At 45.3% G+C, this 70,969-nt stretch overlaps 4 protein-coding genes and 2 non-coding genes across 6 annotated transcripts; 2 read left to right on the top strand and 4 right to left on the bottom strand.

Moving 5' to 3' along the window:
* Window positions 1–19,461: 19,461 nt before the first annotated feature.
* LOC123411568 (haloacid dehalogenase-like hydrolase domain-containing protein Sgpp) lies at window positions 19,462–22,718 on the bottom strand. The gene is made up of 5 exons (XM_045104538.1): window positions 22,452–22,718; window positions 22,232–22,340; window positions 21,955–22,109; window positions 19,957–20,218; window positions 19,462–19,812 (listed from the first exon to the last, which is right to left on the bottom strand). Exons 1-5 carry the CDS (start codon window positions 22,640–22,642, stop codon window positions 19,627–19,629), a joined length of 903 nt encoding a protein of 300 aa, XP_044960473.1. The 5' UTR covers window positions 22,643–22,718; the 3' UTR covers window positions 19,462–19,626.
* Window positions 22,719–24,781: 2,063 nt separating this feature from the next.
* On the top strand, window positions 24,782–27,132 carry LOC123438783. Its single transcript, XM_045115803.1, has 4 exons — window positions 24,782–25,207; window positions 25,292–25,345; window positions 26,221–26,346; window positions 26,918–27,132. The coding sequence occupies exons 1-4, from the start codon at window positions 24,809–24,811 to the stop codon at window positions 27,086–27,088; spliced, it is 750 nt and encodes a 249-aa protein (XP_044971738.1). The 5' UTR covers window positions 24,782–24,808; the 3' UTR covers window positions 27,089–27,132.
* Window positions 27,133–27,197: 65 nt separating this feature from the next.
* On the bottom strand, window positions 27,198–28,277 carry LOC123438799 (phosphatidylinositol N-acetylglucosaminyltransferase subunit P-like). The gene is made up of 3 exons (XM_045115804.1): window positions 27,898–28,277; window positions 27,693–27,811; window positions 27,198–27,568 (listed from the first exon to the last, which is right to left on the bottom strand). Exons 1-3 carry the CDS (start codon window positions 28,230–28,232, stop codon window positions 27,393–27,395), a joined length of 630 nt encoding a protein of 209 aa, XP_044971739.1. The 5' UTR covers window positions 28,233–28,277; the 3' UTR covers window positions 27,198–27,392.
* Window positions 28,278–43,668: 15,391 nt separating this feature from the next.
* Window positions 43,669–48,306, top strand: LOC123438767 (probable methyltransferase PMT2). The gene is made up of 7 exons (XM_045115802.1): window positions 43,669–43,949; window positions 45,235–45,877; window positions 46,159–46,369; window positions 46,458–46,749; window positions 47,034–47,402; window positions 47,505–47,582; window positions 47,669–48,306. The coding sequence occupies exons 2-7, from the start codon at window positions 45,239–45,241 to the stop codon at window positions 47,895–47,897; spliced, it is 1,818 nt and encodes a 605-aa protein (XP_044971737.1). The 5' UTR covers window positions 43,669–43,949; window positions 45,235–45,238; the 3' UTR covers window positions 47,898–48,306.
* A 420-nt stretch (window positions 48,307–48,726) lies between these two features.
* LOC123424023 lies at window positions 48,727–48,815 on the bottom strand. The gene has a single exon (XR_006621514.1). It is a non-coding gene; the product is annotated as a small nucleolar RNA snoR14 (small nucleolar RNA).
* A 74-nt stretch (window positions 48,816–48,889) lies between these two features.
* On the bottom strand, window positions 48,890–48,968 carry LOC123423979. Its single transcript, XR_006621486.1, has one exon. It is a non-coding gene; the product is annotated as a small nucleolar RNA U61 (small nucleolar RNA).
* Window positions 48,969–70,969: the final 22,001 nt, after the last annotated feature.

Below are 70,969 nucleotides of genomic sequence, written 5' to 3'. Positions count from 1 at the left end.
CTTAATACACTAGATGCATGCTGGATAGCGGTCGACGTGTGGAGTAATAGTACTAGATGCAGAAAGTATCGGTCTAATTGTTTTGGACGTGATGCCTATAGATATAATCATTGCCATAGATATCGTCACGACTTTGCGCGGTTCTATCAATTGCTCGACAATAATTCGTTCACCCACCGTCTACTTGCTTTCATGAGAGAAGCCACTAGTAAACACTACGGCCCCGGGGTCTATTCACACCCATCGTTTACACCTCCGCTTTTACTTTGCTTTGTTACTTTGTTGCTTTCAGTTCTCACTTGGCAAACAATCTATAAGGGATTGACAACCCCTTCATAGCGTTGGGAGCAAGCTCTTTGTGTTTGTGCAGGCACTTGTGATACTCCTTCGCTGGATCGATACCTTGGTTCTCAAAACTGAGGAAATACTTACCGCCGTTGTGCTACATCACCCTTTCCGCTTCGAGGGAACACCAACGCAAGGCTCCAAGGCCACGGGGGAATCCTTTGCATATTTGCCTAGGAAGTCCCTAAGGCGTAGCCGCTACAGCAGGATTCCTGGCACCGTACCAGGGAAGGTCTGTTATCGCAGTAGCAAAGACTCAATCCGATAAGATAAATCCAAAGGGAAAACTCAATTCATTACAAGAAGGGAGAGAGGGAAGAACATCATAAGATCCAACTATAGTAGCAAAGCCCATGGTACATCGAGATCAAGACATCTCAAGAACACGAGAGAGAGAGAACAAACACATAGCTACTGGTACATACCCTCAGCCCCGAGGGTGGACTACTCCCTCCTCGTCATGGAGATCGCCGGGATGATGAAGATGGCCACCGGAGATGGATTCCCCCTCCGGCAGCGTGCCGAACGGGCTCCCGATTGGTTTTTGGTGGCTATAGAGGCTTACGGCGGTGGAACTCCCGATCTAGGTTTCTTTTCGCAGGTTTCTATATTTATAGGAATTTATGGCGGTGGAGTTGTGTCAATAGGGCCCACGAGGAGGTCACAAGCCCGCACGGTGCGGCCGGGGGGGTAGGCCACGGCGTGAGGGCTCGTAACTCCCTCGTGGCTCTTCTGGCCTTCTTCCAAAGCTTCGGGGGTCTCTTTTGGTCCCAAAAATATCATCGCAAAGTTTTGTTCTATTTGGACTCCTCCTGAAAAAGGGTCAAAAACACGGAAAAAACAGAAACTGGCACTGGGCACTGAGTTAATAGATTAGTCCCAAAAAAGATATAAAACAGCATATAAATGCATATGAGACATCCAAAGTTGATACTAAAATAGCATGGAACACTCAAAAATTATAGATACGTTGGAGACGTATCATATCCTTACTGTTTTTGTGTGTTCACATGACTAAGCTACTGTATTAATCATGTTTTATTGCCTTAGTTTCAATAAAGTGCCAAGTAAAGCCTTTATGATTAGTTTGGGTGATAGTTGTTTGATCATGCTGAAAAAGACAGAAACTTTGCACTCGCGAAATCATTTCTAATTTCTATACAAAGAGTACTTTAAGGTTGATTCTTTTTTATACTGATTGATATACAAATTGCCTTAATTTTCATAATTGTTTCAGAATTTTTGGAAGTGCAGAAGTATGGTTATGATTCAGATCATTACAGATTGTTCTGTTTTTGACAGATTCTGTTTTCAATGCATAGTTTGCTTGTTTTGGTGTTTCCATAGATTATATTGAGTAATATAAATTGTGGAAATAGTAATATACAGTAGGCATTTTGTGAAAATAATTATGAGTCTTGTTTTGACAGTACCCAATTGATTAATTTGCTCGTTATCATACTAACCCATCTCACGAAGTTCCGTTAAGTTTTGTGTTGTGAAGTTTTCAAGTTTTGGGTAGAGTTTCGATGGAATATGGAACAAGGAGTGGCAAGAGCCTAATATTGGGGATGCCCAAGACACCCCCAAAGCCATATTCAATAACCCCAAAGAGCCTAAGCTTGGGGATGCCCCGGGAAGGCATCCCCTCTTTCGTCTTCAATCCATCGGTAACTTTACTTGGGGCTATATTTTTATTCACCACAAGATATGTGTTTTTCTTGGAGTGTCATTTTCTTTTATTAATACTTGCTTGCTGTTATTTATATTAATGTTTTGCATCATTTAGTTCAATAAAAATGTCAAGGATAGCTTTTACCATGCTTAATTTGCAAGTATAGGAGTTTCTGTTCCAAAACAGAAAGTTTGCCTGTAGTGAAAAAATTCCCTAGAATTTTCTGTACGTCGGAATAGCTTGAAATTTGGACAGAGTATGATATTATAAATTATCTACAGAATGGAATGTTTTCATATTTTTTGGAGTTAATTAAGTATGGATCTTTCTGCACTCTTTACAGACTATTCTGTTTAAGCAGATTGCTGTTTTGTTTGCATTGTTTGCATATGTTTGCTTGTTTAATGATTCCATTTGAGGATGGGAGTTTTAAATATGCACAGGCATTTAGTATGCAATGTCAAATAATAATCTTAGTGATTTGCTACAGTAGAGGATGATAAAGTTTTGCATTAATTTATACTAACCTATCTCACGAGTTCTTGTTGAGTTTTGTGTGGATGAAGTTTTTTTAAGATTTCGGAAACCATCATAAGAGAGGAATTAAGGAGACACAAAATCTCAAGCTTGGGGATACCCAAGGCACCCCCAATACATATTTCAATAAGTCTCAAGCACCTAAGCTTAGGGATGCCCCGATTGGCATCCCACCTTTCCTCTTCAACAATTATCGGTTAGTATCGGTTGAACCTAAATTTTTGCTTCTTCACACGATTCGTGCTATCCTTGGAGTGTCAATTTATTTTGTTTGAATACGGTACTTAAGATCTGAAATTCTTAGATGGGAGAGTCTTCACATAGCCAAATAATTATTCAACTACTCATTGATTTTCACTTATATCTTTTGGAGTAGTTTTTCTTTTACTCTCATGCTTCACTTATATCATTTTGAGAGTCTTAAACAGCATGGTAATTTTCTTAGGTTATGAAGCTAGTCCTAATATGATGGGCATCCAAGTGGGATATAATAAAAACTTTCATATAGAGTGCATCGAGTACTATGAGAAGTTTGATTCTTTGCATATAGTTTTGAGACATAAGGATGGTGATATTAGAGTCATGCTAGTTAGTAATTATGGATTGGTAGAAATACTTGTGTTAGAGTTTGTGATTCCCATAGCATGCACATATGGTGAACCGCTATGTTAGAAAGTCGAAGCATGATCTTTTTATTGAATGTCATCCTTTGTGTGGAGGTCGGGATCACGCGGTGGTTAACTCCTACCAACCCTTCCCCTAGGAGCATGCGTCTAATACTTCGTTTCGATTACTAATAGAACTTTTGCAATAAGTATGTGAGTTCTTTATGACTAATGTTGAGTCCATGTTTTATACGCACTCTCACCCTTCCACCATTACTAGCCTCCCTAGTACCGCGCAACTTTCGCCGGTGCATACACCCACCATATATCCTTCCTCAAAACAGCCACCATACCTACCCACCATGGCATTTCCATAGCCATTCCGAGATATATTTCCATGCAACTTCCAGCGTTCCGTTTATTATGACACGCATCATCATTTTCATATTGCTTTGCATGATCATGTAGTTGACATCTATTTGTGGCAAAGCCACCGTTACCTTTCATACATGTCACTCATGAGTCATTGCACACCCCGGTACACTGCCAGAGGCATTCATATAGAGTCATATCTTTGTTCTAAGTATTGAGTTGTAAGTAAATAAAAGTGTGATGATCATCATTATTAGAGCATTGTCCCATGTGAGGAAAGGACGGAAGCTATGATTCCCTCACAAGTTGGGATGAGACTTCGGACTTAAAATAAAAAGAAAATAAAAGAGGCAAAAGAGCCCACCAAAAAATTAATGAAATAAAATGAAATAAAAGAGGCCAAAGATCCCAAACAAAAAAAGGAGAGAAAAAGAGAGAAGGGACAATGCTACTATCATTTACCACACTTGTTCTTCAAAGTAGCACCATGATCTTCATGATAGAGAGTCTCATATATTGTCACTTTCATATACTAGTGGGACTTTTCGTTATAAAACTTGGTTTGTATATTCCAATGATGGGCATCCTCAATTTCCCTAGGTCTTCGTGAGCAAGCGAGTTGGATGCACACCCACTTAGTTTCTTTTTGAGCTTTCATAAACTTATAGCTCTTGTGCATCTCTTGCATGGCAATCCCTACTCACTCACATTGATATCTATTGATGGGCATCTCCATAGCCCGTTGATACGCCTAGTTGATGTGACCATCTCCTCCTTTTTACCTCACAACGACCACCATATTCTATTCCACCTATAGTGCTATGTCCATGGCTCACGCTCATGTATTGTGTAAGAGTTGAAAAAGTTTGAGAAAGTAAAAGCGTGAAAGCAATTGCTTGACTAAGACCGGGGTTGTGCATGATTTAAATACGTTGTGTGGGGAAGATGGAGCATAGCCACACTATATGATATTGTAGGGATAACTTTCTTTGGACATGTTATTTTGAAAAGACATGATTGCTTTGTTAGTATGCTTGAAATATTATTGTTCTTATGTCAATATTAAACTTTTTGTCTTGAATCATATGGATCTGAATATTCATGCCACAATATATGTTAGGTAGCATTCCACATCCAAAATTCTGTTCTTATCATTTACCTACTCGAGGACGAGCAGGAATTAAGCTTGGGGATGCTTGATACGTCTCCAACGTATCTATAATTTTTTGTAGTTCCATGCTATTATGTTATCAACTTTGGATGTTTTATATGCATGAATATGCTATTTTATATTATTTTTGGGACTAACCTATTGACCTAGAGCACAGTGACAGTTCCTGTTCTTTCCTTATTTTTGACCTTTTTCAGATAGGAATATCAAACGGAGTCCAAACGGAATAAAACTTTCGCCGTGATTTTTTATGGAAAATATTGAAAAAATACCAGAAGAAAAAGATACCGAAGGGGAGTCCCGAGGAATCCACGAGCCCGGGAGGCGCGCCCAGGGGGGGCTCGTGACTCCCTCGTGGGTCCCCCTGACTTGTTCTCAACGCCATCTGGTCTTATAAATACAAAAAACTCCAGAAATAAACCTAGATCGGGAGTTCCGCCGCCGCAAGCCTCTGTAGCCACCAAAAACCAATCGGGAGCCCGTTCCGGCACCCTGCCGGAGGGGGAATCCATCTCCGGTGGCTATCTTCATCATCCCGACGATCTCCACGATGAGGAGGGAGTAGTTCTCCCTCGGGGCTGAGGGTATGTACCAGTAGCTATGTGTTTGATCTCTCTCTCTCTCTTGTTCTTGAGATGTCATGATCTCGATGTACCGCAGGCTTTGCTACTATAGTTAGATCCTATGATGTTCTTCCCCCTCTCCCTTCTTGTAATGAATTGAGTTTCCACTTTGAAGTTATCGTATCGGATTGAGTCTTTAAGAACACTTGATGTATGTCTTGCACGTGTCTATCTGTGGTGACAATGGGATATTCATGTGAGTACTTGATGTATGTTTTGGTGATCAACTTGCGGGTTTCGTGACATAGGGAACCTATACATATGGGTTGGCACACGTTTTGACTCTCTGGTAGAAACTTTGGGGCACTCTTTGAAGTTCTATGTGTTGGTTGAATAGATGACTCTGAGATTGTGTGATGCATATCGTATAATCATGCCCACGGATACTTGAGGTGACAATGGAGTATCTAGGCGATATTAGGGTCTTGGTTGATGTGTGTCTTAAGGTGTTATTCTAGTACGAACTCTAGGATAGGTTGAACGGAAAGAATAGCTTCGTGTTATTTTACTACAGACTCTTGAATAGATCGATCAGAAAGAATAACTTTGTGGTGGTTTCGTACCTGACAAAAATCTCTTTGTTTGTTCTCCGTTATTAGTGACTTTGGAGTGACTCTTTGTTGCATGTTGAGGGCTAGTTATATGATCCAATTATGTTATCATTGTTGAGAGAACTTCACTGGTGAAAGTATGAACCCTAGGCCTTGTTTCCACACATTGCAATACCGTTCGTGCTCACTTTTATTATTAATTACCTTGCTGTTTTTATAATTTCAGATTACAACAACCTATATCTACTATCCATATTGCACTTGTATTACCATCTCTTCGCCGAACTAGTGCACCTATACAATTTACCATTGTATTGAGTGTGTTGGGGACACAAGAGACTCTTTGTTATTTGGTTGCAGGGTTGCTTGAGAGAGACCATCTTCATCCTACGCCTCCCATGGATTGATAAACCTTAGGTCACCCACTTGAGGGAAAATTGCTATTGTCCTACAAACCTCTACACTTGGAGGCCCAACAACGTCTACAAGGAGAAGGTTGCGTAGTAGACATCAGGAGGTACTCCCCCAATAGATGGGACAAAGAGCCACCTCGAGTCCCCTACTATGCGAGAGAACGGGATTCATACCGGACTTAACCCAAAGCCGATCTTCGGCACAAGATAGTCCGGACTAGAGGCACCACACACCCACTATGCATCATAGACGAAGTAATGCAACACCAGTTTCCGGAGGGATTCAAACCCGTCAACATAGAGCAGTACGACGGAACTACAGATCCTGCAGTGTGGATACCAGATTTTCTTCTCCACATTCACATGGCGAGAGGAGATGATCTCCACACCACTAAATACTTACCCCTCAAGTTGAAAGGGCCAGCACAACACTAGTTAAACAGCCTGCCCGAGGACTCGATCGGAAGCTGGGAAGAGCTCGAAGAAGCCTTCCTATCTAATTTCCAGAGGACCTATGCTTGCCCCTAGATTCCTAAGACCTAAGCAATGTCGTCCAAAAGGCAGGAGAGTCGGCCACAGAGTTCTCGAACTGGTTCTTAACGAAGAAAACCAAATTGTGGATTACCCGGATGCCGAAGCAATAGCCTCTTTTAGGCAAAACATTCAAGACAAGTGGTTGGCTCGCCAGCTCGGACAGGACATGCCGAGGACAATGTCGTCCCTCATGACCCGCTTTTGCGCGAGTGAGGATAACTGGCTAGCTCGGTGTAGCCATAGCTCGGACGACCCCAGAACCTCTGAGGTTCGGGGCGGAAACGGCAAACCAAGGAAAAACAAGAATAAGCATCGTCTCCACGCCGACGACACCGAAGACACAACAGTAAATGTTGGGTTCTGCAGCTCTGAGCCAGGACAGCGGAAGAAACCCTTCAAAGGGAACAAAGATGGGCCAACCCAATGGGAAAATATTATGGAACGGCCTTGTCAAATCCATTGCACCCAAGATAAGCCAGCCACCCACACCAACCCTAACTGTTGGGTCTTCAAGCAGGATGGCAAAGCAGCAGCCGAAGAACAAGGACGGGGCCCTCGCAGTGAAGACGACAAGGAGCCCCGTGGCCCAAACAACGGAGGCCAAAAACAGTTCCCTCCCGTGGTAAAAACCGTAAACATGATTTATGTGACTCACATACCCAAGAAGGAGCAGAAGTGAGCCCTCCGAGAAGTCTACGCCGTAGAGCCTGTAGCACCAAAGTACAACCCATGGTCGGCTTTCCCGATCACATTCGACCGAAGGGATCATCCGACCAGTATCCGTCACGGAGGGTCGGCCGCCCACGTCCTCGATCCCATTATAGATGGATACCACCTCACCAGAGTCCTCATGGACGGAGGAAGTATCCTTAATCTGATTTACGCAGATCGAGTGAAAAAGATGAGTATTGACCCATCCAGAATAAAACCAAGTAACACTACCTTTAAAGGAGTGATACCAGGCGTTGAGGCCCACTCCTCTCGAACCATAACGCTCGAAGTCATGTTTGGATCACCCGACAACTTCCACAGCGAAGACATGATCTTCGACATTGTCCCCTTCCATAGTGGATACCATGCACTACTCAGCCGCACCGCCTTCGCCCAATTCAATGCAGTACCTCACTATGCCTATCTCAAGCTCAAGATGCCCGGACCCCGAGTAGTCATCACCGTCAACGGCAACACAGAACATTCTCTCCGGACCGAAGAAGACACTGCAGCTTTAGCACCCGAAGGCGAGCACAATGGCGAAATCTCAAGTCACAAGCTGGTCAAGCCGTGAGAGGCAGGTAAGCGATCCTGGGCTCAATTAGGTCCCCCGGAGAACTCCTCGGCCCCGAACACATAAGGGCACTTCTCCCACAGCATCTCCCGAGCACCCTCAAGGTATGTCTCCCGGGTACACAATTTTCATTCTCCGTATAATATGGGATGCTGTGGGAGATCTGAACAAGTACCATATGCTCAGCTAGACCAAGCTATGGTGTCAAATTCTTTCTGGATATATAAGGGGTACCGTAAAGAAATCCCCAAGCATCAAGCTCTACGTCATCGGTAGCTTCTCATGGCTACTTGTCGAAAGCCCGTCTACCATCTGCAACAACCTCTTAAGGACTTCACCCCTACCCTTTTAATGGCATGTAGAGCTAATGTAGTTAGCAGCAAGGTGTATGTCAAGTTACCCGCAAAAAGGCTGCCTGGGAGGCATTGCTAAATCATGTTGCTTAGAACTATGTAGTTTTTTCATAGTTTCCTGTACTTAGCGGCCTTCGTGCCGAGAATTATATAAATTCTTCGCTCATATTTATCACAAATGCTCCTCTGTCTCTTTTGATTTATTTTTATACATACTTCTCTATAATGTGGCGCTGACAGGACAAATTTATTTCTTAATCACTAAACAAGTGCGATCGGCTACTAAAATCGGGGGTTGGGCTAAATACCACAGCCTCGAGCACTACACCGTCACTCTTCCTTTTGTATATGTGTTCGGTTTCTCATGATTTTTCCTTATATGCATGGGTTGTGAATTTTGTCTTGGGTCTACAGTTGGATTGCCCTGCTCCTGTGCTTACCCCCTTACGTTCCGCCAGTTCGGCTAAAGGGGTAAAGGGAGAACCACTGTGATTGTATTCCCAGCTTACCTGGTTTTGAAATACCTAAGTGGAGAAAGCCAAAAATTGACCATCATAATAAGCGAGGACTGGTCTGCGATCCGAGATTTTCTACATAGTCGACAGAGGCTAGTTTGTATTACACGAATAGGTTTACATTTTAAACAAACCCCATGATGATAACTCCAATCTTCGGTTTGTTTCCGATTACTGCAAACAAGGGCTGGGGGCTTGTCATTAGCCCTCGCATTATAAAATTCCTAAGGCCAAGTGAAAGCGATAAAGCCCCATAGTCCGTTTGCCTCGTTTCCGTCCTACACTACCACCTCCGGGAACCAACTAAATCGGCTAAGGGTTGTGTACGGACGACGAAACACCCCAAGTAGTATCTACATGGGGGCTGAACCCAACGACTGGAAACTTTCCGATTAAAATGGCCACAATAGGAATAAAAATAATATAAAGCATATTAAACTTAGGATATGTATTGCTTAAAGCAGATTGTTCTCGGTTACACCAACACATATCTATTCTAATACTAGATCCTTAAAACATTGCAATTCGATCGCCCGAGCACCATCCATAGCAGTAGTGAAGTACAACTCGGGGTGCTTGTGCTCCTTTTCGGTAGGCGGCGGATCAGTGGGCATCTTCAGTGGTTTCACCCCCGGCATGTGCACCATCATTCATGCAAAGGCCATCCAAGCTCCCTCTATACATGTGGAGCACTATAGGGCTTCAATCCTAGGTGCGTCTTCGATCAACTTCCGCACCAGGGCGAAGTAGTTGCTCGACAAGGGCTCGGTAGTCCACAACTGAACAGACAAGTCCTTCAGAACCCGCTCTATAGGGTAACGTAGCAAAAATTCCAAATTTTCCTACGCCAATCATGGATCTTCCTATGGAGAAACCAGCAACGAGAGAGGGGTGAGATCATCTCCGTACCTTTTAAGATCGCTAAGCGGAAGCGTTGCTAGAACGCGGTTGATGGAGCTGTACTCGCTCTGATTCGGATCGCGGTGTGATTCTGATCTAGTGTCGAACCACGGCACCTCCACGTTCAACACACGTGCAGCCCGGTGACATCTCCCGCACCTTGAACCAGCAAGGAGGGAGAGGTTGGGGAAGAGCTCCGGCAGCACGACGGCATGGTGGCGCTGGAGCTACGAGGTCTCCGGGCAGGGCTTCGCCAAGCACCGTGGGAGAGGAGGAAGAGGAATAGCAGGGCTGCGTCGAGAGAGAGAGAAAAGTGTGTCTCCAAAGGCAAAAAACCCCACGATATATAGGGGGAAGGGGAGGGAGGCGCAGCCCTTAGGGTTCCCACCCCTAAGGGGTGCGACAGCCTCCCAGATGGGAGGTGTGGGCGGCGGCCAGGGAGGAGAGGGGTGACGCACCCCTAGGTGGGCCTTAGGCCCACCAGCGCCTAGGGTTTCCCCTCCCTCCTTCTCTGGTGCGCCTTGGGCTGGGTCTGGGGGCGCACCAGCCCACCCTGGGGTTGGTTCCCTCTCACACTTGGCCCATGTAACCTCCCGGGGCTGGTGGCCTCTCCCGGTGGGCCCCGGGAACCTTCTGGTGGCCCTGGCACATTGTCGGTGGTGCCCGAAATATTTCCAGCGTCCAAACCCATCCATCCTGTATATCAATCTTTACCTCCGGACCATTCGGGAGCTCCTTGTGACATTCGGGATCTCATCCGGGACTCCGAACAACATTCGGTAACCTCGTATAACAATTCCCTATAACCCTAACGTCATCGAACCTTAAGTATGTAGACCCTACGGGTTCAGGAGACATGCAGACATGACCAAGACACCTCTCCGGCCAATAACCATCAGCGGGGTCTGGATACCCATGGTGGCTCCCACATGTTCCACGATGATCTCATCGGATGAACCACGATGTTAAGGATTCAATCAATCCCGTATACAATTCCCTTTGTCTACCGGTATAGAACTTGCCCGAGATTCGATCGTCGGTATCCCTAAACCTTGTTCAATCTCGTTACCGGCAAGTCTCTTTACTCGTTCCATAGGACATCATCTCGTGACTAACTCCTTAGTCACATTGAGCTCATTGTGATGAAGTTCTACCGAGTGGGCCCAGAGATACCTCTCCGTCACACGGAGTGACAAATCCGATCTCGATTCGTACCAACCCAACAGACACTTTCGGAGATACCCTTAGTGCACCTTTATAGTCACCCAGTTACGTTGTGACGTTTGATACACCCAAAGCACTACTACGGTATCCGGGAGTTGCACAATCTCACGGTCGAAGGAAAAGACACTTCGACATTAGAAAAGCTTCAGCGTACGAACAACATGATATAGTGCTATGCTCACGATTGGGTCTTGTCCATCACATCATTCTCCTAATGATGTTATCCCGTTATCAATGACATCCAATGTCCATGATCAGGAAACCATGATCATCTATTGATCAACAAGCTAGCCAACTAGAGGCTTGCTAGGGACACATTGTGATCTATTTATTCACACATGTATTACTGTTTCTTGTTAATACAATTATAGCATGAACAATAGATGATTATCATGAACAAAGAAATATGATAATAACCATTTTATTATTGCCTCTAGGGCATATTTCCAATAGGCTTGGCCATCCTGTGTAGTTCCAGGAGCTGCTTCATTTGGTAGCTCATACTGGGGTTAGCCTCAGGGTTCTTAAACTGAGCCTAGAATAGTCGTTGCTCGGCATCCCCGTCGTGAGCGGCAAAACACTTAGCCGCATCCGTCGAACAAAGCGGGTGGTTGGTGAAGGCGCCTGCGGAACGCCATATCCGGGTAAGAAATGCAAACTGATTTCTGTCAAAGGCACACTGTAGTAAGTTTGGCTTACTGGTTGCCATAAGCTTGGCCTGGTGCACCTCCTCTTCATAAAATCGCAGCTCCACCCTCTCTGATTGGAGCTTGGTGGAGAGCTTGGTGTGCTTGGTCGCTTAATCTTGGGCTTTTTGTTCCAAAGCCTCGCACTTCAAGCTCGCTTCCTTCAGCTCTTGCTGGACCTCCATCACCCTCGCCTCATGTTGGTGGCTAACGGTCTTGAAGGCGTCCAGCTCGGCGACTGCTTGTTCGGCCGCCGCCTTGTGGTAAGCGGCCTCTTGCTTGGCCCTTTCCACCTCGGCCTGGAGCTTTTCGAGCTATTTGTCTTGGGCTGATGATCAAAGATAAAACAACACAGATCAGATGGTAGGGCCAGGGCATTCTGTAAGATATAATTACAAGGGTAGTACTCTTATCGAAGCTCATCTTGCTTCTCGTCAAATTGACTATCGAGGCGGTCAAGCTCCTCATTGGACACTTGCAGTTTTTTATTTAGTTCGGCTATTTCCAATGCATTAGCATTGGCAGCCGATGACGAGGCCTACAAAATGTACAATTCGTCAGCTCTATTTCAGTTCATTAAAACTCAATCCGCTTGATCAATTTTCTTAAGTTAAATATTCTAAGCATTGTATTCACACAATTTTATGTGTCTTTCCTTGAGCCACGGGTTAGCTTTTCAAACTTCCCCCTGGCTCGGGGCTGCCATACCAGTAAAAGTATATTGCAAATATATTAAACAATATTGACAAAAGGGTGGTTTACCTTAAACCCCGTCAATAAGCCGGTGAAGGCTTGTTTCAGTCCATTGTTAACGGGCTAAATGCTCCGCAACACCACACCTATTAAGGTGCAGTGTTCATCGGCAATAGAGGAGTTGGCCAGGATCTCCTCCATAGTCTTCGACCCCTCGACCGTAGCCCGTCCTAGCACGGACGACACTTTTGAAGGCGTCAAAGTCTTTAGGGGCTCGGACAAAGTTCGGCCCTCCCTTCCACTCTCACGAGGGTGACTTCCCGGGTGGCCATGGACGAAGAGTCGATCGCGGCCAGGGCCTCCTTGGTGGCCGGCATGTCATTGGTGGCTGGGACCTCACAGTCTCCGCGTCCAAGGTGTTCACCTCGGCCATCGCCTCCTCACCCCCCGCATTAGGAAAGGCTTGATGGGAAGCCACCTCCACGGCCTCCTCGGAGGCCTTGGGAAGGGAGGTGCGGGATTCATTACCGCTCTCCGCCATCTCAGCTGGCAGCGAATCTCGCTCCAAGACCTAATCCGTTGGCAGATCTCGGATGGGGCTGTAACAAGTAAAGATGCATGCCAACCAATTAATACAAATCTCGGCATGAGTTCAGTCAATAAACGGCATTGTATTTCATACCTTCGGGATAGGGACTTGACCCTCGGGTCTCGGCGAGTAACCATCTCGAATTCATCGATCTCGTTGTCGGAATCTGGACAGTTGCCAAGAGAAGCGGTGTTGCCTTTACAAGGCCTCTTCGGGGCCCTAGGAGGCAAGGCTTCTTTCTTCGCCTCCTGCGATGCTCTCTTTTTGGACTGGGAGGAGTCCATATCCTCCTCCTCTTCCGCGTCCTCCACCTCTCGGGTAGAGGAAACTCACGTGTCCTTGGACTTAGTCTCCGGAGGACCCCTGGAACATAGACCTTCAAGGTTCTCCTTCTTCTTCGGCTCCGGTGCCCTATACGGTTTTGGAACCAACATCACGGCCAGCAAGTCTAACCTTGGCTCTTCAGGAAGAGGGGTCATCTCATTGATGTTCTTGGCTATGGTCAACCACTCCTGTCAAAACCATTTGAGGAAAGGTGAGATCTTGGTAAAGAGATCGAAACTTTGGATGGGAATGATGTTCGGACATACCTTGACTAGAGGAGTCTTGTCATCCAGGCCTCTGTCTTCGTCCTCGGTCGGCCATGCCGGTTGGGGCTTGAACAAAATCCGCCATACATCCTCATGGGTCATGCAGAAGAACTCCTTGATGACCTTAGGGTTATCGAGCTTGTAAACCCACATCGGATGTGCCTGATGCTAACACGGTAGGATGCATCGCCGTAGAGCGACTTGGATCACATGAGTCAATTGGATGTTAGCATCCACCATCTGCTTGATGCGCTTATGCATCATCTTCACGTCCCTAGCAAACCCCTAGTCCATGTTTTTCTTCACCCAGGAGGTTAGCCTCTCTAGAGGGTCGGACTTGAAACCGGCAGGGGTTGCCCAGTTCGCCTTCCTTGGTTCAGTGATATAGAACCACTCCTTCTGCCAGCCCTTGATGGTGTCTATCAAGGTTCCCTCCGACCATATCAGCTTGGGGAGCTTGCTTATCACTGCCCCGCCGCAATCAGCGTGATGGTTGCTCATGGACTTCAGTTTGACGTTGAATGTCTTAATCCAGAGCCCAAAATGCGGGTGAACTCGCAAGAATGCTTCGCACACGATGATGGAGGTAATATGCATAATGGAGTTGGGGGAGATCGTGGAAATCCAGCCCATAATAGAACATGAGACCCTTGACAAAGGGTTGAAGGGGAAAGCCTAGGCCTCGAAGAAAACGGGGGATAGACACTACTCGCTCACTCGGCCTGGGAGGCGGCTCACCTGGCCAGCCTCTGCCGCTCGGTGGGCAATGTCGGAGGAGAGGTATATGGAGCACTTCAGATCCCGAATGTCCGCGTCGGAGATAGTCGACACCTCCCACTTGCCATGAGAGCCGGCCATGGTGTGGGATCAAAGATGGCGAGGGGAAAGGAGAGAGAAAAGAGGATCAGATCTGGGCGCTCGAGCTTGGGGCAGGCAAGAGAGAAGCCGAGGATGGAGGTGGTAAAAACCTTTGGATCTTTGTTCCTTGTTATAAGGGACTGTAATACCAAAGGTCCCTTTTACTGCGCCGGTTGCTCCTCCACCTACTTCGGAAAAATTATCAAGCCATTGTGCACGTGGGTAAGCCTGTGCAATTATTCCTATCTCAGTAAATGCGGAGGCATGATCTCCTCGAGAGGACGTGACCCTTGAAACATGGCCCCGAGCCGTGGTTCGAGGCAGCCTTTCATCGGGAAAGCGTGCCAACCGAGGAGCCATTCAAACATGGACGTTTAAATGCCTTGTTAAAAAAGGTGCCAGTTTTAAAGATGTGCACGTTACTGGAGCAATCAAATCGAAATCAGCCGAGCATGGAATAACTCACCTTGCAAGACGATCACTATCAAAGTAAAGGGTAGCCGAAGACTGAACACACCGGCGTTAAAGGCTAGTTCGGGGGCTAGTGAGGGACTCCGGGGTTCTGGGGTCCTTGGGTGGCCGGTTAGTCAATATTGGATGAGCCCATTGGGCCACGCTCGAGAAGATCGGGCTTGATGACGACCTCTACTCTGGAAGGAATATCCTGAAGATTGGTGTGTACTCCAAGCTTAGAAGGACTAGGTCGTCTCATCTACTCCCGATTGTAGTCGCTAACTTGTAAACCCTAGGGACAGTGGTGTCTATATTAACCAAGGACCCCTATCCGTATGGAGGAGGCTGAATCATCTAGGGTTTAGCATATACAATATCGAGGTATATCAACTTGGTAATCATCTCCATCAATACAATCAAGTACTCCCTCCGTTCCTAAATATAAGACCTTTTAGACATTGCACTATGAACTACATACAGATGTACATAGACATATTTTAGAATGTAGATTCACTCATTTTGTTCCGTATGTAGTCTCCTAGTGTAATCTCTAAAAGGTCTTATATTTTGAAACGGAGGGAGTAGGATGTAGGGTATTACCTCCATAGAAGGGCCTGCACCTGGGTAAACCATTGCTTCCCCCCTCTTCCCGCAACCCATCGATCAAAGGTCCATAGTTCGGGACCCCCTACCCGAGATGTTCCGGTTTTGACACCAACACCTTGTACCTTGGATGTGATGTGTGCTCTTCTTGCTTGATTCTTTAGACCCACTTTTTCTTCAAACTTTTCTTGCCTTTGGGCAACTTCACCAACTCATAAGTATGATTCTTATGTAAGGAATCCATCTCTTCTTGCCTAGCATTTTTCCACTCCTCCTTGTGCTCAACTTCCATTGCGGCTCCAAAGCATTCAAGTTCTGAACCGCCAGATAATAACACCACGTATTGATCTGAGGGATACCTGCTGGAAGGAATTCGACCCCTGTTGGATCTTGTGAGTGGAGCGGCTGCTCGACTTTCTGGTGCTGGTTCTTCCTGCTAATTCGGACCATCAACTTCAGCATCATACTCTTGTTGTTGTTTCGGAGCATCTTATTCACCTACACCATCATGTACATCATCTTGTACATCTTCTGCATCTGCTTCAACTTGCATAGGAGCTGGAGCTACAGGAACTAGGTCGGAATCAATCATGCCTTGCTACTGGTGAGGAGGAACGTGCCCCTTTGTCTTCACAATATCCTCAATAGTTTGTTCTTGTACAAACACAACATCATGACTTCTCACAACTTTCCTTGCTATAAGGTCAAACAACTTGTAGCCAAACTCATCACCTCCATAGCCAAGAAAGATGCACTGTTGTGTCTTCGAATCAAGCTTTGACCTTTGATCTTGAGGAATATGAACAAAGGCCTTGCACCCAAAAACTTTTAGGTGGTCATATGAGACGTCCTTGTCACACCAAACCCTGTTAGGAACATCTCCCTGCAAAGGATAACCTGGTGAGAGATTAGTAAGATAAACTGCAGTCATCAAAGCCTCACCCCAAAAGTGTTTACGTAGCTTTGCACTTGACAGCAAACATCTAACTCTCTCCACAATTGTCTTTTTCATCCTCTTAGCAAGACCATTCAGCTGTGGTGTCTTCGAGGAAGTAAATTGATGCCTAATAGCTTGCTTCTTGCAATATGCATCAAATGGCCCAATATACTCTCCTCCATTATCAGTGCAAATGCACTTGATCTTCTTCTCAGTTTCTCTCTCAACTCAGGCTTGGAATTTCTTAAATACACCTAGTACTTGATCTTTGGTCCCCAAAGAGAAGGCCCAAACTTTCCTAGAAAAGTCATCAATAAACATCACAAAGTACTTTGCACCACCAAGAGATCTTACCGACATTTTACAAACGTCGGAATGTATCAAGTCTAGCTTCTCCGATTTCTTATGAGGGTGTAGAGTCTTGAAGGAAACTGTGTGTTGCTTCCTTGCTAGAGAATCTAAACATTTCTTGATGTGAACTCCTTTCACACCCTTCAACAAAATTTTCTCCACTAGCACTATCATCCCCTTCTCACTCATGTGCCCAATTCTCTTGTGACATAGAGCACAATGATCATCCTTCTCTAGTGCATTGACAGAAGCACTAAAGAGCTTAGTATGAACATGATACAAAACTCAGACCATTTTAACTCTTGCAACAAGCATGTTGCCTTTGGTGAGCTTGTACTACCCTTTTCTAAAACTACTCAAGTAATCATCTCCATCAAGCAAACCAACTGAGATAATATTGAGATGAAGTGTCTCAACATGCCTCATGGACTTGGGGACTAAACCATTTGCGGTCTCCAAATGCACATCTCCTTTTCCAATGATGGCTGCCCTATAATTGTTCCCCATCTTCACAACACCAAAATCACCGGATATATAGTTTGAGAAGAGCTCTTTGCGAGTTGTAGCATGAATGGTAGCACCGCTGTCTGATATCCAAATCATCTTGTCACCATCCACAAGGTTGACGGTTTCATCAAAAACAACAGTGATCCTTTCCTCAACAGTGGAACCAAACCTGTCCTCATTTTCTTCATGCATAACAAACATGATGTCCCCTTCTACTGCAGTAACTCAGTTGTCCTGTGTGTCACTATCACTTTCAGCTTGCTTCTGATCTTGCTTCTTATTTTTCTTTTTGTCTTTATCCCACTTGTCACATTGTCACTTAATGTGGCCCTTATGATGGCAGTGATGGCACTCATAATCAGCATACTTGCCTCTTGATTTTCTCCTACCTCTTTCTGCCCCTTTACCTGGATATCTGCTCTTGCTTATCCCCTTGGACTGAGTGACTAGCACCTCTGAATGTGAGGAAGAACTAGCTTCAGCCACCTTTCTGGATTCTTCATTTAGTACCCTGGTTTTCACAAGATTCCAAGTGACAACTCCATTAGGTGCTGAAATGCAAATCGTGAACTTAAAGGTCTCCTAGTTGTCCCGTAGTGAGCCTAGTAGCAACAAGGCTCTTACTTCATCTTCAAATGTTATTCACATTGAAGAAAGCTGATTTATAATGCATTGGAATGTATTCACATGATCTGTAATTAGAGTGCCCTCTTTGTACCTCAAACACATCAATTGTTTGATCAAGAACATCTTGTTTGTACCTTCTTTTCGGGCAAACAACTCTTCCAATTTCTGCCATAAGGTGTGTTCATGTGTCTCATCAATGATATGGTTCAAAACATTGACATCGATCCATTGTCGAATAAACCCACAAGCTTGACGAGGAAGTACCTTCCACCGACCTTCCCCAATGCCCTCCGGCATCTCAGTGGAGAACACTGGCTTCCAGTATTCTTTCACATATAACAAATCCTCCATCTTGCCCTTCCATGCTTGGTAATTTGTATCATTCAAAGATATCATCCTGTTGGTATTCACTTCCATCTTTCACCATAAGAAAATCAGCAATTTGCACAAGCAAACCAAGGCCCTAATACCACTTTGTTGGGGCTGGACAACAACAATGAGCTGCACAAATTCACCTACACAGCAAATATGCACACTACACAGCCTCCTTCTCTTGTGATGAACTTTGAGGACAGCTTCAACTAACAAGTAAGCAACATAATAACACAAACAACATGCACATGTGACACAGGATTTAACGTGAAAAAACCTCCTCAAGTTGAGGAGTAAAAAACCATGGTTGTGGACCGACCGGTTCACACAACTTCACTATGAGAATGATGAGTACAAAGTCTTCTATAGAACCACTAGATATAGTTATAACACACTCTCCACATTGCCAACCGGCAACAGCAACAACCACAAGAGGCAAGATTTCAGCAAAACAGAGTACACACAGTTTCTGTCCCCTTCAGTGCAAGCTGCTCTTAAACCGCTGAACCAAACAACACCAAATTTGGCAGATAAGTAGACACACGAGTTCCTGAGACCCCTCAAAATTTCAGCTCAATCAGACACTGTTTGCCTACCCAAGTTGTTCGTCTCCCAAAAATACTCTGTTCTGAAACTGCAGCCGTCAGAGCAGACAAAATCACTCTCAAATCTGATGCTCCACTCACCCAATCTTCAAACCAGCTAACTAGATCGAAGTACTCAAAGTAAGGAACGAGCTCACCACGTTTGGGGTCGATCCAAGCACGTTTGAGCCTCCAATCACTAGGTTGAACACTGCTAGTGAGATGCACCAAATCTGGACAGAACCTTCACTTCTTCTCCTTCCTCTCTCACACAAGTTGTGTTTTCTCTTGTGTGCACTCTTTCACTCTCAGAATGGCAGCCACGCCGGCAAGGATAGAGTGGCTAGGGTTTTCTTCTTGTTTTTCTTTCCCTGAAAACACTCTCAACCGTTGAATACAGCGAGGATCAACGGTTCACATGTGTTAGACTTATGGACTAATGATGGGGTGCCAACACACCTTCATGTGGAGGTACCCTGGCCCAACAGTAACCTTGGTGACCAATGAATAGAAAGTGTGCGCTCAACTCTTCTGATCACGCATTCGCGCGTCGGCGGAAGTTAAATAGTTGCAGAATTATTCATGCTCGATTGCTCGTGTAGGATGAAATATTGAAATTAGAAAAATTGGGATCACCGACTAGGTGTCCAGTCAGCAAGCATGTCCGCGAACATCAGCCTTGCTTATCTGCAGCTGCAGGGTCCAGCTCCTGAAGCATGGCCATCAGCTTCGGGTCCCGGAAATCCTCGATCAGCAGGCTCGCCCCCGCGTCCCTCAGCACCTTCTCCGGGTTCCCGGTGGTCAGGCCCACCACTGCCACGCCGGCGGCGACGCCGGCCTGGACCCCGGACGCGGAGTCCTGGCAAACCAAATGAAACAGAAACATCACGATCGGCAATGCAATATCGAGACAGAAATGACGGCTTGCTTCCTACGTGCATTCATCGACGTCGTGACCTCTGAACTATGGCGCATGAACAGATGAACAATGGATCTTGATTACCTCGAAGATGAACGTGTGATGGGGCGACGCGCCGATGAGCTCGAGGGCCTTGAGGTACGGGTCCGGGGACGGCTTGGCCCTCTCACACTCGCTCCCGATGACGAGCACCGGGAAGAAGCTGGTGAGCCCGAGGAGCGACAGCACGAGCTCCGCGTTCGCCCTCGGCGCGTTCGTCACCGCCGCCCGCTTCAGGTTGCGGCCTTCGATCCATGTGCACAGTTCCTTCAGGCCGTCCAGTCCCTTGAGTTCTCCTGCCGCCAACCTGCGCGGTTTTTATACGTGGAAATAAGTACTCCCTCCATCCATATATATAGGCCCTAATGCATTTTCTAGGACTGTATTTAACTATTAATAAGATTAATATTATATGAGATGTACTCCCTCCGTTTTTAAATATAAGTTTTTTTAGAAATTTCAGTAGAGGCCTACATACGGAGCAAAATGAATGAATCTATACTTTAAAGTATGTCTATATACATCTGTATGTAGTCCTTTTAATGAAACCTCTTAAAAGACTTATATTTAGGAACGGAGGGAGTATAATATAAAAATTATATCATTGAAAGCTCCTTTCATGTACGAATTTGACGGTATGCTTTGTGTAACTTGCATGTCATATATTATTTGCTCTAAAATGTGGTCAAAGTTAGCCTCGAAAAACGCATTAGGCCCTATATATATAGATAGAGGGAGTACACCCAGTTCTTACTAGAAATAAGCATATTCATCTAGTTGTATATAAATTTTACTAGACCAAAAAAATAATACTTCCTCCGTTTCAAAATAAATGTCATAGCTTTACACTTATTTTGATACGGATGGGAACTATGCTTTATATATGAAATGCACAATAATATAAGATAAAAACAGCACATTTTGATTTTATAATCAGCTCCATATACCATTTATAAATAGCTAAATTCGAATTTATTTGTAATACTAGAAACTGTTATTAGATGTGTCAAAATAGAACCACAATATATAGTATAAAAATTGGAACAAAAAAATAACGATTTGGTTTCAATACAAACTCGATATGAAATACTTCACAAAATAACAAAATCTTACAAGGGAGGTATTGAATACAATTATATATTTGCAAAATAAATTAAAAGAATAACAAAATAAAAATAACAAATTCATTTTTAACCACAATTGAAATCCTTAAATACATAAAATGAAATGAAATGTGTATATATACAGAATAAATCCTTATTAGGTGGATAATTATTACTAATCGTTTGGTGTATGAATTTAGAATAGATGAATATCAGAAAAATGGTTTTCGTACGAAATCCATACAGTTCACGTAAACTGATAAATACAGAATAAAGTTTAGATACATTTTTATATTCATCAAGTAAAAACATGGTATAATTTTCACTACTACTTTTTGTAATCATGTCATTTTGTAAATGTGTACAAGAAAATCCATATCAAAGTACTGGTAAAATTGTTAATGGACGGTCACTTTCAAGACCTAAAATGTAAATTCTGACCATTCGAATGTGCGATTCAACAGAACCAAAATATGCTTTGTCATATGACGTTTTGACCAAATTATTATGGTTTTGATTCAGCGGTAAATACAGACTTTCTACGCAATCGTCCAGACGCAGTTTGTGTGCACATATAAATTGAACAGATTGATAGTATCAGAATCGGAAACGATACCAAAATTAGGGTTTATTGCATATCGGTGAATATTAATATTAGTGCTGCCTAAGATGAGGCCATAATGTTCCTCAACGTGTCAATCTCTATCTACAATTAGATCAGGTTGACAATACAACATAATGGTGCTTTAATCCAAATATTTACACCACATATGTTAACCTAGTATTTTAAGAAAAGCTAGAATGGTTGTACTGAAATCTGACTACTCTGTGCCTGTAGCCAATCGGTGCAATATCTGAAGCCGAATCATTCAGAGTGATCGATGCATACTACTATCCTCTAAAACATGCTACAGTATTAAGGCAGGGTAATATTGGTTACTTTCTGAACAGGGCTTCCTTGCGATCCATGAACTCCATGGCCTTGGCGTGGTCGAGCTCCGGGAACAGCGCGCCGGCGAGGGCGTCGTTGTGCCATCCGCTGATGTTTGCGCTGTAGAATTCCTCGGTGATGGGGACTCCATTGTTGAAACCAACCTGCAGAGAGACTCAGCTCAGAGACCGGGCCGAATTCAGCCAGGCCACTTGGGGTCACAGCACAGGGTAGCCGCCGGCGACAGAGGAAAGGCGAGGAGCGACGCAAAAGCAAAAGCGCGCACCTCCTGCAGCAGCTCGCGGAAGGCGCGGAAGTGGAAGGGGTCGGAGTCACAGAGGGTGCCGTCGATGTCGAACAGGATCGCCTCGAGAGGCGCCAGCTCCCGCAGATCCCTGCTCCGCGCGGATTCAGTCCAGGGTTTCAGACGGTCAAGAACCAACAAAACAGAGGATACAGTTGATCCAAGGGAAGGAAACGGAAGCGGGCAGTGTGGTGTAGCTGACCTGTCGCCGGCGGCCGACATGTCCGACGCTCCGGTGACCCTCCGGTAGGCGCGCGCGGTGCGGTTCTTGTATCTGCGGGAGCGCAAGCTGGTGATGCAAGGTGAGCGTGGTAGCGATGCAGTAGAGTGGTGGAGACTAGGAGGAGAGACGGGGAAGACGTGTGGCTGCGAACCGCGCGCGGAGGCGTACATGGGAAGCTCGTGCTTTGATGCTCTGCCTGCTGTTGCAACGGACGGAGGATGGTCGTCGTTTCCTCTGCTCCGTCAGTCTTTGACCTTGACTCCACAAATGGAATAGGAATATTGGATTCCCGCTCCCGAGAACATGATGCCCGGTGAGACAACCGTCCACTAGCGTGAGTATATGCTCCCACCTCCCGGGATAATAATTCTACCACAACGGTGCGAGTTTTTTCACTGTTATTATTCAATCGTCAGGAAATTTATTTATTTATTAAAACTTTCATATATATCCGATCCATAAACCATCTAGCAATGACTACAAATACTAAAGCAAGCTAAAGACGCACCGTCGTCTCTTCCTCGACGGAGCCGATAAAACTTGTTGTAGTAGACAGTCGGAAAGTCGTCGTGCTAAGACCTCATAGGACAAGCGCTCTAAAACATCTATCCTCGATGATGAAGAGCGGCATAGATCGAAACATTTCAATCTAAAGACACCCGAACAAAGATGAAAGATGGCCACATCTGACCAAATCCATTAAATATAGATTCATTGAAGACACACCTCCACATGCCTAACGTCGATGCTAGGCGCACCATCGAAACGAAGGCTAAATGGGAAGAACCTTATTTTATCTTCAGAAAGTCATCGCTATCTCGTCTTCCTAAACAGGACACAAACCCTATTAAAACTCAAAAAAAGGGGAAGGCTCTCCCGCCAACAAGGATTGGGATCAACCACGCCCCATGGCCCTAAGGCCACTAAAGACGTGTGCACCGACGATAACACCGGCAAGAGACGGATGAACCCTAAACTTCTTAGGGGAGATATCTAAGCTGACGTGGAGCGGATTTTTTTGAAGCACGTGCTACCGGTTTCTTCCACCAGAAATGACCTGGGCTCAGATCCCAAGGTTGAAAGGAGAAAAGCTAATGAATAACTGAATATAGTGTATGGCAAATGGGTCGACTAAAAAGGAAATAAAATGTAGTAAGCAGATTAAATAGGAGCGAGAAGAAACGCCGTAAAACTAAATATAGACGCACCATTGAGGATGTCCTAAACCTGTTATTATACTTGCTCTTGTGAATATTTTCAATTTTAGCACTGAGTTTGCACCTGTAATTTACCTTTTTAGAGTATTAAATGCTTACTACATCTTTCTTTCTATAGATTGCATACTAATCCATTTTTAGCGAATTCCATATCATTTACTAATACCCAAAAATAGTGTGTTCCTTTTCTATTTTCCATTTTTTAGAGGATTATAGAACGTGGTAAAGGAAATAAAATGTTTAGAGGCAAAGAGTCTCCACCAACAAGCTCAAAAGGACATCATAAACCAGAGGAGTTATTCTAAAAGAACGAGAGTAAGTCTAAAAAAGAGATCATAAACCGAAGAAGTTATCCTAAAGGAACGAGAGTAAGTAAAAAAATGAGATCATAAACAAGAGGAGTTATCCTAAAAGAACGAGAGTAAGTATGAAAAAACGAGAGTGCTCCTAAGCACGTTTCGTCAAACTGTTGACATGATACCTACAACGCCTTTACATGAGTGGACCAATTGCAATTGCTGGAACTTTTCTGCATTTCAAAAACATTACATTTACAAAGCTAATTCTTTTTGTCAAAAATTAGTTTGAAATAGGCATGAATGTATTTTGAATAAAAATTAAAACATACTAGATAAAAAGTATTCATCACCTATTTTAAAACTATATATGTTTAAAGAAAATAATTTGTTAAAAGTTCATATATTTTTTAAAGTGAAATCTTAAAAAACTGTCCACACATCTATGAACATATTAATAATTTTAAAAGCTTTAACATCCTTTTCGAAAAAAAGTGTATGAATATATGTTTGTGTACTAAAAATATATATATTCAAGTCTATTTAAATGTCAAAAAGATAGTCTAGGAAAATATTTAAAATAAATAGGAAAATGTAAAAAGAGGAATAAAAAAAGAAATCTAAAGGCTGAAAACCCGAGCTGGGCTGGACCGGGACGTGCGTGGGGGCTAGGGCGCGTTACGTCGGCAGTTTTTTGACGGAACAACGGGCGGCCTCGAGTACGAGAGAGGCCTCGACCCAACACGGCCCACAAACCGAGCGACCCCATCCGCACAATAATCTCAGGACGACGCGACGCACTCTCGCCCTCGCACGCGCCGGAATGGCGTCCACGCTCGCACCTCCTCGGTGGCATCACCCCCCACCGCCGTCGACCGGGACCGGCCCCGGCCGCCTCCTCCACCTCTCGCGCTCCGCTGTTCCCGCCCGCCGCGGTCAGCTCCGGCGGGCCTCGACGGTTTCCCCTCGCGCCTTCTTCGGCCGCGCCGACCTCGACGGCCTTCTTCAGCGCGCTTGGCGGGGCGCCAACGCGGGGGCCGAGCGCCTCTCCTTCGAGGCGCGACAGGCCGCGCAGCGCCTGGACGGGCGGTACTCGATCTCGCGCCGCGTGGCCGAGGCCGCGCGCGCGGCGCGGGAACGAGCCGCTGAGATCGACGCCGAGCTCGGCGTCGGCCGGCGGTGGCGGTCCTTCTCCGTCGACTTCTCCCGCAGCTGGCCTAGGGTAGAGATGATATCCACCATGCTATGACCTGTTAGCGCGTAGCTGCTGGCTCAATTTATGGCTAATTTGTGCTTTGGCGTGCAGTACCGGAGGGAGCTGAGTGACTTCCTGGCGACTCCTATCGGGAGAGCTTTGTCTGTGAGTTCACTAGCAGCTTGAAATCATTTACTCCTAGCTTAACTTAATTGGTTGTCTTGCTTACTCATTCACATACTTGCATAGATCATCACGGTTTTGATTTTGCTAGTGATATGAAACATTTTTGCATCAAATAACCTATTGAGCTATACTAGTCTGTTCTTAAGTCTTAGGAATAGTGGGTGAGTTGTCAGCTGCGGCTAATTGTGCAGAAATAACTATTCCCTCCGTCCCATAATGTGCAGAGAAAACGTCTTACATTATGGGACAGAGGGAGTAGTTATTTGCAGTCAAGGTCAATTGATTTACAGGCTTGAAGTGGTGTCTGACTGATTGTTGTGGTTACTTAGGTAGACCGTGAGTTAGTGTAGACGGGTTCCCAATAGTTGATTGTTTCTCAGGCCTGATGCTTGTTATGTGGTGCTAGGGCTACTAGTCTTTTCTGGTAGAGCTTGGATTCTTATTGAATACTAAGTTAACCATAGCATGATCATAAAACACCCAGGAGGCCAGGAGTGTAAAGGTGACCTGTGTGAAATAGCCACTTGAAGATCGCTGCTGTTGATATAATTTGTATATGTAGGAACAAGAACATACGAAAAGGAGTGAGACTTATCACCCGTGCATTCTCAATTCATTTCTCTAACTACATTTTTAGTAACTGGGGAACGATCTATCCAAAATTTACCCTAACACGAAGTTTTATTAGCTCGTCTGGGCATATACACCTTCCTTCAGCTGTCTGGGTTGTGTCCACTTATACTTTTTAGGATCCAAATTTTATGAATGGTTCCAACTTTGAGCACCTTCTCATACCCAATTTCTTTCTGTTTCAATATTAGGCTGCAAAAATAATATTCCATATTTGTATGCAGACACTTACTTTCGTTTGGCTTGCACTGTCGGGGTGGCTCTTCAGAATTTTCATTTTCAGTACATTCGTGCTACCATTTGCAGCCCCTCTTCTCCTCGGGACCTTTGCTAACAGGGTTGCTATTGAGGTAAATGGACATCTTTCTAAATTTAGTATTTCGTCCTCCGCTTATTTCAATCACTTCAAAGGAAGTCTGCAGCGGTCTCTGTTTGACTGGGGGTAGCTGTTGTTGCTTTATATGATTTTCGTATAATTGTTAGAACCTAAGAGTTTTGTTCAGTCCGTTTGCTAAGCATTTCATCAGTTTGGACTTGGGTCTATAGTTTTATCTGACATCTGTGACTCGAATAGGTCACCTTGCATTGTAGAAGAGTAGTTCAACCTAGATGCAAATACGGTTGCTTTTCTATGCGCATCATACCACTCAGGCCCTGTTTGTTTCAGTTGGCTCTGAATCACTTGTGGATTCGCTTCACTGGCAAAGCTGATTCTAAATACGAGTAGCTGTTTGTTTCAGTTTCTGATTTTTCCAACGAGAATCTGCTGTCTAAAGCTGAAACAAACAGGGCCTTGAGCATGTTGATCCTCGTATGTGCTGTACATTTGGGGTTTATCATGTGTTATTCTGCTCCTCATATTGTTCTTCGGTAGTAATCGGCTATACTAGCAGTCACTGACCTAGTAAGTTTTACTTACAGGGATCGTGCCCAGCATGTAAAAGACGGTTCGTGGGCTACCGCAACCAGGTGATCCGGTGCATGAATTGCCAAAACATAGTGTGGCAGCCAAACAGCAGGTCCTCTGGAGGCGGTGGCGGTTCAAGAAGCTCAGCTTCTGATGTAATTGATGTGGAATTCGAGGAGAAGTGATGAACGCGTTGTTGTTGCACTTCACACGGGCTAATCAGCGGGGAGAAGAGAGAATGAGAAGACTATGTGCTCAGGCTGTGGTTGGTGAGCCGTTTTGTATATGCTGCTGTGTTCGTTAGGTGTGTTGTTGTACATTATATGTGACTGTTATTACAGATGATGTTTGGCTTGCGCAAACTCACTTCTGGCCTATGCAGCATATGTTACATTTTGTGAGTGCAGTAGGGAGACTGTAATTTGTAGAGCATGCAAATGCCACTTCAGTAATGAATCTTGGAAAGCAAAAAAACAAAACCATTGCGCATCAATCATCAAGAAATGACGATGGTTTCAGCTGGGTCCGTCGTCTTGGAAGTGAATGAAACCCTTGCGCGCCAAACATGAGATGGTTCATCCGGTCAATGCCGATGTCCGTGATGGGCTCGATGGCTTGATCTGCTCCAGTCCGCAGAGAAGAAGACGGCTCCCGGGCGTGTTCATCTGAGAAAGAATCAACGGATCGTCAGCCACAGGCTCACTGTGATGAGGTTTCTGAAGATGCGAAGTGACCATAGCCGAATGAATTCTGTTCCCGTTTTTTGGACAAGAAGATCTCGATTCTCACCGGAGATGGTGCTGAAGGAAGCCGGCGGAGGAGCGAGGAGGAAGTTGGACGCGACGTACATGACCACGCCCTGCGCCACGGCCACCGCCACGAACGCCGGAACGGCCACCGCCCAGCGCCTGAGAGGACAGCAGCAGCACGGGTGAGAGTAAGCGATGCGACTCGTTTCTCGCGAGGAAGAAGCAACTGCGGTGGCGGATGATACTTGTTGGGGTAGTAGGTCGCGCCGATGTTGCAGAGCCACGGCTCCGGCGCGTACGCCCACGCGATGTACGCGAGCGCGGCGGCGGATGCGGCGATGGACCCCACGAAGCCGTACGCCTCCGAGTGCCTGGTGCCGTGCCCTCTGGCTGTAGCCGCCTGCCTGGGGCTGCGCTGTTGCGCCGCCGGCGAGGACTCCGTCGAGCCCGCCGGTTGCATGGTTGGCTGGTGCTCACGCCGTGTGGAGACCGGAGGAACAAGAGGATCCGGGTCGGGGGAAGCCCGCGTCAGCAAGACGGCCCATTTTGAGAGGCTGCCAGCCCGATCTGCCTTATTCATTCCGGCCGACCGGTGTTTTAACCTTTTTGTTGAAGTAAATCGAGACAACTTTTTTTCTATCGTCAGACTTCATGACGATAGGGTATACAATCAGCATCAAGGTCCTTACGGTAGGGTTGCACGTCTATCTAAAAAAAATCTAATTCTACACGCACCTTGGCGATAGGGTTGCATATGTTACCGTCAGCACCTCTCGCGGTTGGGGTGCACCGCACTGACGTGGTCCTTTTTCCTATCGCCACGGACCTTGGCGGTAGAGTGTTATACCCTACCACCACGGAGCATGGCGGTAGGAAAGGTCCGATCATGATTTTTTTGCAAATGAGGATCAGATCTCGATTTACTTCGCTAAAAGGGTCAAAATACGAAATTTTGTCACCAGACCAGAGACTGCACCAAATTGGTGGGTTCCTCGAGAGCCAGATAGGGCAAAACTTAATGTCAATGGAGTTGCGGCAAAATCATCCGGGGGGTATCGGTGTGATATGCCGCAATGATCGTGGTGTCTTTCTTGGTGCTTCTGTGTGGTTTTGGATGGCATGACTGACCCCGGCATTCTCAAGGTTTTGGCATGTCAAGAAGCCCTCATGCTAGGAGAGGATCTTCAATCAAAGTTACAAGTCACCTCTGACTGTCTGAGAGTCATCCGAGATCTTCGCATGTCAAATCAGCTTCGGGATAATTGCATGATCATCAAGTCAAAAGGAGAAATTTCAGGTATGTGAAATAGACCATGAACAAGGCTCATATAACAAGAAGGCTCATAGATTAGCTCGTCTAGCTACCTCTTTTGATCCAGGACGACATGTTTGGCTGTCTGATCCTACTTATTTGTGTATTCCTCTGAACATTAGTATTTGAGAAAAGAGGGTTGTTTATCTCAAACAAAAAGTACACGGTCGAACGATATAAGATGGTGAAGTAGTCTTCATACAACAGTGATCCCAAGATAATCGAATCACGTAGGACGCACACAACTACGCTACCGAAAAAGAGCACAAGAAGGATTACGCTACGCCCTATAACACCAAAGATCCATGACAACGCCCCCATAAGGGAGAACATCGCGAAGTGTCGCCATTGTCGATTCCAAAGGACAAAGATTTTCACCCGAATCCCATACACGAAGAGCAGCACCACGATGATGCCTTCAAGAAGAGACCGGAGATCCCAAGATAATCGACACATCTATTTAGTTCGTTTGAAGTTAAACAACGCTATCTTCCCCTCTCGTTGGGGCTCTTTTCCTCTGAGCAGCGATCCTTGCCGCATTAGAGAATTCTTCCCCTCCCATCTGATTCCTACAATCGAACTAATTCATATTGAACAAGGGACTATATTGGATTGTTCCCATGCTTGGTTGGTGTGTTTTTTTGAACCTGGGGGGGGGGGGCTTTCTGTAGGAGCCTCGTAGGTTGAATTGGATTAGGGAAGGCGGTGTATGAAAAGGCTTCGAGCTTGGAAGCGAACGAGGTGGGGGCGTGATGAAGAGGTTGGGTTGTCCGATTGGTGTGCTATATGTGGGATGTTTGGACACATTTATAAGGAACATGGCAATGGATGTCATCCTACTTCGGAGCTCATATGCAAGAATATGCAGGTTGATTGGATCTTCGGGCCTTAAGGAAGACGTTCCGATGGAGGTGGTTTTTCCGATGTGGTTGCCAGGATGGTCGTCAAGGCCGCTTAGATAATGATGTTGGTTTTTTACCATGATAATTAAGTTTATGGAGAGGAAGAGGAAGAAGTTGATGTTGATATGGTTGATGGTGATGGTAACTGGTGACGGGAGCCGAGGTTAAGCTGATCTAGGTATGTCCATTGAGAAGGGTGCAATACTATACCTTGCATAGGCAGGTGCTCTAACCATACCATTGAGCCCCCCCCCCCCTCCAAAACAACCTCCAAAGAGGTCAAATACAGGCACAAATACAATAACACGACTCGTGTAAGGAGGGCTCCCTCGAGGTGCGCCACTACGAGCAATGAGCCTTCTATATTGGAATTGTCGTGGGGCAGGCTTACCCGGTCACTTCGAGACCTTCGTGAGCTTATGAATTTTGTGGCAAACAACCAAAAAAGAGTTGGTTATTGTTTTCGGGTTTGGGACGGAGGAGACATGTAGAGTCACTAGCCTAATTCCGCTTGTCGTATTTTTTATATGTAATAGCATTATGCCAAATGAACTATAGTCAAATCTTAATTTTTGAAGGAGTTTTGGCTTTTCATAGATGCTTTAAGGATCTATGAGGACCCACATCAAACAAGTGAGCATATGGAAATTTTAGAGTAAACTTTCCACCATTAGTCCAATTCCACATAGGAGAATCATCCATCTGTGAAAGGTTCACCATATTCTACTTATGTCTGTAAATTTTTAGCTAAAACCTTTCCATATTCTGCATAACTAGTCCACCTATATATTGCCACATCCCCTCTATATTTTCTCAATTTCTACCACTTGCAAAGTAAGGTGACATTAAATCTCTCTAGATTATGAATACCTAGCCCATATTTTTCTTTGACCCACATATAACAGGTCATCTAACCATGTGATACTTCTTCTTGGTTCCACTTTAGGCCTTCTTTGGTTCATGGGATAGGATTATCATAGGAATAGGAAACTTGTAGGAAATGAGATGACATGTATCTCAAATCCTAGGAGTATGAATAGGAAAAGAGATGTCATTTGGTTCACATCATAGGATTTTTTTTATTGAGTCCAGGCTCATGTTTATTTTCCTTTGAAATGCGGAGGATAGGAATCAATCCTATGTAGGAATAATACTCCATTCCTATGAACCAAATGGCTCTAAAGAAAATATCCCCACAAGAATCCTATCCTATGAAATTCCTCCAAACCAAAGGATGCCTTATAAGGAACTTTAAATAGATTTTTTCATCCCCCCAACATTTTTTTCGGAAATCTATACATGGAATGAATGGTAGATAGGGACGTTGGTCAAACAAGCTTCGCTTCTTATCGCCCAACCATCAAGGGATAGAGTTCCAACCTCCCACCCTTCTAGTTTTCTGATATATTTTTCTTTGATGTGAATCTAGTTAGCCTCATGTAATTTGGTACCACACATGGACACTTCTAAGTACTCCCACCGTTCCTAAATATAAGGTGTATTAGTTTTTAAAAAAGTTAAACCTTGTCTATGTTTGACCGACTTTATAGCAAAATATATAATGATTTACAATACTATATATATATATATAATATAAAAATATATTTCATGATAAATCTAGTGATGATGATTTGATATTCTAGACCTTGATATTTTTGTCTATAAACCCGGTCAAAGTTAGTGAAGTTTGACTTAAAAAAAACAATACACCTTATATTTAGGAACGAAGGGAGTATATGATAAGTCATGACCCGGTCGACAACTCGAAAGATAAGTACACATCTGCTCCTTCTCCTCATCATCATACTAAACCATGAGAGCCTCACTTTTTTGGAAGTAAATCTCCAAACCTGACATGATCTCAAAGATGTGGTGTAACAATAGTCTTAGGTTTTTTGCACTATCAATATCATCTTGTATAAACAATATAATACCATCGTCGCGTTGCAGGTTGGCTGCCCCTTTACCAATCAAATGAGGAACCAAGCCTATATGCACCCACTATTCCGAGCAAGCCACACTATTCTCTGCAAGCAGTTAGATGAAATGTTGAATGAAAAAATAAAGAGAGGCTCATACTATCTTACACCTTTGAACCTCACATATTTCTCCACATAAAATCATTAACTTTAAAATGGAGGGCCCCTCCTTTCACCATAACATCAAACCGTCTATCCCAGTTTCATTCAACCAACTCTCTCTCTGTCTGTCTCTATCTCTCACACACACACACGCACACACACACAGCCACACACACCAACACACCCAATGGGAAAGGAAATCCGAGTTAACTTTATCACAAGTCTTTTCAAAGTCCAATTTCAAAACCACACCTTGATGTTTCTTTTTGATTCATGCAAAATTTCACGAGTGACATGAACCCATCCATAGTATTCCTACCTATAATAAAAGCATTATAACATGGTTTATGCACAACAGGCAAGAGCGCTAATTTATGTTCTGGATAGTTGTGACTCATAGGATGCAATGCTATTTTGAGTGTGGCAGGAGCTCACGCATAGACACTAGAGACCTTGCTTCCAGCGATGGGGAGGGGGGCTGAGAGTGAAGTTTCGACACATTTCTTTGAAATGTAAAATAACGTATGTAGACTGTCACAGCTAGTGGGGCATCCACTCATTGTTACATTTTATTTCTAAGTTAAACATAAATTAAAAAAAATCATATACAACGGTTGTCGTATCTTAGTGCACATGTAAAATTTCATCGAACAATACAACTATATGTGACCTAAGAAAAAAAACATAAGTTGATGATTTCCTATGATTTTTTTTTTGCGTCGAAATTTCAGAGCTTTATTGATGAAAGGTGTTCGCTGGGCAGTCAGCCAAAAGGCTACTTACCAGAAAACTAGGAGTTTCAGTAAGCCAGCTTTCGGTAGCGTTTCTAGTGCAAGCATACTTGACACATAAATGCGTTGGACCGTTTGCTGCTCTTAATACATGCTGAATTACAAAAAAGGAAAAAGTAAGAGAAAGCTCTTCAATCTCAAATAGAATAGCAGCCACGACGAATCTTCCGTCACGGCGATCATGCGAGAGATTAACCACCTCCTGGCAGTCTGTTTCCATCACCACATCTGGGAAGCCCCTTAGACTTGCAAGTATGACTCCTTCCCGTAGTGCAAGAGTTTCGGCAATGAGGGGATCCGTCACCCCAACATGAGGCTTGGCCCATGCACCTAGTAAGGAGCATGTGGACCGGGCCACCCCACCAGCAGCGCATTGTTGGCGCAGGATATCAACCGTTGCATCACTATTAATTTTAACCTGGTTACCTTCAGGAGGGTGCCATCCATACCCCGGCAATGTCGCGGCTTGAGCTTTTGGAATCTCCAACAGAGCTAGGGCTTCCCTGGTATACTTAATGGACTGCATTGGATCGAAACTCTCTCCATCATGAGTCCATCTGTTCCGAGAGCTCCAAATAGACCGCATGATGGTGATGATCGTGGCCCGATCCTTCGGGGTGAACCTGGGATTAGTAAGGATGTCCTTTCGCCAAGAGTCGGGGTGGAGCGTTGGAAGTTGAAAATCCAACAATGCTTGTGCCTCGACCCAGAAACTGCGAGCATGAGAGCAATGTATGAGCGCATGCTCCAGATCTTCGTCAACAAGAAGACATAATTTGCACAAGCTTGTATCTCTGATATGTCTGTATTTGAGGGTTGATTCATCTGGTAGTATTCCCCGCAAGACCCTCCACCAGAAAACACGGACCTTGGGCACTACCTTAAGGGCCCATAGCAACTTCCACAAGTGTGTTTGTGCCACTGAAGCATCTGAGACCTGCCCTTCCACTTGAGCTGATTGCTCTTTGTGTGTGATTAGAGCTCGGTACGCGGATTTCACTGTGTAGTTGCCGGACTTCTCATGCGCCCATGCCAAAAAATCTGCACCCCCTCCCCTCCGAAGAGGAATGTTTAGAATTGCGGATGCGTCTGTTGCAGCGAAGTTTGCCCTAACCGACTCCACCCTCCATGTTCCTGATTCCATGTTAAGCAGCTCACTGACATTCACAACATTCGCTCCAGGAGGTTTAACGGTAGGGGTCATGGTCCTTGTAGAAGGAATCCATCTGTCATTCCAGACATTGATGGAAGAGCCATCGCCGATGCGGTGAATGAGGCCTAGGTTTAGCGCCTCTCTACCAGCCACAATGGCACGCCATGTAGCTGAGGCCGAATGTGGCACCGGTGCCCGAGTAAAGTCTTTATCCGGGTAGTATCTCCCCTTCAACACACGTGCACAAAGGGAGGAAGGGTTGGTGATCAAACGCCAACCATGCTTGCCCAGCAGAGCTAGATTGAAACTATGGTAGTCTCGAAAACCCATTCCCCCTTTGCATTTCGGTGTCGCCAGCTCCTTCCACGAGATCCAGTGTAAAGATCGTCTATCAATGGAACTGCCCCAACAATACTTGGCCATGCTGGAAGTTAGATTTTTGCACACCTTCTTGGTAAGTAGGAAGCAGCTCATGCTGAACGTTGGGATGGCCTGGACTATCGATTTGAGAAGCACTTCCCTGCCTGCACATGCAAACAACCTCTCAGACCAACCCCTCATCTTACTTCTCGATCGCTCACCGATATGATCAAATGTTCCGCTGGTGATTCATCCCACTGTTGTAGGTAGTCCGAGGTACCGATCGCTGAAAGCTTCAACAGAAACCCCAAGAACGCTTTTCATAAACTGACGCAACTCATGGGGAGTATTAGGGCTGAAGTAGATGACACTTTTATCGCGATTCACACACTGGCCCGAAGCTTCTCCATAAACCCGCAGAATTGAGTTGAGCCGCTCTGCACTTTGGGCATTGGCACTTATAAAAATCAGACTGTCATCTGCGAACAATAGATGACTTACCCAAGGAGCCCGAAAGCTTGCCCGTACTCCTCTGTCAATGTAGCCATAGTTCTTGATCAGCGAGGACAATCCTTCAGCACAAAGGAGGAATAGAAAGGGCGACATTGGGTCCCCTTGCCGAAAACCACGGGAAGGTGTGAAGTAAGGTTGTAGTTCCCCATTGATCCTCACCGAAAAACGTACTGAGGTAACACACTTCATGATCAGTCGAACTAGTGTCGTGCTAAACCCCAAACGAAGAAGAATTGCCTCCAAATAAGACCATTCTACACGATCGTATGCTTTCATCATATCCAGCTTAATCGCACAGGAGTAGTTGTTGCCTTTCTTCTTCCTACGTATAGCATGAACACACTCGAAAGCAACTAGCACATTATCAGTAATCAATCGGCCTGGCACAAATGCACTCTGCTCCTCGCTGATGATCTCATCAATACAGATTCTTAGCCGGTTTGTGATAACCTTGGAGGCCACCTTGTACAGGACTGAACAAAGGGAAATAGGACGAAATCGGGAGATCTTTTGGGGGTGTCGTACCTTAGGTATAAGAGTGATTGAGGTGTCATTTAGACCCCGAGGTAGCTCTCCCCCATTCAAGAAACCAAGCACAGTCGTAGTGACCTGCCCACTCAATAATTTCCAATGTTTCTGGAAGAAACCCGCAGTGAAACCATCTACTCCCGGGGCTTTCGATGGTGCCATCTGAAACAATGCTTCCCGGACTTCCTGTGCTTCATAGGGTTTATCAAGAAGCTCATTCATCTGAGGTGATACTTTGACTAGAATATGTCGCAGGATCTCACTCATGTCATGCCCACCTTGGGAAGTATATAGGTTTTGATAGAACGATAGAATCTCAACTTTGTCCTCTTCACTATTTGCACAGACAGAGCCATATGCCCTCTCAAGACCACTGATTTTATTCATCCGCTGGCGTTATTTGCCTGTGCATGAAAATACCCAGTATTTCGGTCACCCTCTTGCAACCACCGAACTCTGGATCGCTGACGCATCCAAATTTCTTCCTGTTTCAGAGCCTCTCTAAGTTTCGCTGCGGTCCTTTGTTCCTCATCAGTGGGATGTAGCGACCAAGATGCGGTCCTTTCCGATCTGGGGTCGAGGCCCCCGAATAGGACAGAAGCGCATCTAAGTGTTTCGCAAGCAAGTAAACATAGCACATAATAATAATTCCAGTAGACAATCTGGGATTCAACTGTCTTCTTATTAATAATACAGAGTACAACGCAGATACAAACAAGGTAGTTCCGGTACGGACTACAAAACAAGGAAAATGCTATGCTACCCGCTGCAGGCCCACAATCACGACCACAGCTCAGTCCTCTGGATAGTTCACGTAAAGGCGATCTGTCTCCTCGTCGTACTGCCACGCCAGCTGGGTGCCGTCGGGATCATCAGTCTCTGGGGTACCTGTACCTGCTGGGAGTTTCGGAGGAATCCGTGAGCCACGGGGACTCAGCAATCTAAGACCTTGGTGCCAGAACTAGTCATGTTATTGGGTAAGGAAGGGGTGAAGTATTTCAGGCTGCTGCATCCTAAGATTGAATAAGTGGCTAGCTTACGCAAAGGAGAAGTGACAGTGGTCTACGCTAACGATCGTGAATACTTGATCAGAAAGTGATCCTGAACACCTACCTACGACATTCATAACCCCACCGTGTTCCCGGTAGAAGAGAGATCTTCGAAGGGACAGTCACGGTTACGCACACAGTTGGCATTTTTATTAGTTTATGTTTAAGTTCTCTAATACCGTATGTTAACAAAATATTCCAAGTTGCCACATAACCGCGGGCACGGCTTTCCGAAAGATTAAACCCTGCAGGGGTGCTCCAACTAGTCCATCACAAACGAACACAGGTCGCAAAGGCATCCTCTATCACGAATCTCGTGATCTCGTCGGATTCCTTAGAGGAAAACCTCAACTCTGGGGAAAACCAAAGCTTCACCGGGATTCCTATACGCAAGATATACCGCTAAGGTAAGACACGACCAGCAGGACCTCCCGTCGTGTCGACGACCCTGATAAGAGTCGCGTATCTCAGTCTCAGGACACGACAGATGAGCTAGACGTCGGGATGGCTAAACCTCTGGGTGACCAGTGGGGCCCCGGACATCGCTCAGGTGGGGCCAACACTCATGAGGAGCACTGGCCCGGGTTGTTGATTAAATTCCTCGGGGTAGCTATTCCCTATGCAGATTATTATGTGATTAGCAGATTAAAACCAAAGTTGGGTCCTGCCGGACAAGCCTTAGCACTACGCGATTTATCAAGGGGGTCCCCATAACAACCCCGAACGTGTTAGGAGCGATCATTATGGAATCAAACACCGGTAACCGGTAACTAAGGCGGCAATAACGGAACAAGACACCCGGCAAAAGGCTAGGCCTCCCGTCATTTACCAAGTATATAGATACATTAATTAAATAACAGAAATTAATATAATGATATCAAGCTCATGTCATCACATGAGTTTAAAACACCTGCAACTAACAATGCTAACATTAGTAGCTGAGCAAGCCTACCTAGCCATGCAAGTTTGCTAGGAAAGAGTAAGGTGTTTAGGCTCATGGCATATGAAGAGGCAATATATTTTCAGTGGTAGGCAGCGAGCAATTTGACATGGAATCGAAACTAACATAACAAGTCTAGAGATGGGATCAAGGTCATATCATCTTGCCTGTGATATCCTCAGCTTGGAATGGTTCTGGATCGTCCTGCACGTACTCTCCTGACTCCACGTATTCGTTCTCCGCTCCCGGTGCTACCCAACATAAGAATAACAGCCAATGAATAGCAGAACCACAAAATGCAACAATCACATGATGCATGAGATGAAAGTTGAGCATGCACCACTATTTCTATCACTAGCACAAGCAAAATAAACTACAACAAGTTTCTGGACAGAACTTTGCACTAACTATATGGACATGCATGGGAATGATATGAACAGATGCAGCTCGTAAAAACAGTGCAAAACCATATAAAGAACTTTGCAAACGGAGCTACGGATCAACGGGAATCAACGAAACACGATATGAAGCTCTACGTGAAAGATTCAACACCTCACACACATTTGGCACAAATCTGGTGTTCCCAGGTTGCCAAGACATATATTAACCCAACATGAATGAAATGGAGCAAGGTAGAATACCCCAACAACAATTAAACACAAACTTTGAACAAAATGGCAAAACTACATAATCTGCCAGTTTCTGCATCTTAGCTGTTTGTGAGCAACATGCAACATAGCTACAGGTCTTCAAATATGGCAAATAATATATGTGTCTGTTGCCAACCAAGAACACTACAAGCCCCAGCAATAATCACAGCAAAAGGAATTAAACTCTAGAAGATACAAGGCCACAAACTTTCCCAAAACCATCAGATCTCAGGGACTTAGTGAAAATTCCTGCACCTGAGTTTCTGTTTCTGTTCTGAAGCTTTTTTACAGCAATCAAAACACAAGCTACTGGACTCCAAATGACTTGAAAATTTACAGGAAGCTTCACAAACATACCAGGTTCAAAACACTAGAACTGAACTAAGTCCAGTTCTCAACAGAATGACCAGCACATGCTTATCTACAGGGGAAGAAAATGTTTCCAGCATTCCAGACTTAGTGAAATTTTCAGAGTTCAAAAATCTGGAATTTTCCAGCCACATGCCCACTTTGTCTAGGCATAGTTTTCACTCACATGTAACCAAGATGTGATTGACACCACTATGGTGTTGAGTACAAACCCCTACTACTAACACACAAAGATCCATGCCCTTGGGCTCCATCTATACCATGGAAACAAAGCCCAAACTTTCAACAAAGTGCAAATGCAATTCCACAAGGTATGCTTCTAAGATGACAATTACATAGGTGATTCTTATGTGCACAATGACAAGGTGACATGGGGGTTTGAACCCCATGTTTGTGTCATGCACATCAACAACACCCACACACACAATACCTCACTAGCACTAGCATCAAGCTCAACACAAAAATAACTCTAAGCTAACAAGAGAGTATGCACTCCCCCACATATGGGCATGTGATGGTACACCTCTCACATGCATTCTAGGAACACCCTAGGAATCATGTCATCCTCAATATGCAACCACCACAACAATCCACACCCTCACATGCTAACATAGATAGCCACCTAGTGCAACTCATCACCTCAAGTACATGTGGTGAGGGGGAGGCACCCACACCCCACTAAATCTATGCAAACAATTAAAACTACAAGATCAACTTTGTCCCACTTAAGCTCAAAAGATGTGACCCAACATAATTAGCTAGTGCTTCTATCACCCCTTAAGAACATCACTCACAAGAAAAACACATCATCATGCACAACTCCTACCAAGTGTACTCCACACCACTAGATGCAATCCACAAGGTTCACAATGCTAGCAATACAACATCTATTATCTTGCAAGTGTGCAACTCACACACAAAGGGATCTGCTACTAGCTACACTAGCAGGGAAGAATGATTCAAAAACCACCTTGTTGCCCAAGCACAAGGAAGAGGAAGAACAAATAAAAGGCAACAAAAGAAATAGCAAAAGCAAATATAAGGGGTCCTGGGGATCGAACCCAGTACCTCCTGGTACACAAGACACCATCTAGCCACTTCACCACCACCACTACTGTCGACAGGAAAGAGGAAGGAAGCAAAGAGAACATGCTTCACTGGCCACTGTGCACCGAATCAACAAAAACCCAAAAATAGGCCGAGGGGGGGATCGAACCCAGAACCTCTCATCAGGCACGCATGAGATCGACCACTGGGCTACGAAGAGATATCTGACAGAGGGGGAATCTCATACAGAAAAATCTATCTGAAATCGCCCTCTGTCTGTCTACTGGGAACGACAGCGACAGGGAACTGACGGGATATCCTAGCCGACGTTGCTACGCTGCGCTGCCGGCGATGAACTCTTGCACACGACGTTGAGAACCGACGAGGGGAAGAGCCCGCACCTGCTGGACACCCATCTACGCGGGGAGGAGCCCCTGCTACAAACACACATGCACTCCAACTCGCCCGGCTACTGCCACGCCGCGCAGCTGCTGCCGGGGTAGCCTACCGCGGCTCACCAACGGCGAGGCCAGCCTAGCCATGGCGCGGCTACCACGAGGGGAGGGAGCCCCTCTGCGCAGCACACCCGCGCACTCTGCACTTTGCAGAACAACCGCTACTACTGCATCCTCTATCACGCTACTGCCATCGAACAGAGAAAGCTCGCACCACGACGGATCCGAGCCGATCCGCGCAGGAGGAAGGAAGGGGGGACGCGCGGCCTCACCTTGGGGAGAAGAGGGGGCGCCGAACAGGGAGGAGGAGCGCCGGAGGGGAAGAAGACGAGCCGATGAAGTTCCTCCGAAGACCGAAGAAGAGGACGCAGTTCGCCCGGTTCGCCCCGTTGACGAGGACGAGCTCGACGGGAGGGTCGCTCCCCGGGGCTCCTAGCGCCGGGAATGGGATGCGGGGAACCACCCCGAGCCCCCGGACATGGCGGCCGTGCCGCCCGACGACGCACGCGGGGTAGACGCCGGCGACTCTCCCTTCTCTGCACTCTCTGCAACCTACAGGAAGCTTACCTGGGGAGGAAAGGAAGAGATGGAGGGGGAGGAAGGAGATGGTGGCGGCAGGAGGAAACCCTATTCGAGGGGAGGCTCGGACGCCCAGATATATAGGGCCCTCGACGTCCGCGCTCACGGCACCGTCAGTTCTCCCTCTCTCTCACGTGCTGACGGAAAGAAGAAAGCGGGGGAAGGAGAAGAAATGCCGTCAGGGGAAGAAGGAAAGGAGGGGCTCTCGCGTGGGCTCTCTCTGGAGGGGAAGCAGCTGGGCCAGAAGGGAGGGAAGCCCACGGCGAGTACCCGGGGAGAGAAGGAAAAAAACGCAGGGAGTTTGTATTTAGATAAAAAAAATACACACAGGGAAGAAAATATTACCCAAAATAAACTACTGGGATAAAAATTAAAAGGAAAATCCTGCTGGTCATAAGGAATTATGGCCCATTAGAATAAAATAGGAAAGCAAAATTTGGAGCCTTTTGAAATAAATGCAAAACAGAAATTAATTTGCTGGTTTGGGTTTATTTGCACCTTTAAAAACAAATAGCAAGTCAGCAAAAAAATACTCCTCCTCATAATCTCAATTTAGTCCAACCACCAGACATTTTAGAATCATTTTTGGGAAGAAGGAATTCTGACATGGAAAAAATAGGAGGGAAAAGGAGTTAAATAGCAAGAGCTTAAAATGACTAGCACTCACTCCTACATTACACACACCATTATCACATGCATCACAAGATAGTGCAATACCACCACATAACCCTAGCAAGATCACATGCACTCACAACACCACAACGCTACTCCTAGTAAGAACATATGCAACATGATCATGACATGCAATCATAAGGTATGGCAAGGAATGATATGTTATGCATGCATGCAAGGGAAGTAAGTACTAAGGAACACACATGAAATCATGGCACAAAATGATATCATCACAATCTCTGACAAGGTGGCCCCACATGGAAGGTTACAAAAAGGGAAAGTCCTACACTTGGGGCATTACATGGGACCTCGCCCTATAGATCCTCGCCGCAGCTTCTCAAACTTTCGCTGTAGCTGGCGAACCGTCCTTGCCAATCAGCCAAACTCTCTCGCCCCCACGGTTCGATGTTCTCTGGAACGCCCCCAGTGAATCCATGATACCTTGCAGGTCATCAGGCCGCTGTTGCGCTTGCCAAGTGGACGAAACGAGCTGTTCGTAATCCAGGTGTGTTTGCCACACATTCTCATAGCGAAACTGTTTTGCTCGACGTGCCCCCTGGTCAATCCCGAGCATATTTATTTCCACGATAAGGAAGAAGTGATCACACTCCACAGCACTAACATGGCGCACTCTAACATCAGCATACCGTTGTCGAAAAGAATCATTTGCAAAAGCTCTATCCAACCGAGCTTTCACGTTGGAAGAACCTTGTTGTCTATTATCACGTGTGAAGGGAATCCCGGTCCATCCCAGATCCTAGAATGCTACCTCCTCTATGACATCTCTGAAAGCCTGCATCTGACGCTGTGTCCGACGCGCACGACTAAAGTGTTCATCATCATAGAGAGTCTCATTATAATCCCCCATGCTCAACCACGCCGAGTGTGGCATGGCGAACAGGGTCCGCAGCAGATTCCAACTCTGCATCCTATTGTCCACTCTTGGTGCACCATAGAACCCTGTGAATCTCCACTCAACTGAGTTTTGATCACTCAATCGCACCATAGTATCAATATGGTCGATACTGAAATTTCTCAAATCAACGGTGACGTCTTTGGACCAGAACAGGCCAACGCCCCCACTTAGTCCATTGCTGTCCACCGCAAAGCATCCCGCAAACCCTAGTCGATGGCGTAGGTTTTCCACCCTTCGAGCCCTGATTTTGGTCTCCATTACAAATAGCAGGGCAGGAGCTTCTTGCTTCACAATGTTGCGAAGCTCTCGAACTGCCTCGAGGTTCCCAAGCCCCCCGCAGTTCGAGCTGATGCACCTCATTGGGACTGGCAGGGCTGCGCCGCAACCTCTGCCGAATTAGCCGGAGTAGGTTTCTTCTTCTTCGGTACTCTTTCCCCCTCCTGTTCCAACTCATGATCCACCTCATTTTCATCTCTGCTCATATCATGATCCTCCACCTCTACAACAGCTGCGGCAGAACCATCAGTGATCAAAAGCTTAGTTTCAGCCACACGGCGATATGCCTGCTTAGGTACATCCTTCCTCTTGTAGTTCATGCGGTTTTTGACAGGAGAATTGACTTCGGTGTTGCCACCCTTCGTACTGGTAGTAGAGTTCTTGGACTCCCTCTGGTTACTTGTTCCTGAATAGTGCTCCTTATTCGAGCTGTCACCAGACGCAGCCTTCTTCCAGTCATCACTAGCCCTAAGTTTTGGCCCAAAAGGCAGATCGCCCTTAGCATCTCGGGGGCCTGGATTAGGGCAGTAGAGCTCTGAATGTCCGAGCCGGCCACAGGAGAAGCAAAAGTGAGGTACATGCTCGTACTGGATGTCATACATATCCACCTCAAAAGGGACTTGTTCCTGAATAGTGCTCCTTATTCGAGCTGTCACCAGACGCAGCCTTCTTCCAGTCATCACTAGCCCTAAGTTTTGGCCCAAAAGGCAGATCGCCCTTAGCATCTCGGGGGCCTGGATTAGGGCAGTAGAGCTCTGAATGTCCGAGCCGGCCACAGGAGAAGCAAAAGTGAGGTACATGCTCGTACTGGATGTCATACATATCCACCTCAAAAGGGACTTGTTCCTGAATAGTGCTCCTTATTCGAGCTGTCACCAGACGCAGCCTTCTTCCAGTCATCACTAGCCCTAAGTTTTGGCCCAAAAGGCAGATCGCCCTTAGCATCTCGGAGGCCTGGATTAGGGCAGTAGAGCTCTGAATGTCCGAGCCGGCCACAGAAGAAGCAAAAGTGAGGTACATGCTCGTACTGGATGTCATACATATCCACCTCAAAAGGGGTGAGGGGGGGGGGGAGATCGAACCCACAACCCCAGGTACAACCACCAGAGTCACACCACTAGGCTAGGCCATGGAGGCTTGATGGTTTCCTATGATATCCACACATCTTTTCAATTTCGAGCCACAAATATACATGTACAAGATACCCAATAATCCGTGTACATGTTTTCCGTATTTTTCGGAAACTTAAAAATACCGCGTGAAACATGTGGTGCGTGCGAATTGCGATAACATTTTCCGGCCAAGTGAATAGTAAACGGTTTTTCTTCCAGTTGAGGACTCGAACAGAAAGGTCCCCAGCAAACCAAACCAACACGACACAACACAAGGGCGCGACCTGCCGCTCTCTTTCCCACTCCCGCGTCGTCTCGCTCTCGCCCCCCTCTCATTTTGTCCCCTTTCCGCTGTCCCCGGAGCGATGAGACCATTTCGCCGTCTCCCGCGAGCGGCCTGAGTCAAAGCCGCAGCAGCGGGTCCACGGCAGCGTACGCCCAACCCCCAACCCCACCAGCGACGCCGCCCGCCCTCCACCCCGCCAGCGACGCCGCCCGCCCTCCACCCCGCCAGCGACGCCGCCGCCTCCCCAGGCGTGCTCGAAACCACCACCCCCTCCCCCCTGCTCGCGGAGGCGACACGGAGAGCGAGGTTCGCTTGCTTCCTCCGCTCCTAAACCCCCCGTCTGGATTCGATCCCCGCGCGCGCTAGCTCGCCGAGCCTCGGACCGCCTCGGCTCGCTTCGCTTGCTCCTGCGCGTGCCCCGCGATGATTTCGTTTTCGATTTTGCTTCGGCGGCTGGGTTCGGGCATGGTGGAATTCGGACCCCGCCTCTCTCTTCGTCGCGTGCTGCTTTTGATCTGCCTCGCGCTCTGGTTTGTGCGTGTGTGCCCTGGTGGGATCGGAATTCCGCAGAGGCCTAACGGATTGTGGTCTCGTCCAACTTGATAGTCCACTTGCTGTCGTTGGAATTAGGGTTGACCGCGTCAGAATCTGCTAGCACCGGCTCCATATTTTTCGATTTTATTATTTCTGATTGTTATGGGCGAAACACTGGATCGATTGGCTAGTGCTTCTGTGGGATTTTCGTTCTAGATGGCGAAATTTTAGCCAATGGTAGAATGTTATCGCTAGCTCCTACTGTCGCCACATGCACGAACTAGGCCCTTCTGCTGATGACTGCTGCATGACTTCTGCGGTATTAGAACATACCCTCTGAAGGTAGTCATGTATAGGCTAATATGGTTTTTGTTTTCGGTTCGTGTTTCCCCCTTAATTAACCGGGTCACACTATTTTGTTAAATTGAAGGGCATCGCTCCTGCTAGTGTGACTGCACATGGCGAAACACCAAAACTGATGCTTAAAACTATTCGAGCGTATTAGATATATTACAGTTCTTCCATGATAAGCTCTTTGGTTTAAATTATGCATGAGGGTTGGTAAATCCTGCCTGGTTTCATCTGGATCAGATCCTAACACCTAGAAGTAGATTTGTAATAGTATGTGAAATAGAAGTCACTACTCAAATATCAATTGTTGTTGCTGTTATCAGTTGTGATCATCTGGTGCAGTTGCCATCCGTTAGGATTTGAATTACTTTTTATTTGGTTTGATGTAGTATATCCACAACTCATTATTTTGATGTGGATGTCCTATCGATAAGCAGTATGTTGCAAATATGTGATCCATTTAGAGTGAATCCTTATGATTTTTAAATTGAAGTCACTACCCATTTATCAATTGTTGTTGCTGTTATCAGTTGTGATCATCTGATGCAATTGCCATCCGTTAGGATTTGAATGGCTTTTTATCTGGTCTAATTTGATACATCTACATCTCACTGATTCGATGTAGATGTCCTATCTATAAGCAGTACATTGCAAATATGTGATCCGTTTAGAGTGAATCCTTATGATTTTCCTGCAATGATTTCAGGTTCATGAGGGGCTCCAGAATGAATCCAGACCGTAGGACACGGAGCATCATGTCAGTAGTAATTGTGATGGGTTTGTGCGGCTTCTTCTATATACTAGGCGCTTGGCAGAAAAGCGGGACAGGGAGGGGTGATAGTATAGCATTGAGGGTGACAAAGGAAACCGATTGTACAATCTTGCCAAATCTGCACTTTGAGACCCATCATAGCATGGATGGTGTTAATCCGTTGACCATGAACAATAAAGTGTTTAAGCCATGCAATATTAGATACAGTGACTATACTCCTTGCCAAGACCAGAACCGAGCAATGCTCTTTCCTAGAGGAAATATGACCTATCGAGAGAGGCATTGTCCTGCGAAAAATGAGAAGCTGCACTGCCTTATCCCAGCACCAAAAGGCTATGTCACCCCTTTTCCTTGGCCCAAGAGCCGTGAGTATGTTCCATATGCAAATGCTCCATACAAGAGTCTGGCAGTTGAAAAGGCAGTTCAGAACTGGATCCAGTACCGGGGAGATGTGTTCCATTTCCCAGGAGGCGGGACAATGTTTCCAAATGGAGCAAGTTCTTACATTGATGAACTTGCATCAGTCATTCCACTTGCTGATGGCACCATCAGGACTGCACTTGATACTGGATGTGGGGTATGTCTATTAAACACATATTTCAGTCATTTGCTCCCCCGAAGATGTGTTAGCACTTAGCTGCTATTCGCAATCTCTTTAATTTTCTTCTTACTTGCATCATTGCTTAGCTCATGCTCTACTTCATATAGCAGTAAGTCATTAGATGTTAGTTTCTTGGGCACATCTTGGTTCTTAGTCCAACTTTTGTGGTATTTTCACATATACAATTAGGCCTTATTTGGTGGTGCTGGTGCATTCTTGCCCTTAAGACTTGGGAGTAACATTTTGACCATTTGTAGGTTGCAAGCTGGGGTGCTTACCTAATGGATAGAAATATATTGGCCATGTCATTTGCACCTCGAGACTCACATGAAGCTCAGGTTCAATTTGCTTTGGAGCGAGGTGTTCCTGCTGTAATTGGAGTGCTTGGGACTGTGAAGCTCCCATACCCATCTAGATCTTTTGATATGGCCCATTGCTCACGCTGCTTAATCCCCTGGAAGTCAAATGGTGAGTAGTATCAACCGTGCATAAATATTGGAACTACTTGTGCCAATTGGATTATTTTCAAGAGCTATAGTTTTTTTGCTTCCTGCAGATGGAATGTACATGATGGAAGTAGATCGGGTTCTTAGGCCTGGAGGTTATTGGATATTATCTGGTCCTCCCATCAACTGGAAGAAATATTACAAAACATGGCAAAGATCCAAACAAGATGCAGAGGAGGAACAAAATAGAATTGAGAACATTGCTGAAATGCTTTGCTGGAATAAAATATATGAGAAGGAAGATACTGTTATTTGGCAGAAAAAGGAAAATTCAAATCCATGCCATAACAAGAATAGTCGTACTAGCAAGATGTGCAAAGTTCAAGATGGAGATGACATCTGGTATGTTCTCTATGTATATATACAAACACATGCTGTAAAGTACAAACATCCGCATCAACTTGAGTATTCAACTGGGTGACATAGAAATTAATGATCTATTTACTTCAAGGTCTGAGTTTGTTATAATTTCCGTTTTTCTGTCCTTTTATTGAAACAGAGGCAGGTATATAGTAAGGTATAAGAAAATGAAAACTTGTATAAGAAAATGTATGTTATAACTTATGTTTCCTGTCCTTTCATTATATTGGTTTTTTAATCATATTTTTGTATGGTTTGTACTTTAGGTATAAGAAAATGGAAACTTGTATAACACCAATCCCAGAGGGAGCACATCAGCTACAGAAGTTTCCAGAGAGACTATTTGTAGTTCCTCCAAGAATTCTTGACAGTACCCAAGGTGTTACAGAAGAAGTCTATGAAGAGGATAAGAAGCTGTGGAAGAAGCATGTTGATACATACAAGAGGATAAACAAGCTGATAGGGAAGTCAAGGTATAGGAATATCATGGACATGAATGCAGGCCTTGGAAGTTTTGCTGCAGCGCTGAATTCTCCCGGCTCCTGGGTCATGAACGTTGTGCCTACGATATCGGAGAGGAACAACACTCTTGGTATCATCTATGAGCGAGGTCTTATTGGCATATACCATGACTGGTGAGTCTTGAAGTCCCAGTGTTGTGTTGTCTATATGGGCAAATGATATGTTGATACGATTGAACCCATTCCTGAATCACTATTACTTTGTGCTGTTATCAGGTGCGAAGCATTCTCTACGTACCCTAGGACATATGACCTGATACATGCCAGCGGCGTCTTCAGTTTGTACGAGAACAAGTAGGCGATCCCTTCTCTCGTGGTGATACAATTATAAAAAAAGGAAATCTATGCGCTCTTCTTATATGATTTTGTGCAATTGTTAGGTGTGACCTGGAAGACATTCTTCTTGAGATGGATAGGATCCTGCGTCCTGAGGGCACTGTCATACTGCGGGACAATGTCGAGGTGCTGAACAAGGTCAGGAGGACGGTGGCGGGGATGCGATGGAAGTCCAAGCTACTTGATCACGAAGATGGCCCTCTTGTGCCTGAAAAACTTCTGATTGCTGTTAAAGAGTACTGGGTTGGCAGCAAAGAAGGAAAGAGTTCATAGACTCTTACCCTGCGTCAAGATTTTGGACCTCTGATTGCTGTTGGGTACTGCGTTTGGCAACGGAGAAGGAAACAGTTCATAGATTCTCTCCCTATATCACGATTTTGGACTTCTGATTGATGTTAAAGAGCAGCGAAAAAGGAACAGTGCATAGATTCTTGATCCCTGCGCATCGATCAATAGAGCTTGTTCATAGATACAGATCTCTGTTGAGATGGTATAGTTGACAAAAATGTGCATGTCCTTGAAGGAAACATTAATTGATGATTTTTCCAATACTTTTCAGTCAGTTATCCAATACCGGGCTTAGATTACATTTCATATATCTTGACGAATGAGCATTGGCAGTAATCCTGTAATGTACTGGAATGCAAGCTCTTCGGTTTAATATTTCGACAGTGTTTTTCGAGCGTGTTTACAGCGTGGACTCTTGATCTAGGGCTTCCTTCTGCGCCAACTGCAGATTTGGAGTTCTTCCCCAGCAACAAAAGTCGTTTTCTGCTCACAACGCCTACAACGTTTTCTGTCTACAACAGCAGTCTTGCAAATGCTCCACCTCTTCTCTAATGCTCCTCAGAGTACATCAGCGCTGGCGGGCAACAGTGTGCTAAGATTTTCTTTGCATGTCCCAGTCTTTCTGGTAATAATTCTCAGTACAATCGAACTGTGTTTTATTAATATATTTAGTATAATGTGTGGTGGCTAAAAATAAGTGGAACATATTCTTTCTGATTGATGAAAGAAGCTACAAAAGCATATTGAAAACCAAACTAAATTGCAGTACACAGGCGAAAAGAAGAGAAGGGGATCGGGGATTAGAGACTTGGATGCGATCAGAGCCTGTCGGGATGTATGCGTGTCTTCACTTTGTGACATCAGGGGATTGACAGACTATCATACATAACATCATCACCTCGCATCGAAATCAATCCATTCCCAAAACAAATCCACACTAGGGAAGGAATAAACATCCAGAAAACAACGGAAAAGTGGGGCTCAGAACTTCTTAGAGGGTTGTGTTACCGACATCGGCGCATCCGCCTCCGGCACAGGTTTCGTTCCTCATTGCCGGCCATCGATTAGCACAAAAGCCAATCATCTCCAACAGGAGAAATACTCACGAAAAAAATCAAGAGAAAACAAAAGGGACGAGCAGCTTCAGAGGGAACGATGGAAAGGAGAAGTTGCATCGTAAATCAGACACCAATCCGGCACGGGGGAGAAGGGAGAGATGCGTTCTTGTTTCAAGACGGCTGCTGAAGGAAGGAATCCTGTGCCCTTCTTTTATAGACGAAGGGAAGGGGGCATGGGAAACCCTAAAGATATCCTGGTGTGCTATTGGGCTTCCGATGAGCTGAGAGGCCAGGGCCAACATTAATAATGAAACAATGGGCCGAGAAGCCCGACTAGTTGGCCGGCCTGCGTCTGCTAAGTGGTAACTTCCAAATTCAGACAAATCCAGAATTCCTGTTTGGGACTGCTCTACTCCAGTAAATTCAGCTCCGCTCTAGAAAACATAAGCCAAACGGGGTAGCTTCACGATATACAGCTCTACAAAAAAACTAGAATCTAGGGTCCAACTTCCTGTTTTTTATGAAGCTCTCTAGGAGGTGCTCCATAAAATTATATAAGCTGGAGTTGGAGCGAAATTACCCACCACTTCCACCCGTAAGTGGATACCCCTTCATTTCTCCCCTCTCATCCAATCAAATAGATTCTTTCCACCAAAGTTTCCATTAGTGAAGCTGGAGCTGGATAAAAACCAAACGTTCTCTTTGAAAAAGCTACAACTTTCGTATGAAACTGCTCCAAAGTGAATTTGATGAAGTGGAGCTGCTTTTGATGGAGCAAAGCGGTCCCAAACAGGGCCTTAAAAAAGGGCAATCCTGAGCCAAATCCATGTTTTGAGAAGGGTCGCCTCGAACTAGAAATAGTGAATTTGTATAAAAAAAATAGACATGGTGAATAAATTGAAATCACTATCCTTCTAAAAGCCCCTCTCAACTTTTCTCATCGTCGAATCCAAAAGAAAAACTTCTCTCAGGGTGATAAGTGGTGTTACGTGTGCAACACATTTTACTTATATTTTGCACTTTCTTAGATAGTTCTTTTAAAAGAAATCCATTGAATCATGCATTCAAATTACAAACCATTTTATCAATGAGTTCCATGCGGAGATCTGCAATAATAGATCTCATATTAATAAATTTGGACGGAGTTTTTTCTTAAAAAGCGGAAAGAAAAACACCAAAAGCATGAAAACCCATATAAAAACAAAAAAGAAAAGGAAACAAAACAAGAAATTTTCTGCTAAAAAATCGGAAATAAAAACCAAAATTAGGAAAACAAGAACACCCTAAAATATACGAGAAAGATAATGTACGTCTGATTTCTGGGATAAACGTGTTCACCTTCGTTTGATTAATTGCATTAATATTAAAGATGAATGAGTTGCCACGTCATCAAAACCAAATCATTCGGTCATTTAGCCATCCTCGCGAACGTCTCTCTCTCTATTCCCGGCCACATGTCTCCTACCTTATCCATTTCCCCACCTCACCTACATCATTACACTACCCCACCCCCATCTCGTCGCCTCCCTAAGCGTTTTGCGCTCAGGTCGCCTCCCTAAGCGTTGTTACGAAGAATCAAGCGCCGCACTCCACGTATGCGCGCGTCGAATTGAGTTGCGGTTTTAAAGCGGAGGTCGGGCGCTAGCTGCTTACCCGTGCCTCCGCGGCAGGAGTCAAGATCGCCTCCATCTGCACGAGACTCTCTCGCCAAGCTGTTCGTCCTTGACGCCATCACACACCTCCGGGTCTGCACCGCTGGTTCGAGGCGCCGTTTTTGGGTGAATGTCGAGCAATGGCTGCTCGGCCGTGTCGTCGCGAAGGGAGTCAAGATGCCTCCATGAGTGTGCTCCTCGCGCGCCACTGACCTGCTCGTTTGCATCGCCATCAAAGGCTGACTGAAAGGACGTGGGTGTCGCCTAGAGGGGGGGGGGGTCAATATGCGCTTTAAAATAATTACGGTTTACGCTTGAACAGATGCGGAATGAAACTTACATATAATTAGTCAAGCACGAAACCTAAAACAACTAGGCTCACATATGTGCACCAACAACTTATGCTAAGCAAGATAAACAACTAAGTGATAGCAACATATATAAGATGAAACAATATGGCTATCACAAAGTAAAGTGCATAAGTAAAGGGCTCGGGTAAGAGATAACCGATGCATATGGAGACGGTGATGTATCCCAAAGTTCACACCCTTACGGATGCTAATCTTTGTTTGAAGCGGTGTGGAGGCACAATGCTCCTTAAGAAGCCACTAGGGCAACTGTAATCTGCTCACGTCCTCGCACAATGCATGATGTCGTGATTCCACTAAGGGACCCTTGAGGGTGGTCAACGAACCCATACAAACAAGGTTGGGGCAATCTCCACAACTTAATTGGAGGTTCCCAACAACACCATGAAGCTTCACCATAATGGACTGTGGCTCCGAGGTGACCTCAAATGCTCGGGGCAATCTCCACAATCTAATTGAAAACCCCCGACGCTTGTCGGGAGCTTTACACCACAGTGATTGAGCTTCGAGGCACCACCAACCGTCTAGGGCGTCAAAGCACCCAAGAGGAACAAGCTTTAGATTACCAAGTACCCAAGAGTAATAAGTTTCTCAACATTTCACTTCCACGTATCACCGTGGAGAACTCAAACCGATGCAACTAGTGCAATGGAAAGAATACACGAAGTGGTAAAGTCCCTCACGCTCAAATCCCTCCACAACAACAAAAGCTATGGAGGAATATGAGAGGAAGAACAAGGAGCTCACACAGAACCCCAAGATCTAAATCCGAGGGGTTCCCCTCACATAGAGGAGAGAGTGATTGGTCGAAATGTGGTTCTAGATCTCCTCTCTCCTTTCCCTCAAGAACTAGCAAGCATCATTGGAGGGATTGAGAGTTAGCAAGCTCAAAGAAGGTCAACAATGGAGGAAGAACACGAGCTCAAGTGATAGATAAACCATTGGGGAAGAAGACCCCCTTAAATAGGTCTTCCCAAATCCAACATTTATGTGCACATGTCATGCACAAGCGGTACTACCGCTTGGCTGAGCGGTACTTCCCCTGGAGCGGTACTACCGCTCTGCGGCGAGCGGTACTTTCGCTGAAAACGATCAAAGGCACCAGAGAGAAAAATTAAGTGGAAGAGAGGCCGGAAGGGGAGAGCGGTAGTACCGCTCAGTCCCCAGCGGTACTTCCGCTCAAAATGGGCAAAGGCATCGAAGATGCCACAGAGAAAAACTAAGCGAAAGAGGGGACGAAAGGGGAGGGCGTCAGTACCGCCAGAGCGGTACAACAGCTCTGCCCCCAGCGATACTTCCGTTTGAGAGAGAAAACTTGTCGTGGCACTAAAATTGCCATAACTTTCACGTACGAGCTTTGAATTGAGCAAACTCAAGCTCGTTGGTTATCTTAAGAACATGCGGTCATGAAAATGCCAATGATATGAAGATGTTAAAGCTCTGTGAATGAAGAACCGACAAAAACTCCAACATAAAAAACATCATAGAATATGCACATGAACTCCGTTTTCGATGAACTCGAACTTGTCATGAAGATGACCATAAGCTCAATAACCCACATAGGAAAAAAAACAAGAACCAAGAAAGATGATTATGCCAAGAATGCAATGGTTTGAGCTCTCAATGAATGATACGATCAAGCTACTCACTTGAGAGCCCCCTTGATAGTAAGGCAATTGTGACAGCCCAATGCCGACGTTCCAGAAGCTTCCCCTTTTCTTTCCGTTTTCGTCATGTGGGTATTTTCAGTTGCCGCATCATCATCGCATCATGCGCATCATCTGCATTGCATCGGCGTCTCCGTTGTCGCCCGTTTTTCAAAACTTGCATCCGCTAGTAGTTGCCGGTTCTCGTCATTGTCCGTTCTGAGCCCGACCGCACTCGCACGCGCCCGCGGCACCGTCGAAACCCTGTTTTAGAAGTGCGTTTATAACTTTCTCTGATCGGGGTGAAACTTGGCATGCGGTCGTGATTAGTTATAGCCAGGCCGCCTGTCGAATTTCGTCGCGATCGGAGTTCGTCTGGTACCTGAATGGTCGACCGTAGCGGCACCGTATTAGGTCTACCGTCGGACGGTCATCGGTGTTTTAAAAAATTGTTGCCGTGCCGCCCGTTTCCCCTCTCATCTCCGGATATCCCCTCTATGCGGCCGCGTACCCGTACCCGCGTTCGGAATCGTCCGAATCCGACCCCGCGGTTGGATCCGGAACGCGATTCCGGCTAACTTAGCCCCCCCATTTGTTATAAATAGACCACCAATTCATTTTTTTAGACAACCTACCCCGTGCCTCGTTATCCGCGCCTACCAGAAACCCTAGCCGCCACCCGGTCTCTCTCTCCTCTCCAGCGCCCCTCTCTCCCTCAGCCGCCGCCGAGGCCCGCTCGGGCCCGAGGCAGGCCCGGCCAAGCCCATCCGCCGCCGCCTCGAGGCCGGCCTCCTCGCCTCGTCTCCTCCCGAGCGCCTCCACTGCTGTGCGCCACCCTCGCCGGAGGCCCTCGCCGGCCGCTGCCTCCCCGCCGACCACTGGCCACCGGTCGCCGCCGGGATGCGCCGCCCAGGATCCTCGCCGCCGCGGCCCCGCCAGCGCGCCACCGCCTGCCCGGTTCCCACCGCCTGCAACCTCCGCCCTCCGCCATGGCCAGCCGCCGCCGAGCTTCGCCGGGGCCTTTGCCTCGCCCTCCGGTGGCCGCGAGACGCCGGATCCCGTCGCCCCTTCGCCACCCGGACCGGCCGCAGCCCCCTGCTGGCGCTCGCTGCGTCCGTCGCCGCCTCGTCGCCGATCCAGATCGGATCGGGAGAATCGCGTCGCCAGCGCCGCTTCCCACCACGTGGGCCGGCCAACCTCGCTAGCGCCGCGGCCCACCAGCTTGCCCCACCTCGGCCCAGCTACCTCGGCCCAGCAAGCTTTTCGGCCCAAGGTGAGGATTCCCCAGCCCCTTTATATTCGCCTAGCAGCATCTTAGTTAAATTGCGCCCACCAGTTTGGCCCGTTTAAATTAATTAGGATTTTCGGAATTGTTTTAATTCCAGGAAATATATAGATTTTCAAACGCCCGTAGTTTATTAACCGTAAGTCGGATCGAGGCGTATTTTATATGGTTTTGGGGTAGTTTTGCGAGTAGAACACGATTTCGCAACTTGCATAAATGTTTGATGTGGTTTGACCCACTGTTTGCCTAGAATAACGTGCTGTTCTAATAGGATACGCCCCGTATTTATATTTCTCGCAAGTCCGGTTTGCTCGTATGCCGTATTAGAAATGCCCATGTTTTAGGGACCATTATTCCACGTATTTTAGAGCGGTCACTGATATTTTTGCGTGTAGGGATTTGCCGCTAGATTATTTTCCGTGTCTAGGATTATTTCTCGCATTTTGTGTGGCTTTATCTTGTGTTGCAAACCCCACATATTTTATATGTTTTTGGGGTAGAAAAAATCCCATGGATTTTTCTGTGCAATTAGTTTTAGCTTTTGCGTAAGTTAGTTCGCGAGATATTTTGCTATGTTGCCTTTTGTTTAATTCGTAGGATTTATTCCGTGCCTCGTTTGAATTAGTTGTCAACTAGGGAGTTGATCTTGGATGTTTTGATTAGCCCCTGCTATTTTTGGTTGCAATAGAAATGCATGTTTAGGTGTTGTTTGCTTGCTCTCAAGTTGCTAGAAATAGTTCCGTTTTAGAGTAGCTGAAATATTTCTAAGTCTAGAATCTGTTATTATTTTGTGGCTGTCTTGTCTTGCTTGCATCTTGTGATCTGTAGCTCTTTTGACGTTGGTCCAATTGAGTTAGTTGTCCCCCTTATGTTTCTCTAGCATGCTGTTAAGTTTCATGTCATTTGGAGTCCTTTAGCTATAGGTTTTGCTGCTGTCAATATTGCTTCAGATCGAAAACTGCACTTTCATGAGGTGTAATTTTCACTAAGTCTGAAATAGTGCGTGAGATGCAATTTTGTGTCTTCTTTTCCTAGTGCTCCTTGCTGCCATGCTAGTTGTTGTTAGATGTTTGTAGTGGTGCTTCTTGCCCTCTTCCGTGCCATGCCTTGCTTGAGCAAATCGGAGTTGTGTAGCCGTAATTGTGGGGCGTAGAAAATGCTATGTGGCTGATTTTGGCAGATTGTAGTCATTTCTTGTTTTGCTCGTAGTTGTTGAACCGTAGCTCCGATCTGATCGTGTCCTACATGAAACTTGCGTAGAATCTTGTGTAGTTTCATTTTCTCTTTCTGGTTGGATGCCTTGAAGTGCTCGTAGCACCGTTGCACACATATTGCATTCATGCCATCATATCTTGCGATGCTTGTAACTTTTGATCCGTAGCTCCGTTGTAGATGATCTTTATGTGTAGATTGCTTGAAATGACGCGTAGAATCACGTGAACTTATTTGTTTTGTTGTTTAACAACCAATTAAATGCATTAGTTTAGATCTGGATAGAATTGTAAATTAACATGTGAGGTCGTCTCGGAGATGCTATATGTCGTTTCCGACCTCATTTAAAATGCCTAGATAGGTAGTTTAATTTCCGCTTCACCTCTTGCATGTTTGACAACATTAATATTGCCGTGTAGATAACCGGGAGTGAACTAAATAATTAACGTGGAGTTTGGTCAATATGCAACTCGTGCATATTGAACTTCACTTAATGTGTAGTGTTTGATTGTGTGAATTGTCATGCCGTGACTTGCATGTATTCAGTAGCTCATGCATCATATGTGTTGTGCTTCGTGTGGTGAATATCGTGTGTTGATTTGTGTTTCCGGTCTGCTTCGTCTCGATAGAGTTCCGCAAGCGTGTCGGATGTGAGGACCCGTTCGACTACGTCGGTTCGTCTGCTTCACGAAGGCATTCTTCTTCCATGCGGGATCTCAGGCAAGATGATCATTTCCCCAGATACCATTACTATCATTGCCATGCTAGTTTACCGCTTCTATCGTTTATGTCTCGTTGCCTACCACTTGTTAAATGTCAGCCTCTCAAACAATGCCATGAAACCCTCAACCTGTTCAACCTAGCAAACCACTGATTGGCTATGTTACTGCTTGCTTAACCATGTGTTAGCGTTGCTAGTTGCAGGTGCAGTTGCTTCCATGTGAAAACATGGGTTCCTTGTCATATCACCATATTAATGCTATTTAATTTAATGCACGTATATACTTGGTAAAAGGTGGAAGGCTCGGCCTTTCTAGCCTGGTGTTTTGTTCCACCTTTGCCCCCTTTAGTTACCGGCTACCGGTGTTATGTTCCATAATCGAGCGCTCCTAACACGATCGGGGTTGTTATGGGGATCCCCTTGATAATTCGTTTTAGATTAAAGCTGGTCTGGCAAGGCCCAACATTGGTACTACATTTGCCTAATCACCTAATAAAATTGTATAGGGACCCGCCGGCACCCGCGGACTATTTTAATCAACCCCCGGTCCAGTGCTCCTCATGAGTGTTGGTCCAAAACAGAGCACCATGCGGGGCCACCGCGAGGAAACTCGAGGTTTGGCACTCGTACGCTTCGCTTATCCGTCGTGTCCTGAGAACGAGGTACGCGACTCCAATCAGGATCGTTGACACGTCGGACGGCCTTGCTGGATTAGTTTTACCTTTGACGAGATATCTTGTGCATCGGGATTCCGGTGATGCTTTGGGTAATCTTAGAGTTGAGGTTTTCCACTAGGGAATCCGACGAGATCGCGAGCTTCGTGATTGAGGATTTCTATGCGGCTTGTGGTAATTTGTGATGGACTAGTTGGAGCACCCCTGCAGGGTTAAATCTTTTCGGAAAGCCGTGCTCGCGGTTATGTGGCAACGTGGAAACTTTGTTTAACACTGGTTCTAGATAACTTGAAGTTAACTTAATTAAAACATGCCAACTGTGTGCGTAACCGTGACTGTCTCTTTCGTGAGTTCTTTCTCCGATCGAGGACACGGTGGGGTTATGTCTGACGTAGGTAGGTGTTCAGGATCATTCATTTGATCATCAGTAGTTCACGTCCGTTATGCATAGATCTTCCCCCTCTTATTTCTTGTACTCGTAAGTTAGCCACCAAATATATGCTTAGCCGCTGCTGCAACCTCACCACTTAACCATACCTCACCCATTAAGCTTTTCTAGTCTTGATACCTTTGGAAATGAGATTGCTGAGTCCCCTGTGGCTCACATATTACTACAACACCAGTTGCAGGTACAGGTAAAGGTTACTTGACGCGAGCGCGTTGATTGTTCATTTGGAGTTGCTTCTTCTTCTTCTTCTTCTTCTTCTTCATCGATCTCGAATGGGTTCCAGGCCGGCAGCCTGGGATAGCAAGGATGGACGTCGTTCTTCTTTTGTCGTTTGTTTTCGTCCGTAGTCGGACCCTGCTCTTACTCTTGATGATTATGTAATGTGCTGATGTGACTCTGATGTAGCTTGTGGCGAGTGTAAGCCAATTCTATATATATCTCTTCTTTTCAGTACATGTACTTGTAACGATATCCATTCTTGCGACACGACGAGATGCACTTCTATCCCTGACGAGGCCTTCGTGCCAAATTGAGAATAGGGTCGCATCTTGGGCGTGACAAGTTGGTATCAGAGTCGTACCGACCTAGGAGCCCCCTTGATTGATCGAACTTGGACGAGTCGAGTCTAGTGAAAAAAAATACTTTGAGTCTAGTTATATATCGGAGAGTAGGATTCTTTTTTCTCCTCTTCTATGCTCTGGTGAGGAATATTGACGTAATAATTTACTCTACTCCTCTTCCCACTCAATTTTTTTTTAGGATCACGCGGATATTTTTGGAATGTATATGATGCCGATGTGACGGAGTTCTGTCTTGGTGCCTCCTGTCTGACTTGATTTTCTTCCGGGGAGTTGAGCTCCAGGGGATTCTCGAGCACATCGTTATCATTCAGATTTCTTAGTATCTTAAAACGAAGGATGTTCGTAATTGCTTCAATACTAGTAGTGGCGAGATAACCCCGATGTCCCTAGTACTGGTGCAGATTGTTCGGGAGTACTGCCATACTTCGTATCGTTGTGATCACGAGGGTCTGTTGTAGATGAAGGTCCGAGATTCTGGTCGTGTGTTGACGGATGTGATACAGGTGACGGGTTAGTATAGGAGTTGTGTGATTATCACTCCTTGTATCCGTGTACGAGATTGCATGACCAGATATTTCGGGAATTCATAGGTGGGAATTCAAGTAGTTACTTATAGGACAATCTTCCAACAAATGCATGATGTTAGGTTGGGGTTCGACATCTAGTGGATTCGTTTGTTCACGGTCGACTTACAGCGGTACACGTTGTGTCTTAAAGAGTCCTTGTAGCTTGCTACGACTCGGGGACGCTTCGTATGTCGGGTGCACTGCCTTGCACTTGATGACTACTGTAAATCGAGCCCGTGCGATCCTGTCCACGAAAATATCGAACGAAATCTTTCTCATGAGTTTGTTCTGCCTTGTTTGATAAGCCTCACCCTTGTTTTGTTGGAATATGGTAATTCAAGTTGCTTCGATGTCAAGTGGTGATTTCAGATCTTTCCTAAGAGGTGTTCTCATATTTTTATGTGAATGCTAATTCTTTTGCTCAAATCAATTCTCTTGTCAATTCTTGTCAACCGGAGCCGTCATGTTAATTCTTTTTCAACCGGTGTGCTCCTCTTCAGTAATTCCATCATCTCCTATTTTGCAAGATCATCCTCTCATTTTATTCCGGAGTTCATCTCATCTAGCCCAAGTCGTCTTTGTTTTTCCCCGCCCTCCCACCCTTTTTCTTCAATGATTCAATTTTCATCCAAGAGTTTTCTTTTCATTGTGCTTCCGCTGTTTGTTCTTTTCCCTCTTACCCGGTGATTCATTGTGAAGATCCTCAGGAGTCGAGTTCATCATTTCTTCATTTTGTCCCTTTTCCGGTGAATTCAGTTCAAGATATCTGTGTTCATTATATCCTATTCATCATTGTAATTCTTTTCTATGTTGGATATTCTTATCAGCCTATGTTGTTTATTTACTCCTCTCTTTTTGATCCGGAGAGTTGAAGTTATCTCAGTAGTTCTTGTTTTCAATCTTTTATTATTTCGAGGTTCTCAACCTCATCTAGTTTTCTTTATACCGGTGCAATCTCTCTTTCTAATCTATTGTTTCAACGGTGGTTTCTTTGAGTGGCCCCATAACCCACAGGTTCCTTCCGAGGATCTTTCCTGGCTATTTTAATCTTTTCCCGGAGATCATTAATTCTTTTTAGCATTGACGTAATTATGGATTTCATCAGTCATAGCCATTCTCCAGGATCCATTTGAATTATTTCTCGTATTTCGCTCAACCTTTCATTCTTCTTTATTCTGGAGTGTCTCAACTATTCTTGGTGTTGTTCCTCGTCATCATTCTCAGCTTGCAAATTCGAAGGAGCGTTTCTCTCAAATCTTGGTCCATTCTCTTGCAGATTCTTCATTTCAGCTTGGTGCCATCATCTTAATTGTTCCAATCATGAGTAATCTGTTTCTTGCTATCCGATGCATTTCTGAGTTGTTTTTATTTCTCGTTCCTCCGAAGACCATCATTTCAGAAGATTCTTCGTTCTCAGCTTTCAGCTTTCCTCCTTAATTCTTCTCCATTGCTGTCTCTTCGTTCGTCTCTCGGTTATTCCGACGCTTTGCTCAAGTTTTCTCTCAGGTGGTTCATGATCTCTTCATTCTCTTGCATCCCCATTAATTCTTGGTTGCCTCATTTATTTCAATTCTCACCGGTGCCTCTTTCAAGATTTCTTCTAGTTTGTGCTTATATCTCTCCTTAATCATTTCAAGAAGAACAAGTGGTATGCTAGATCCGTTGCTTGTCATCAATTTAACTTGATGAAGGATAAGCATAATATAATTCTTATTCTTGTTCTTCCTTCCTCCAAGAGATTTCAATTCTTCTGCCGGAGTGGCTCATGATATCAATTCTTTTCTCAAGTGCCTATCTTTCTTTTCCGGAGTTCCAAGTTCTTTTAGGTATCTCTCTGCGAGGCTTCATCTTAATTTTGGCAAGGTCATAATCTTATTCTTTTCTACCTTGATATCTTTGCATCATTCATTTGTATACGGAGGTCCTTCATGGTGATTCATCAAGGTTTCAATTCGTTCTCAAGTGTTCTTCAAGATTCTTGTTGGAGAACCTCAAGTATCCTTTCTCTTGCATTTATATGTGCAATTGTTCTTCCTTTATCCTTTGAGGTGGTATTATAGCCTTCTTGTTAGTGTAGGAGCCTCGAAGAGTTTTCCTTTCAAGAATGAGATAATTAAACCCACCGATTCTATGATCATGAGATATTTGCAACCCATGATTCCTTCATTGAGCTATCTTGGTTTGGACTTCACCTAAAGCTTTTCCTATGGATTGTGCTATCATGGTGCTTGTCTTTAATCTAAGTTCTCAATGTATCCTCTTGGTGTAAGATTGTCCATATCTTGTTTCTCCCAATCTATCCTTGTTTCTTTTAGTGGTTGGTTGTCACCTCATATTTGTTGAGATGATTTTCATAAGCCCACTACTATCTTGTTCTTGTCGTTGTTGTTCTTCCAACAACTTCGTCCAATTCTTCTTGCAAGGATGCTTGCCAAGTTCATTGGAGTTAGTAGTTGTCATTCTTTTCTTCATACTCTTCTTCCGTATGAGCTAGTTTCTATTCTCTTGTTCCGGAGGCTTTGTGTTGTTGCCCTTTCGGGTCAGTCTTCTTGTTCTATCAAGATCATGGTGTTCCCTTGCTCTATTTACTTGTTTGTTGTGCATATTGTATGATTCCCTCTCCTTATCGAATTTTTTGTCCCATTTTCCTACCGAAGTGCTGCCGAAATTTTCCGTGAATTCCGGCTTCTTTCTCATGTTATTCCTCATCTCCTTGCAACCTTCAAGGATCGTTGGTTTCACTCGGTTGTCAAAGAAGCGACTAAAAATTTACCTCTTGCTTTCTCATCCTTCCCCCTTTCATTCTTGGATCTCGGGGCGAAATCCTCTTGTAGTGTAGGAGAGTTGTGACAGCCCGATGCCGACGTTCCAGAAGCTTCCCCTTTTCTTTCCGTTTTCGTCGTGTGGGTATTTTCAGTTGCCGCATCATCGTCTCATCATGCGCATCATCTGTATTGCATCGGCGTCTCCGTTGCCGCCCGTTTTTCAAAACTTGCATCCGCTAGTAGTTGCTGGTTCTCGTCGTTGTCCGTTCTGAGCCCGACCGCACTCGCACGCGCCCGCGGCACCGTCGAAACCCTGTTTTAAAAGTGCGTTTATAACTTTCTCTGATCGGGGTGAAACTTGGCATGCGGTCGTGATTAGTTATAGCGAGGCCGCCTGTCGAATTTCGTCGCGATCGGAGTTCGTCTCGTACCTGAACGGTCGACCGTAGTGGCACCGTATTCGGTCTACCGTCGGACGGTCATCAGTGTTTTAAAAAATTGTTGCCGTGCCGCCCGTTTCCCCTCTCATCTCCGAATATACCCTCTACGCGGCCGCGTACCCGTACCCGCGTTCGGAATCATCCGAATCCGACCCCACGGTTGGATCCGGAACGCGATTCCGGCTAACCTAGCCCCCCCATTTGTTATAAATAGACCCCCAGTTCATTTTTTTTAGACAACCTACCCCCTGCCTCGTTATCCGCGCCTACCCGAAACCCTAGCCGCCACCCGGTCTCTCTCTCCTCTCGAGCGCCCCTCTCTCCCTCAGCCGCCGCCGAGGCCCGCTCGGGCCCGAGGCAGGCCCGGCCAAGCCCATCCGCCGCCGCCTCGAGGCCGGCCCCCTCGCCCCGTCTCCTCCCGAGCGCCTCCACTGCTGTGCGCCACCCTCGCCGGAGGCCCTCGCCAGCCGCTGCCTCCCCGCCGGCCACTGGCCACCGGCCGCCGCCGGGATGCGCCGCCCAGGATCCTCGCCGCCGCGGCCCCGCCAGCGCGCCGCCGCCTGCCCGGTTCCCACCTCCTGCAACCTCCGCCCTCCGCCATGGCCAGCCGCCGCCGAGCTTCGCCGGGGCCTTTGCCTCGCCCTCCGGTGGCCGCGAGACGCCGGATCCCGTCGCCCCTTCGCCACCCGGACCGGCCGCAGCCCCCTGCTGGCGCTCGCTGCGTCCGTCGCCGCCTCGTCGCCGATCCAGATCGGATCGGGAGAATCGCGCCGCCAGCGCCGCTTCCCACCACGTGGGCCGGCCAACCTCGCCAGCGCGGCGGCCCACCAGCTTGCCCCACCTCGGCCCAGCTACCTCGGCCCAGCAAGCATTTCGGCCCAAGGTGAGGATTCCCCAGCCCCTTTATATTCGCCTAGCAGCATCTTAGTTAAATTGCGCCCACCAGTTTGGCCCGTTTAAATTAATTAGGATTTTCGGAATTGTTTTAATTCCAGGAAATATATAGATTTTCAAACGCCCGTAGTTTATTAACCGTAAGTCAGATCGAGGCGTATTTTATATGGTTTTGGGGTAGTTTTGTGAGTAGAACACGATTTCGCAACTTGCATAAATGTTTGATGTGGTTTGACCCACTGTTTGCCTAGAATAATGTGCTGTTCTAATAGGATACGCCCCGTATTTATTTTTCTCGCAAGTCCGGTTTGCTCGTATGCCGTATTAGAAATGCCCATGTTTTAGTGACCATTATTCCACGTATTTTAGAGCGGTCACTGATATTTTTGCGTGTAGGGATTTGCCGCTAGATTATTTTTCGTGTCTAGGATTATTTCTCGCATTTTGTGTGGCTTTATCTTGTGTTGCAAACCCCACATATTTTATATTTTTTGGGGTAGAAAAAATCCCATGGATTTTTCTGTGCAATAGTTTTAGCTTTTGCGTAAGTTAGTTCACGAGATATTTTGCTATGTTGCCTTTTGTTTAATTCGTAGGATTTATTCCGTGCCTCGTTTGAATTAGTTGTCAACTAGGGAGTTGATCTTGGATGTTTTGATTAGCCCCTGGTATTTTTGGTTGCAGTATAAATGCATGTTTAGGTGTTGTTTGCTTGCTCTCAAGTTGCTAGAAATAGTTCTGTTTTAGAGTAGCTGAAATATTTCTAAGTCTGGAATCTGTTATTATTTTGTGGCTGTCTTGTCTTGCTTGCATCTTGTGATCTGTAGCTCTTTTGACGTTGGTCCAATTGAGTTAGTTGTCCCCCTTATGTTTCTCTAGCATGCTGTTAAGTTTCATGTCATTTGGAGTCCTGTAGCTATAGGTTTTGCTGCTGTCAATATTGCTTCAGATCGAAAACTGCACTTTCATGAGGTGTAATTTTCACTAAGTCTGAAATAGTGCATGAGATGCCATTTTGTGTCTTCTTTTCCTAGTGCTCCTTGCTGCCACGCTAGTTGTTGTTAGATGTTTGTAGTAGTGATTCTTGCCCTCTTTCGTGCCATGCCTTGCTTGAGCAAATCGGAGTTGTGTAGCCGTAATTGTGGGGCGAAGAAAATGCTATGTGGCTGATTTTGGCAGATTGTAGTCATTTCTTGTTTTGCTCGTAGTTGTTGAACTGTAGCTCCGATCTGATCGTGTCCTACATGAAACTTGCTTAGAATCTTGTGTAGTTTCATTTTCTCTTTCTGGTTGGATGCCTTGAAGTGCTCGTAGCACCGTTGCACACATATTTCATTCATGCCATCATATCTTGCGATGCTTGTAACTTTTGATCCGTAGCTCCGTTGGAGATGATCTTTATGTGTAGATTGCTTGAAATGATGCGTAGAATCAGGTGAACCTATTTGTTTTGTTGTTTAACAACCAATTAAATGCATTAGTTCAGATCTGGACAGAATTGTAAATTAACATGTGAGGTCGTCTCGGAGATGCTATATGTCGTTTCCGACCTCATTTAAAATGCCTAGATAGGTAGTTTAATTTCCGCTTCACCTCTTGCATGTTTGACAACATTAATATTGCCGTGTAGATAACCGGGAGTGAACTAAATAATTAACGTGGAGTTTGGTCAATATGCAACTCGTGCATATTGAACTTCACTTAATGTGTAGTGTTTGATTGTGTGAATTGTCATGCCGTGACTTGCATGTATTCAGTAGCTCATGCATCATATGTGTTGTGCTTCGTGTGGTGAATATCGTGTGTTGATTTGTGTTTCCGGTCTGCTTCGTCTCGATAGAGTTCCGCAAGCGTGTCGGATGTGAGGACCCGTTCGACTACGTCGGTTCGTCTGCTTCACGAAGGCATTCTTCTTCCATGCGGGATCTCAGGCAAGATGATCATTTCCCCAGATACCATTACTATCATTGCCATGCTAGTTTACCGCTTCTATCGTTTATGTCTCGTTGCCTACCACTTGTTAAATGTCAGCCTCTCAAACAATGCCATGAAACCCTCAACCTGTTCAACCTAGCAAACCACTGATTGGCTATGTTACTGCTTGCTTAACCATGTGTTAGCGTTGCTAGTTGCAGGTGCAGTTGCTTCCATGTGAAAACATGGGTTCCTTGTCATATCACCATATTAATGCTATTTAATTTAATGCACCTATATACTTGGTAAAAGGTGGAAGGCTCGGCCTTTCTAGCCTGGTGTTTTGTTCCACCTTTGCCCCCTTTAGTTACCGGCTACCGGTGTTATGTTCCATAATCGAGCGCTCCTAACACGATCGGGGGTTGTTATGGGGACCCCCTTGATAATTCGTTTTAGATTAAAGCTGGTCTGGCAAGGCCCAACATTGGTACTACATTTGCCTAATCACCTAATAAAATTGCATATGGACCCGCCGGCACCCGCGGACTATTTTAATCAACCCCCGGGCCAGTGCTCCTCATGAGTGTTGGTCCAAAACAGAGCACCGCGCGGGGCCACCGCGAGGAAACTCGAGGTTTGGCACTCGTACGCTTCGCTTATCCGTCGTGTCCTGAGAACGAGGTACGCGACTCCTATCAGGATCGTCGACACGTCGGGCGGCCTTGCTGGATTAGTTTTACCTTTGACGAGATATCTTGTGCATCGGGATTCCGGTGATGCTTTGGGTAATCTCAGAGTTGAGGTTTTCCACTAGGGAATCCGACGAGATTGCGAGCTTCGTGATTGAGGATTTCTATGCGGTTTGTGGTAATTTGTGATGGACTAGTTGGAGCACCCCTGCAGGGTTAAATATTTTCAATAAGCCGTGCCCGCGGTTATGTGGCAACGTGGAAACTTTGTTTAACACTGGTTCTAGATAACTTGAAGTTAACTTAATTAAAACATGCCAACTGTGTGCGTAACCGTGACTGTCTCTTTCGTGAGTTCTTTCTCCGATCAAGGACACGGTGGGGTTATGTCTGACGTAGGTAGGTGATCAGGATCATTCATTTGATCATCAGTAGTTCACGTCCGTTATGCGTAGATCTTCCCCCTCTTATTTCTTGTACTTGTAAGTTAGCCACCAATTATATGCTTAGCCGCTGCTGCAACCTCACCACTTAACCATACCTCACCCATTAAGCTTTGCTAGTCTTGATACCTTTGGAAATGAGATTGCTGAGTCCCATGTGGCTCACAGATTACTACAACACCAGTTGCAGGTACAGGTAAAGGTTACTTGACGCGAGCGCGTTGATTGTTCATTTGGAGTTGCTTCTTCTTCTTCTTCTTCATTGATCTAGGATGGGTTCCAGGCCGACAGCCTGGGATAGCAAGGATGGACGTCGTTCTTCTTTTGTCGTTTGTTTTCGTCCGTAGTCGGACCCTGCTATTACTCTTGATGATTATGTAATGTGCTGATGTGACTCTGATGTAGCTTGTGGCGAGTGTAAGCCAATTCTATATATATCTCTTCTTTTCAATACATGTACTTGTAACGATATCCATTCTTGCGACACGACGAGATGCGCTTCTATCCCTGACGAGGCCTTCGTGCCAAATTGAGGATAGGGTCGCATCTTCGGCGTGACAGCAATCTATCTTATAACCCGGTCTCCCAACTAACACACTGAGACCGGTAAAATAGAAAATATGTCAAGGACAAACCTTCGCCTTGCGCATAGTCCACTTGAGCTAGATGATGATGATGTTTTCCTCCTCAAGATGGACCACCTTTCTTGATTGTGTCGGCTTGATGAAGACTAGTAGATTGGACCCTCATACTCCTCTATGGGTGAGACACTCTTGAGCACGTCTTCACAAGTCCATTGCCACCACAATGGAAGGTAAAGCTTCAAACATGATATCTTCGTGATGCTCCACTTGAACTTGCACACCGCAATTTTGATGACGATCACCACTTGATGTCATCCTCCATGGGTCATATGAGGTTTGCCTCTTGACGAAAGCCCGTGGAAACACACCTAATCCCACATAGAATTCTCACGAAGGCCATGGGTTAATACACAAAGTGTAATGGACAATGCTTACCATAGCATGGGATCATTTGATTCCTCTTGACATATCTTGTACGCTTTGTTTGTTGATCAACTTGATTCACTCTTGACTTAGTCTTGATCAACCTTGTGTATTTATGACCAATCTTTGGATAAAACCTTGAATACCACCTTGGTCATCATATAAACTCCTTGAAACCAACACATGGACTTCAAGAAGTGCCTATGGACAAATCTTTCAATTACAACTCAAGGCAACCATTAGTCCATAGGGATTGTCATCAATTACCAAACCACATATGCAGGAATATGCTCTAATACCGGCGTGGTGGGCTCCTCTAATCCCCTCAATGTCGCTTTCTCACCTCTGATGTGTGGTTGTTTGTTGTCCTCTCCTACAATGGTGGGTGATGCGGGTGTGGCCATCCTCGTCTCATAAAATGTTGGGTGCTTGACATTCTCTCCCCCCCCCCGGTCGCCTCCGACACTGTCTGCTCAACCTTGGCTATCGCTCCTTGCTCATGTAGTAGGCAGCGGCGGTTGCCCAATTAGGGGGGGGGGGTAAGAACATGCCTTATCGAAAAGCCAGAAGTTTGAATCTTTTACATTGTTCGGTCTCACAGATATTTCATTTCAGTGTCATCGAGTCGTGCTTAAAGTTTGTAACCGTTGGATTTTTTATGAAGGCTATATATACCCATCCACCACCACCCACTCTTAGAGAGCAACCAAGACGAAGCATACACCTCCCATGTTCATTTTCTAAGAGAGAACCACCTACACTTGTGTTGAGAACAAGAGATTCCACTCCAATCATAGATCATTGATTTCTACTCTTCCCAAGTTGCTTTTCATCCAGTCCCTCTCTTATACCAAGCCAAATTTTTGTGAAAGAGTGATTTGAGTGTTGAGGAGACCATCTTTCGAAGAACAAGAGCAACGAGTTCATTGTCAACACAACATCTATTAACTTCTGAAGATTGGTGTCTTCTACATTGGTTAGGTGTTGCGTGGGAGCCTCCAAATTGTGTGGAGTTGAACCAGGAAATTTGTAAGGGCAAGGAGATCACCTACTTCGTGAATATCTACCCTGAGTGAGGCTAATCCTTCATGTACGTAAGCCATGGCATAGAGACAAGGTTGCTTCTTCATGGACCCTTCATGGGTGGAAGCCTCCATGAACTTGTGCAACCGTTATCCTCCATGGGTTAAAGTCTTATACAATGTGGACTTATGTTAGCCCCACCTACGGAACCACGCCAAAAATCATCGTGTGTTCATTATGTTTGATTTCTCCAATCCCTCATTTACTTTCATATGCAATGTCTCTACTTTCTGCTCGCCACTACTTAGACTTGCATTTGTAGGGTGTTGCTTGACTTGTGTGAGCTCTTAAAATTTGCCTACAACTAAAATTTGGATTTTTTTTATTTTTTATTGGTCAAGTAGTGTAATCATCCCCTCTCTAGACGTACATGTGATCCTACAAGTGCTATCAGAGCTTTGGTCTTCATTGCATTGGATTCACAATCTAGGAGAGTACAACGTCTAGTGAGGGATATTATTACCGTAGAGGTCCATATTTCGATGGTACAAACTTTGCTAGTTGGCATAAGATAAAAATATATATTCTTGGTCATAGCCCCGCCATTTGGGTTGTTATTCGTGTTGGTTTGCAAGGTCAATTTTTCAAAGATGGAAAAGAACCGGATCACGAAGCAACCACGGATGAATTAAAGATGTTGAAATACAACACTCAAGTATGTGACATCCTATTCAACGATTTGTGTCCCGAGGAGTTTAACAAGATAAGTCGCCTTGAAAATTCCAAGGAAAATTGGGATACTTTGGTTGATATGCACAAAGGAATCGAGTCCATCAAGGAATCTAGGTTGGATGTGCTTCAAAGTTAACTTGACAAGTTAAAGATGAAGGATGGTGAAGGAGTTGCAGAAATGTACTATAGACTTGCTCTCATCACAAATGAGATTACTTGCTTAAAGAGCAAAGAGATGGCCAACAGATTCATCATCAAGAAGATCCTTAGAGCCTTGGATGGAAAATATGATACCATGTGCACATTGATCCAAATGATGCCCAATTACAAAGATCTTAAACCCACAAAAGTATCTGGAAGGATTGTTCCTCATGCGATGTCACTCAAGGACAACGGGGAGATCCACAACAAATCAAATAGTGCTTACAAAGCCTCAAGTTATGCTTCGACAACATCAAGCGACAAGATAGTATCCAATGAAGAGATAAGTGTCATGGTCAAGAATTTCAACAAATTCCATAAGAATGGAGGCAAAGAAAGAAGCTCCAACCCAATATACAATGAGAATCGTTCTTCTAGTCATGATCGTAATTGTTACAATTATGAAAGACCCGGACACTTATCCAATGAGTGCACGATACCTCCCAAGAAGATAGATGAGTTACCAAGAAGTGGTAGAAGAGATGAGTCGCCAAGAAGCAGTAGAATAGATTAGTCACCTCGAAGAGAGAAAAGGAGTAGATAAGATAGATATGAACGAAGGCCTTCCCGGAGAAGCAAGAATTCTAAGAGGAAATACAAGTACACCAAGAGTTACACAAAAATAAGACTGGAAGCTCATGTTGGTGAATGGGTATACGACTCTGACTCCGACAACTAATCCGAGAGGAGTTATTGCTCCAACTCTTACTATAGTCAAGATAAAGATGTCGCTAAACTAGCTCTCATATCCTCCAAATCATATGCTTTATTTAACTCACCAAACGGAGGAATAAGAAGATGCTTCATGGAAAAAGTCCCCGTGGTATCACACCTTAAATTCATTAACTTCAATAGTGATGACGATGACTTCTTAGGTGATGATGGCTTGCTAAATGGTAAAACTAGTGATGATAGCTATAGTGAACTTGTTAGTAATCATGATAGCCAAGATGAACCATTTGACGATGTTATGCAGGAGATTGAGCGATTAACTAAAGAACTAAACACTCTTAGATCAGCTCATTAATTTACGCAATAAGATAATAGAGAGCTTCAAAGAACTCATGGGAGCTACGCTTCGAGAAGCTAAATTTAGAGCAAGAGCATACGTTTCTTAAATCTATTGATGTGTCCATTTTACATCATGTTTTCCTACTGTTATTTACAATGTTTTGGGTAATTATTCAACTTTTTAATGTAATTATAATTCCTTTGCTCTCTTATTATGCAAGGTTTATATGAAGAGGGAAAGTGTTGACAACTGGAATTCTAGACGTGAAAAAGCTACAATAGAGATGGATATTCTTGGGAGGTCCAAATGACCTAAAAATTTATGGAGAATCATTTTGTTATTAATAAAAATATTGGAAGAAGAATCGTTGGGAGGGGAGATGCTAGTGTGCCACAAGCTCAGGAGGTGTGCCCCCAGGGATAACCCACAAGTATATGGGATCGCAACAGTTTCGAGGGTAGAGTATTCAACCCAAATTTATAGATTCGACACAAGGGGAGCCAAAGAATACTTTTAGGTATTAGCAGCTGAGTTGTGAATTCAACCACACTTAGAGATTTAATATTTGTAGTACAGTAATCTGTAGCACAGTAATATGATAGTTTTGATAGCAGTGGTAACAATAGCAATAAAAACGGTAACAGTGATAGCAGTTTTGTAGCAGTTGTAACAACAGCAGCAACAATAGTAACTTAGCAAGCGCAATATGTGGAAAGATCATAGGCATTGGATTGGTGATATTGTTGGATAATATTCATCATATAATAGTCATAACCTAGGGCGACACAAAACTAGCTCCCATTCATCAATATATTGTAGGCATGTATTCCGTAAATAGTCATACGTGCTTATGGAAAAGAACTTGCATGACATCTTTTGTCCTATCCTCCCATGGCAGTGGGGTAAATAAGGAAATTAAGGGATATTAAGGCCTCCTTTTAATAGAGAACTGGAACAAAAACATTTGTTAGAGCATATTTCTTCATATGTGGTTTTGGTAATTGATGACAATCCCTATGGACTAATGGTTGCCTTAAGTTATTTTTGTAGGACTTGTCGATAGGCACTTCCTGACATCCATCTGTTGGTTTCAAGGAGTTTATATGATGATCAAGGTGCCATTAAAGGTTTTATCCAAAGATTGGTCATAAAGACACAAGGTTGATCAAGGCTAAGTCAAAGAGTGAATCAAATTGATCAACACACAAAGCGTACAAGATTTACCGAGAGGGATCAAGTGATCCCATGGTATGGTAAGTGATGACCCACAAGTATAGGGGATCAATCGTAGTCCTTTCGATAAGTAAGAGTGTTGAACCCAACGAGGAGCAGAAGGCTCTGATAAACGGTTTTCAGCAAGGTAATAACTGCAAGCACTGAAAGTAGTGGTAACAAGTGATGGTGTAGTGAGGTGAAACGTAGTAAGTGAAAAGTAACAAGTAACAATTAGTAGCAACGGTGCAGCAAAGTGGCCCAATCCCTTTTGTAGCAAGGGACAAGCCTGAACAAAGTCTTGTAGGAAGTAAAGCGCTCCCAAAGACACACGGGAATTTCTGTCATGCTAATTTCATCATGTTCATGTGATTCACGTTCGTTACTTTGATAGTTTGATATGTGGGTGGATCGGCGCTTGGGTACTTGCTACCTCAAAAATATCCCCGGCAACGGCGCCGGAAATACTTCTGATTGTTTTGTTGTGTATCCCTTGCAACGGCGCTAGGAAGTA

Source organism: Hordeum vulgare, chromosome 1H (assembly GCF_904849725.1).
Source record: "Hordeum vulgare subsp. vulgare chromosome 1H, MorexV3_pseudomolecules_assembly, whole genome shotgun sequence".
Taxonomy (NCBI): domain Eukaryota; kingdom Viridiplantae; phylum Streptophyta; class Magnoliopsida; order Poales; family Poaceae; genus Hordeum; species Hordeum vulgare.
The sequence above is the reverse complement of the archived record's forward strand: the minus strand, read 5'-3'. Positions and strand labels throughout refer to the sequence as shown.

Excerpts from the sequence above, each read along its gene's own strand:
- LOC123438767 (XM_045115802.1), top strand. The coding sequence starts at position 45,239 with ATGAGGGGCTCCAGAATGAATCCAGACCGTAGGACACGGAGCATCATG. Across the intron at positions 45,878-46,158 it reads CACTTGATACTGGATGTGGG|GTTGCAAGCTGGGGTGCTTA; the intron begins GTATGTCTATTA and ends GACCATTTGTAG. Across the intron at positions 46,750-47,033 it reads CAAGATGGAGATGACATCTG|GTATAAGAAAATGGAAACTT; the intron begins GTATGTTCTCTA and ends TTTGTACTTTAG.
- LOC123438783 (XM_045115803.1), top strand. The coding sequence starts at position 24,809 with ATGGCGTCCACGCTCGCACCTCCTCGGTGGCATCACCCCCCACCGCCG. Across the intron at positions 25,208-25,291 it reads TCTCCCGCAGCTGGCCTAGG|TACCGGAGGGAGCTGAGTGA; the intron begins GTAGAGATGATA and ends TTTGGCGTGCAG. Across the intron at positions 25,346-26,220 it reads CTATCGGGAGAGCTTTGTCT|ACACTTACTTTCGTTTGGCT; the intron begins GTGAGTTCACTA and ends ATTTGTATGCAG.
- LOC123411568 (XM_045104538.1), bottom strand. The coding sequence starts at position 22,642 with ATGTACGCCTCCGCGCGCGGTTCGCAGCCACACGTCTTCCCCGTCTCT. Across the intron at positions 22,341-22,451 it reads ATGTCGGCCGCCGGCGACAG|GGATCTGCGGGAGCTGGCGC; the intron begins GTCAGCTACACC and ends CGCGCGGAGCAG. Across the intron at positions 22,110-22,231 it reads TCCGCGAGCTGCTGCAGGAG|GTTGGTTTCAACAATGGAGT; the intron begins GTGCGCGCTTTT and ends GTCTCTCTGCAG.
- LOC123438799 (XM_045115804.1), bottom strand. The coding sequence starts at position 28,232 with ATGAATAAGGCAGATCGGGCTGGCAGCCTCTCAAAATGGGCCGTCTTG. Across the intron at positions 27,812-27,897 it reads GCGACCTACTACCCCAACAA|GCGCTGGGCGGTGGCCGTTC; the intron begins GTATCATCCGCC and ends CTGTCCTCTCAG. Across the intron at positions 27,569-27,692 it reads TTCCTTCAGCACCATCTCCG|ATGAACACGCCCGGGAGCCG; the intron begins GTGAGAATCGAG and ends ATTCTTTCTCAG.